Source organism: Lactuca sativa, chromosome 6 (genome assembly GCF_002870075.4).
Source record: "Lactuca sativa cultivar Salinas chromosome 6, Lsat_Salinas_v11, whole genome shotgun sequence".
Lineage (NCBI taxonomy): Eukaryota > Viridiplantae > Streptophyta > Magnoliopsida > Asterales > Asteraceae > Lactuca > Lactuca sativa.
Window position 1 is genome coordinate 136,450,988 of NC_056628.2, and position 60,948 is coordinate 136,511,935.

Below are 60,948 nucleotides of genomic sequence, written 5' to 3' on the forward strand. Positions count from 1 at the left end.
GACTGGTCCCATAAAAACCATATCGAAAAGAACCCGTCTAATCAGAAAAAAAATGTTGGTCGAAAAAAACGAACCATATCCGAAACCGGTGATTAAAGATGAGAAATAAAATGTTGGTCTAAAACAAAACGGATTATCTCGAAACCGGTCCTAAAAACACCGGACCATTCCGAAACCGAACCGAAATCAGTCTGGCAGTGCCAATGTGCATCTTTAGAAGAGGTCATTGGGGGCATTAAGGGGGGCAAAGTGCACATGACCCAATTTTTTATTATATATTTTTATTTAAAAAAATTATAATAAAGATAAACAAAATAAAAATTTATAATAAAGATAAACACTGTTCTTTTTATATAAAAAAACGGGTAGCTACACATGACCCAATTTTTTTTATTATATATTTTTATTTAAAAATAAAAATTATTATAAAGATAAACGCTTTTTTTTTCATATTCGTCATGAACCTTTGAAAATATTTAATTTTTCAGGACTGAAGCTGGAAGAGACCCTCTAGTCTTGACTTCCCCAACAAGCGAAGGTAGTTCAAGGTGCACCTTAGCGCACCATCGACCAGTCCCAAAAGACGAAGTAGCCTAGGACGTACAATTGCCCTAGTGCTAGTAGCGGCCACCCCATCTCAAAATAAACAAAGATAACTAAAGTAAGAAGAACCACCATACTTCCTCTCTCCACCCGCCTTATCCGCATCACCAATCTTCTCACCTACATTTTCACCACCATCCTCATTAACATGCCATACCGCATCCTCACATGTTTCATTCAACTCATCTTCATATGTTTCCTTCCATTCAACTTTCTTCTTCTTCTCTATCTTTTTCCTCTTAACCTTACCCATTGTCTTCTTTCCACAAACTAGTCCACACATATCTGCCAAAAGATTATCCAGGGACTCTTGGCATGCTTCCACGACCCAACCATCTTGATTAAGAGCCTCAACATCCTTTGCCATCTTTGAATGAGCTTGTTAAATAGCTACAACAGCAAACATATTGGTTCCATTGGTGATTTTGTTGTCATCGTCCTCAGGTTTTACCAAAAAATCCTTTTCAATGAAGTCGTCAACCAATGTTTTGGTGGCCTTGGAGCGACAATTCTTTTTAGCCATTGAGAGAAATAGATAATGAAGAAAGATAGTAAACGAATGTACCTAAGGGCATCTCCAACCCATCCTCAAACTTTATTTTTTCCCTATTTCTTCTCTCATTCTTCTCCAACCTTACCCCATTTCCACCTCCATTTTAAGAGATATGCATAGTATTATGCATAGTATGGGGGAATACTATTCATATCTCCAAAAATAGAGTTGAAGTTTGGTTGCCAAATTTAGTCAATTTCATTTTTATTTTATACATTTTCAGTTTATTTTATCTACTAATTATAATTTAAATGCAATATTTATTATATATTTCTAGTTTTTTTTTTTAAACGGTAAACTATCCTACTTCTAATCTAATCCTAAACACCATCTATGTCTCTTAATGAGACTTGAACCCATAAAAATGGGTTGAAGATGGTCTAAAGCCAACGGATAATCTACCAAAGAAGATGAGGGTTTATTCAAAGAAGGAGCATCCCCAAATGTATAGCGGGAGTTGATTGCAAACCTCGGGAATACAAGGGCACAAACGACAACGTTTTGGCCATTGATATAAAAGTCAGGAGTTATCATATCCTACCAGATTTATTTTTGAATTTTTAATTCTTTTAAAATCTGATCTTAGGGTAAAGCCTAGACTTCAATGGGTAATTGTTACGGATGAAAACTATTCAAAAACCTTTTGTAGGCTAACATGTAACAAGATATTGAGTAACATTTTGCTCAAAAAGTTGAAGACTATTAAGTGAATGGTATTTTTTTTATCTCTATTTGTCCATCTCTCTAATTCTGGTGTTGATTGTGTCAATGAAGACACAGTCAACTCGGAATCTCCTCAAGATACAAAAGGTGGAAAAATGCCTAGTCACCAAGAATCTTAAGATGATGAGATTTTAGCAATATTGTTAATAATCGTTAGGAATGATGATGTATAAATAGGAAGCTAGTCTCGCACATGTGCACACGCGAATACACTTGGATTTACTTGTAAGCAACAACAAAACTCTCATCTATTTGTTTTCTTTTGGGTTGATCAATAAGATAAACAAAGGTAGCCTGACTCTTCTTAACTCTCGAGTTTTATGTCATAGATTTTAGTTAATATCAAAAGTTTTCCTCCTAATCCCAGTGTCTAGCATTTCCCATTACATTTGGGCCACACCACCACATCCTTCTACTAAATTGGTTGAATTGCACTAGTACCTTTTTGACCAAGACATTCAGATGTTAATGTAAAACATGCAAGCTATTGATATTTAAATGTTTTTAAAATGTACGTGTTTGATTGTTTTCACATATAGCATAACAAATTTTGTGGAATATTCATGTTAGTGTTTCAAATAAACGAAGAATAAATTAAAGTTGTTGAAGTTCTACACCTTCTCTATAATGACACATAAATGTCGATACAAAGGTCTTAAAGGATTGGGTTTGATTCCCACTTAAAAACAATATTTTTTCATAAAATTTCTTCATGAAGAAATAATTTGAAGTTTGTTCTCAACAAATTTTAGGACAAGTTTTCTTACAATTTTTTTTTTTTTAAATTCTAGGATGTAATATCTCGTGAATCCACAAATGTTGGTTTCAAACGAATTAGTTTTGTCATCCACAAAAGACTAACGACATACCTTATTGCTCATTTGCTTTCTATCGATATATATTGAACTATATATTAGAAAATGAATATCATCAAACACGTTTTATATAAAAAGATGTAACAAAAATATTCTGTATCTTTATATTAATCTTTATATTATGATATGAAATAAAATTACGAAAATATGTATCTTTTATATTTTTATTGAATTACTGTTTGGGTCTAAAATTAAACAAATACACATGGCCTAAAAATAGTCACGGCCGACCCTTGGTATTAGTTTTTGGTTCTTACACAGTCAACAAAGTGACATCACATATTACCAAAGGAAGTAAAATTTGGTTGTAAATATCACGACAATTGCTTAGTTATAAAACATTAATTCTTTTAGTAGAAAGGTCATAGTAGAATTGTTCAATGATAAATTGATGTGAAAGTTTACAAATATTGTGATAACGATCGAAGTATTAAAGAATTTTAATAGATAGCATTGAAGAAGCCGACTCCCATAAACAATATGAGGTAAAGCATATAATGATCGTGTTGATTCTTAGTTGATCTAAAATTTATTTAATCCATGTAAAATGAATGACGTGTATCATTGTGAGATACGTGAACCACGTATAGATTTATCATATATGAAGCTTAAAGAAAACTCACATTGAGGTTGTCTTTTCCAATTTACCATTTGTTATTTAATTATTTTGTTTGCTTTTTATTTTTGTAATGTAGAAAAATAAAGGTTTAAAGAACTAGTGTGTGTATATATATATATATATATATATATATATATATATATATATATATATATATATATATATATATATATATATATATATATATATATATATATATATATATATATATATATATATAAAAGTTAATTTCAAGTTCCTCTTAGGAACAGTTAACTCTTGCCTTTTCAAATTTTCACCACTATATTTTTTGCAATTGACAGTTTTGCCCCTCCTCTTAAACCAGTAGCTCTCTCTTATTCTTAAGCCGGCTATTCTCATATGTGCTTTCTGTTCCCAGTTTTACTAACTGAAAGAAAAGAAAGGGAATGAAAATATGGAGAGAAAAGAAAGGGAGAGGAAGGAAATGATTTACTTTTTCGTTTTCTCGAGTTCAAAGGAAAGAAAATTAAATTTATGAAAAAAATAGTGTTCTCAAGTTGGAAAGAAAAAAAAAGAATGGAAACGAAAACAACAGCATTATAATTTTACCCTTATTTTTTAGCAATCATATTACATACATAGTTCTAATTGAAAAAGAATATTGATCTGCATGTCAGTTTACATTTTGTGTCTTCATATTTGTTTACAAACATACATATTTATTTATTCGAATACCAACATATAATATTCAAATACAATATCAATGGGTAGCAAGCATAAATAAAATGAAAATATCATACCAAATTCTTGGTGTTGAAGCCTACTGTTGTTGATTTAGGCATAAGATTGTCAACAAAAGGAGTACAGTAGATCTTGAGTTATTTTGAGGTACAATCTTATGACCATCGGATAGAATGCATACATTTAAATGAGTATTAATTAGAAACCAAAAAGTTAAAGGCTATTGTTGTGATGAATTAGAAACAACATCACCATGTTGTTTCCTGCTTTCAATTTTTTATGGTTATTGAAGTACAATTTCTTCTTTAGAATATAAAAACCTTAACTTTACTAAAAATTTGATATTAAAAGAGTGGTAGTTCTTTCCACCCCAGACTAGGAACAAGTTTGTTTACTTATCAGTTAAAAAAGTGAAACAATGTTTGCATAATATGTATGAATACTAGCAATCCTATAGTGGAAATCCTACACTTTTATGTTGGGGACTCATATGATTCTAACAGGCATGAATATAATTACAACTGTAATAACAATAATGCTAGAGAGTTAACAACTTAAATAACAATAATGAAGAAGAAACAAAACAGAATGAAGCGGAAGAAAAAAAAAACATATCGTGAACACAATGTCATATTTGATTCTTCTATAACAACAAAAAGAATGTAGGGGAGAGGATAATGAAACCTGTGATAGATGATGGATGATGGAAGCTTGCAGCAACAGGGACGTCGAAACAAAGGTTGAAGTAAGATTTTTTTTTTTTTTTTTTTTTTTTTTTTTTTTTGTGTATGATACATGATCTTATATAAGGTTAATAAGGATAGATAGTTAAAATGTGTGTTATTATCTTATCAAAGATTATCTTCTCTTCAGATCTCTCCAATTTGGGTGGAAGATTATCCTCTAATTTCCTTTCTTTTCTTCTCAAATCATTCCAAGAAAAAAAAAACTCGGGAACATGATGTTAACGAGGGAAGTGGAGAGAAAGTGAGGGAATCAGAGTGAAAAAGTACGCCATCATGTTCCCGAGTTTTTTTTTTGGAATGATTTCGTAAGAAAATAAAGGAAATCAGAGGAGAGAAGATAATATTTGATAAGGATAACAACACACGGTTTACCAATCTATCCTTGTTAACCCTATACAAGATCATGTATCATACATAACACAAAAAAAGATCTTCAATCTCTGTTTCGACATCCCTGCAGGCTTCCATCATCCATTGTCCATCACGGGTTTCATTCTCCTCTCCCCGCATTCTTTTTGTTGTTATATTATTAATCAAATATGGAATTGTGTTTACAATATGTTTTTTGAACTTCTTTTTCTTTCTGCTTCATTCTGTTTTGTTTCTTCTTCATTATTTTTATTTAAGTTGTTAAAGATGAGTTTTATGCAAAACAAATAAACTTAAACTCTTAAGTGTGCATGCAACCCTAATAAGGATCTATGTTTTTTCCATTGAACCTATAACTAAGAACATAAAAAGAAACCCTAAGAACCCTAGGTTATTTTCGAAAATACTAAAGAAAATGTTTAGGGTTACATACCTTTTAGTTGTTATAGAAAACATCTAGAATTCTCCTTTGTTTATGTCTTCGAAGAAAGCACCACAAGTGTTGTGCCTCTAATGGAATCATACCGAAACTAGCAAGAGGAAAACTATAGATAGGGGATAAAAGAGCCAAGATTTCGTACTAGAATCTTAGAAGAAAGACATGGACAAAGTTAAGGGGCTAGGGACTCCTTATATAGTTGAGGAAACTTGGTGTCAAAGCTAGGGTTCAAGGGATATGCCCAAGATCCTTTGCTTGGCGACCAAGAAACCCAAAACCCCTTGTCCAAGTGGCCTTGGATGAAATCTCCTAGGGATTCCCTAGAGATTTTGGTCCACCTCCTCCAAGGGGTTCTAGAGCATTTCTTTCTCAACTATTAATAAATAACAAAACAATCCTTGTACTTTTAGTTAATCTGAATAATCCCAAAATTAATTCCAATTAAATTTTGATTAATTATTAATTAAAAAATATGATTTCTAATTAATGTACTATTTTCATAACACATTAATAAATCATTTATTTAATTTATTATTCACATAATAAATTAATCTATCTCTCTCTAAAATCATCATGTCCAATTGCTAGGTTTGGGGGCAAACCAAAAGGACCCTGCTACTATCAATTCAAGTATATACAAATTTTAGTTATGAGCTTATACACCTAATCCAACAGTTAACTCTCTAGCATTATTGTTATAACAATTGTAATTATATTCACACATGTTAGAATTGTATGAATCACCAACATAAAAGTGTAGGATTTCCATGTAGGCTCGCAAGTATTCATACATGTTATGCAAACATTGTTTCACTTTCTTAACTGATAAGTAAATATTGTTGTATATGGGGTGGAAAGAACTGCCACATTTTTAATACATAAATTTTTATTAAAGTGAAGATTTTTATATTCTAATGAATAAACTGTACTTCAATAACCATAAAAATTTAGAAGCAGAAAACAACATGGTGATGTCATTTCTAATTCATCATAACATTAGCCTTTAACTTTTCTATTTCTAATTAGTACTCATTGAAATGTATGCATTCTATCCAATGGTCATAAATTGTACCTCATAATAAATCAGGATCTACTATACTCCTTTTGGTGACAATATTATGCCCAAATCAACAACGATAGCCTTCATCAACAAGAATTTGACATGATATTTTAATATTATTTTTGTTTGCTACCCATTGATATTATATTTTAATATTATATGTTTGTGGCATTTGACTAAATAGATATGTATATGTGTAAACGTATGTGAAGAAACAAATTGTAAACATGACATGCATATCAACATTCTTTTGCCGTTAGAACTATGTATGTAATATGATTGTTAAAAAGTAAGGGTAAAATTGATATGTGCTAAGGTTCGATTTTCGGGATTGGGGTTGTTCCTTTGGGTTTTCCATAGAGGTGAAAGTTCTTCGAATGAACTTGATGTATGTTAGGGTTTGATTTAGGGGATTAGCATGAGAATCGAGATTTGGTGTCGAGGGAAGATGGTCAAGAGTACTCGCATGTATTCCTCTAAGGTTTCTAAGCAATTTCAGTCATTACACGAGGGGTAGCCCTAAATCGATTGAGTTCCACTGACCGTCGGCTTCGACTTCCATCCGAAGTTGTTAGCCATGTCCTAATCGTTTTCTTGCACATGTTCTTTTCGTCTCCATTTTCCCATATTGGGTGTTATGCCATCGTTCTCTCTTTTTCTCTATTGTTCGCCGTTCTATACATCATGTTTGCTTCTTTATTTTTCGTTTAATTTGTGTTCATTATTTGTATATTTGCAGATGTTATTTTCACCACAATCTTTTTTTCTCTCATTAATAGAGGGATTTCGTCGACTTCCTTTCAGTTACTTCGAATGACCGGTCCAAACGTATATGGGGCCCGAGGCGAAAAGAAAAAAATGGCCCCTTAAAGACAAATGTAATAAAGATTCAAAAAATATCATTCTCTTTACTACAAACGCGCATTCAATTAGCAATAACAAGCAAACCAAATTGTTTATCTTTTGAGCTAGTTTGAGTTTGAATCAACTTTAGGCCGTAAAAATCATTTTGGTAATAATTTTTTTTTTATATATATACACTACATAGCTCAAAAATTTTGGGCCCTTAGAGACGTGGGCCCTGGGCGGTCGCCCGGGTTGCCCACCATTTGGACCGGCCTTGGCTTCGATTGTCAAAATGGAAATATGTTAATTTGTATATATGTCTAATAGTTTATGTATGTTTTTAGGTCCTGAATGGATTGCTGATTTCCTTTGTGACTGATCTTTGTCCAAGTTTTGATTTTGTTTCAAATTTGTACCCGTATTTACTTCATCTGTACATGGAAGATGAGTTAATTTGAAATCTCTTGGGACTAATTTAACCTTCTTTTTGTTCGTTATCCAGGGTATAAGTGCAATTTGGGAAAAAAAGAGTAATCTGAAGACTTCACATGTTTGTTGTCTAAAATATGATATTTGAGATTTCTTCACAAAAAATGTGGATATGTGCTTGGAGATACGTATTGACTGGTAAAGTTTGTTTGCTTTCTGTTTTGTGTATGAGTTACGGTTTATTTTTTCATGGGTTTCTTTGATTACAATGCATGAAAACTAAATTTGAGGTCCCTTGTATTTTTTCCACAAAACCACAGTGAATTAATATAGTAAATCCAAAAGTGTTAAGATATTTCAATAGTTACATTCTTGCTTTTGTTTTTTTAATTGATTACTACTTCACATTTTAGTGTATAAATAAATCAGGAGCACAAATGTCTATTTTTTTATCTTATTGTCAAATTTGAAAATGACTTTCATGATGCACACCAAGTGCTCGATAAAATGATTCAACCAGATGCTATTTCTTCTTTCTTACTGAAAATATCCACAAAAATTCTAACTAAAGTGGTTTTGTTGCTATGTATTCTTGTTTCTTTATTTTTGTTATATATATATATATATATGTATATATATATATATGTATATATATATATATGTATATATATATATATATATATATATATATATATATATATATATATATATATATAGAGAGAGAGAGAGAGAGAGAGCTAGGTTCAAATTTGGATCGACATTTATTGTGCGGATGTGTGGACAATGATATTTTGTAAGAATGACAAAGACAATATGTTGTTTGATAATGTAAATACATTCAATCTAACATAATTATTATCATTATTATGCATTCTCATTAATTAAATCGTCAATAAGGTTATTATAGACTTTTTTTTATTGGTCTCATTCTATTAGAATGTTTAGAGTCATATTCTGTAAGAATGAAAATGAGTGAAAAACGATATGTGAGAAGAAAAACGAATAAGAATTATTGAGAATGCATGAAAATGACAATAGTTGTGTGAGGTTAAACGTATTCACATTACTAAACAATCTATTTTCTTAGTAATTCTGATAGAATAGCACTGTCCAGACGTCTCATATAACAATCTATTTATTTTTCATTAACTAATAAGCAATATATATAGAATTAATAAAATTTCTGTTTGAATGAGAAAAGACATTTTCATCACATTCATTCTCATATAACAATCTCACCATAACTAATTAAAAAAAAACTTACAGGAGATAATCAACTTGAGAATGAGAAAAGACATTTTCAATCTCCATGGATCTTGACGTTGATTGTTTCAAAAATAAAGGAATCAACTTTTTTTGTTATATGTTTACAATTAATGTTAAATCTTTAAAGAATGAATGTTGATTTCATAAAAGATCATTATAATATGAATTAAGGTTTCAATTTTGGAGGCTAATTATACGCGATTAAGGTTACGATGTTGGAGGTTAATTGTATTGGATTAGATTACTCTTAAAGAAATGTATTTATTATCACTACTTATCGATAGGTTCAGTTGATTTTGTGTGTAACCAAACACATTTTTAAGGATGTATTTATTTTTACCACACACTGTATGTTTAATTGATTTTATGTGAAACTGAACACATTTTTTAAGAACATATTTATTTTTACCACGATTAGTCTTCTGTGTATCCAAACACATTCTTTATGAATTATTATGTACTAATAATTTATTTTTTTGTAAGAATCATCGAGTATGTTTATCAAAATTATTCACAACAATAAAAATCATATATTTCCATTTACATGTTTTGATTTTGCATGTTAGTGTTTGCTACTAAACGGGTTGTAAGATAATTCATAGTCTTTAGTAATGCAATGTACTCTCTAAGAACATGAACATGATGCCCAATAACACTTGGTGAACATGATGAATAATACTCTATGTGAAAGAAGTCTTATCCTTGTGTTCTTTCATAATGCATATTCTTTACTTTTTTTGGAATGGTCATTCTTTCGAAATTCATACCAAAAATGGTTTATTCACTACATATTCTTTAATAAAATGATATATTTTTTAAAATTTGATTATATGTAAACTGAATATTTCACATTCCTCAAAAATTATCATTTGATGTTATGACATTGGCTACGTAAAAGGAAGATTGTATTTCCTTCAAGAATATGATATACAATATTCATGAATCATTCTATAGCATGTATGAAAATAGTTTTATGAACTTACGTTTTTTTTATATGATGTTCAATTATTTTTGTTTACCTTTGTAAAATATGATAAATAAGTATTTAATAAAAATCTCATTAAATTATGCAATTAATAAGTCATCTTTCTTTTTTAAAATATAAGTTAATAGACTAAAATAAACTTATAATTAAATAAGTGTAATTATATAGTGCATGTTATCCTATTTTTATCATATATATATATATATATATATATATATATATATATATATATATATATATATAAAGTAAGTAAAATGGTATAGCTGTATTATCAAGTTATTTTTAAAAATACAGAAAATCTTTATTTTAGACATTCTATGGCAACGGAATTTTTTTTGGATTACATCTAAAGTATTTTGAATGCTACAGTACCAATCTGTCTAATTTAAATGGTGTAGTTATTGAGAGACGACATCAATAAATTCATTTTAAATGTTTTTTTACAACTAAACTGCAAAATTGGTCCTCGTAGTTTCGCAAAAAATATGGATAAGGTCCAAAAAGTTTTCGACTTGCATGAGAGGTCCAAAATTAGAAATTTTATGTGGATTTGGTCCCTGATGGATTTGAAAAGACTACTTTACCCTTATCATTCATTTTATACATTTTTTTAATTTATTTTAATATTCAATTGATTATAAAAAAAATAGAAAATGAAATTTCACCCACCCCTCTCCACCGTTCCCCACTTTTCCCCTCCCTCTCTTGTTGACTCTCTTTCCCATCATCTTCTTCGTCACTCTTCTGCAAATCAAAACTCATACACACATATGAACAAAAAACCTAGTTAAACAGAAAACCAAATTGATCCTAGATAACTGGCTTGGATCTGTGTTAGTAACCTTCATCCTCTTCATCCCATGTTCTTTAACCTAGAACGAGATGGGTTTTTAATCTGAAGAAGGAGATGTTTTTCAAATTTAGTCTTCATCATTCAGATATAAGTTGCAAATATATTAGATGTTGCCTCCAAGAACTAGTAATGGATTTTCTAGGTTGTTCATCCATTTTTTAAGTTTGTGTTGAACAAATTAGAGCCCTAATAATATGCCAAGGATGAACAAAGGGATTTGAATAAAATGCATTGATCCTCATATTGTAAATACTGTATCGTATTGGGAATAATCGAGGTTCGAGAACCCTTCTGCGGCCGTCCTTCCTCGGTATCGATCCAATATGAGAGGATGCGCATAGACTTGTTTCGGTATCTCATCTCATACAACTAGGGAGAGTATTCTTCTTGGCTCGATTTCTCAGTCACGCCATTTGTAGTTAGGTATTGAGATGATAGAGGGTGAAGATGGTGATATGGGCATACTAGTGAACACAGATGAATATGGTTGATGTGTAGATCTGGTAGCTTGGAGAAGAAGATGGTATATGTGATGTAGGTCTAGTGTGAACTCGATGGTGATGTGGGGAAGATGGAAACCAGTTACAAAGAACCAATCTTGATTTTAATCAATTATCTCATTCTCTTTAATCATTTCTGTATAGATGGATTTGTTGGAATGGAGGTCAAGGGATAAATGATTTGATGTGTTAGCTCATAGTAATCATAGAAGGTGTGAGGTTTATTTGATATGAGGAACATAGAATGAATCTGGGATGAAAGCAGGAACACGATAGTGAGAAAGAGAAAGAGAGAGAAAGAGAGAGAGAGAGAGAGAGAGAGAGAGGGTCCGATGGATGGAAGGGTGGGTGGGGTGTCTATGTAACATCCCAAATTTTAGAAGTTTGAGTTAAGGGCTTAAAGTGTAAATTGAAGAAGGGACTCGACGAGTAGGTATACTTACATGACGAGTCAGAGTGGGTTTTGGGTCGCGAATTAAGTGACCAACTCACGGAGTCGGAAGCTGGACTCGATGAGGTGGTGCTGAAATGAGAAAAAGCCTAATCTCGAGGGTTGCACCCTATTTAAAGGACTTTATTTCCTTCTCTCAGACTCCTTATTGCCCCTGGGAACCAGAAAACCCTAAGCTCGTGTGTGTGAGGCCTTTGGAGGGAGATTGAAGCTTTGGAAGTTGTTTCTAGTGGAAGAAACTTGAAGATCAAAAGGGATTGCATCAAGAGAGTGGAGTAGATCCAGAATCTACTTCAGTTTGGGCACATCTTTGGAGGTAATAAGCTATTACCTGCCCTCTTTTGCATCTAGATCTATTCATGAATGAGATTTGGGGCCATTTTGGTATGTTTGAGATCTATTTTGGGTTTGGAGTTTAGATTTGAGGTTGCTACTTCAGATCTAGACTTGTGTTGGTCTAGAATGTCATGAAGCATCAGTCAAAGAGTTGTTGGTAAAGCCCCTTTGTCTTAAGCCCTAGCCCTAGAGTGATTTGGACCTTTAACTCCTTGGTTTCACGTAAAGTTTGCAACTTTACATGGGGGTTGTGCCCTAGAAGAGTGGATCTATAGATTGGAGCCCCTGCATGGCTCAAAAAGCCTCTGTATGGATGAAGGATTAAAGAGACTCAGCGAGTCCTTGTGTGGACTCGGTGAGTCATATGAAGATGGGCATGAAATCGACGAGTTGGAAGAACAACTCGACGAGCTTGTTGAAGATTGCCTTGAACTCAGCGAGTCTGTTATTGGAATCGGCAAGTCAGGTCGCAGAACCCCAACCTATTTTGGTTAAGCTTCGGATCTGTGAGTCGGTTGGCGACTCATTGAGTTGGTCAAGACGGAATTCTGAGATCGTTCAACTCGACGAGTCCTACGGCAACTCGGCGAGTTGAGTCGTGTTACGGGAGTTCTGTGAGTATAAGAACTCGACGAGTCGACGGGTTGACTCGACGAGTAGAGTCGATCAAGAAGGTTGACTTTGACCAGGGCTTTGACCAAAGTTGACTTAGTTGACCCTGGGAGGACAGTTTAGTCTAAGTGTTCTTATTGGTATTGGTTGCTCAGGGAGCTAGAGGAGCAGCATTTCGGAGAGTTGTCGGTTTGCAGCCGGAGGGTTATCGGCCGAGTTCAACAGTTCAGGTGAGTTTTCCTTCCAGTAGGAACGGGTCTACGGCCACAATGTCGACCCGTCTAGTTAGCAGTAGCTTCCGGACATCAGTCCGATCCAAAAGTTCTGTGTGCTTGATGTCTTTGTGATTCAAGCATGTTTATTTGTTATGTGTTCCGGACATCGGTCCGATGCAGTATGCAGTATATGTGTTTATGCTAGTAGTTATGATTATGCTATGCCATGTTCAGCCACTTAGTGCGGACTTCGGTCCGATGCAGTTAGCCGGACCTCAGTCCGATGCAAGGGCAAAGCCCCAGTTAGTCCAGACTTCAGTCCGATGCAGTTAGCCGGACTCTGGTCCAAAGTAGGAGGCAAGGCCCCTGTTAGTCCGGACTTCGGTCCGTTGCAGTTATTCAGACTTCGGTCCGATGCAGGGGGAAAGGCCCCAGTTAGTCCGGACTTCGGTCCGATGCAGTTAGTCGGACTCTGGTCCGAAGCAGGGGGCAACGCCCCAATTAGTCCGGACTTCGCTCCGATGTAGTTAGTCGGACTTTGGTCCGATACAGGGGCAAGGCCCTAGTTAGTCAGACTTCGGTCCAAAGCAGTTTCCAGACTTCGGTCCGATGCAGTTTCCGGACTTCGGTCCGATGTAGGGGGCAAGGCCCCAGTTAGTCCGGATTTCGGTCTGATGCAGTGGGCAAGGCCCCAGTTAGTCCGGATTTCGGTCCGATGCAGTGGGCAAGGCCCAATATGTGCTTTATATGTTATTTTATGGTATGTGGTAGTTTGGGGGAGCTCACTAAGCTTTGTGCTTACAGTTTTAGTTTTGGTTTCAAGTATTTTCGCAAGCAAGGGGAAGAGCTCGGATTGATGGCATGACACACATCACAATTGCAGTTTATTCCTGGGAGTTTTATTTAGATATTTTGATATGATATTAACTTTAGTTTTGAATTGATACATTTATTATGGCATTTTGAGACATACGATTCATGGTTTTAATATATAAATAGTTGATGTCATGATTTTTAGTAATTTTAAAACAAGAATTTTTGGGTCGTATTTTGGGTCGTTACAAGTTGGTATCAGACCCTTGGTTTTATGGATTTGGGCACGCTTTCGAGTGTGTCTGAGCACAAACTGAGGAAATGGTAAAAGATTTTAAAGAGAGGAACGTTTTCGAAAAGAATTTTTGAAAAAGAACTTAGTAAGAGAAAGAGTTTTCTTAAAAAGAGAAAAGGGTGTGGTGCATGCGATCAGCCGAGCTCAAGTAAGTACTCCCAAATTACCCATACAAGTTTATGTTATGATTATCTGTTTCAGTTTCAGTAAAACAACATGCTAGAATAGGACTGAGGATCTAGGGAGGATTTTTTTTTGTGCCTGCTATATATGTGTTTCAGTTTTATGAGAATTGCATGCTAGTTTTGAGTAGACAGTAGTAGGATAGCTTGTTTAGGTTATGCCTGATAGTGTGAGCTTAGCATTATATGTTAGTACAATTTCTCGTTATGAGAATAGATTTTCTTGAGTAGTTCTTCTGTCCTAACGTTGCTTTCTTTGTGCTCTGTGGGACTCTAAGTGATGAGAGTTAGCCATTAGGTGAATACGTCACGTCACATGTGATCAGGGTTGAATAATCTCAGAGTGCTGGATTTGGCCCTACTGCTCAACTCTTGTCTGATTCTAACCGTTGTAAGGATGGATCCCTTACTCGAAGGATTATCCGAGCCTCGTTACATGTGATGGTATTCAGGTGATGGCTAATTGGCATTACAAGGAGGCCTTCAGCAGCTGAGGACTGGTTTAGGTAGAGTCAAAGATTTCCCTAGGGCAAGCCTAGGAAGAGAGTAAAAGAGATCAGTAGCAGTAGAAGGGACTTGGTTGAGTTAAGGTAACTCTTGAGGAAAGTACGGATAGATGTGGAAGGTAGTATGGGCCCATACTACTGAAAGCAGAGGATCTGTACTCGATTAAAGAGGGGCCAAGACGAAACCAAGGAATGGTAGAGTATGTGTGAGATCCCTCAGTAGCAATGAGTATTCTGACAGTTATTGTGATATGTTTTCAACATGGTGACGTTGCGTGAGATATCAGTTGGCAGTTCAGGTGCCGGGGAGGGATCTGGCTTAGGCTCTAGAGCCAGACAGTTTGATGATCAGATGAGAGATGTCATTTCTGTAGAGATTATGCGCAACATCATTGATTAGTCTCCTGTGATATTCGGTTCAGTTAGGGAGGCTATCATGGAGCTTTTGGACAGTCGTGTTGAGGCCTTTACGGCCGAGATAGTTTCGGGACAGTTTGGGGCTCGTCTAGAGCCCGGTTTTGATGGATCCCATGGATCCATCAGGGAGGGGGTCCCATTTTTAGCTCTTGTCATTAGGGTTGGGAGTGAGTGGGGCACCCTGTCCCTAGGAGAGTCCCCTGTATGATTTGGTCGTTACGGAGGTTTCAGGAGTCGTTCGCAAGGAGCTACCTGACATCGTCGAGAGGGTCACTGATAGGTTGACCGAGAAGCTTCAGGATCAGTTAGCGGTTGTTCAGACGATTGATGAAGACGACGGGGTAGCGCATGAGCGAGGGATTGACTGGGAGTCAGAAATGAAGAGGAAACCAGATGAGGTTCAATGGCCCACAGGTTTAGGTAAAAGAACCAAAGGGCTGAGTTCGAGATCAAGAGACTTCCAGGGCCGCAACCAATGCGGGAAGTGTGGTAGGACGCACATGGGTGCATGTAGGAGTAGTAAAGGTGGTAATCCTGGCTGTTTCAAGTGCGGCCAGACTGGTCATTTTAGCAGAGATTGTACTACTACCATCGCCAAGGGCTTGACCCAGTATGTTTCATTTGCAGTCAGAGGAGCCACAAGAAGGCCCACTGTCTAAGTTTGTATACAACAGGGAAGGAGCTAGCTCCTGGCCCTGGGACTTCGAGAACCACCAGCAGACATCAGGGTCGGGAAAGGGCGCCCACGGCTCGGAGCAGAGTATTCCGGTTGATTTCAACAAGGATTCGAGCAGCACTAGATGTTGGGGGTACATATCTTTTACCTTCCTGTCAAATATGATTTATGATGTTGTTGTTATGTTACTACACCGATTTAGTAAGTACTTATATTGGAATATTATAATACCTATTTGATATTCAGTCATATGCCATATCCATACCTTGGAATCCGGAATGATAGTTGAGGATGTTCCTCGTAAAGCAGGTCACTTTGGATGCAGTAATTGTAGCAAGTGTGAGTGGGACTCAGTGGTGTCCTGCTATTTTCGGGAAGGTGTTAGTTGTGTATAGATCAGTTATATTTTCAGCAATGGTAAGCTTGAGTTCCCAGTGTAGTAACCAGAGAACGATAGGATAGTAGTTCGAAGATGACCCCCTTAAGCGCAAGTTATCAGGATACAGTCACTGAAGCAGGAACAATCAGTGATTTAAAGGTGCTCGATTAGTCGACAAGATTGGTAGGTCTGATGAAGGCTTAGTTGAAGCGCCAGCAGAGATAAACGTGGGTGGTCAGTGGATCGACCCCTTTAGATGATAGGAAGGATGGGGAATCCTTTTCAAGTTGTGAGTTGTAAGAATTAGCCAGACAAAAGTGGGGGAGAACCCTTCATGGATTCATGGTCAGTAGTATGCTAAACTTAGAAAGGGTTGGTAATCTTGTGTAGAAAGGGAAAGCAGCCCGAAGGGTCTAGTGGGTTCAGGAGTTCAGGAGTTGGGAGTTTGGAAAACTTCACAATATCGTTTTCATGTATTAGGGATTAGTAGAAGATTGGTTTGGGAAACCAAGTTGAAGAATTTCTTGACAGAAAGCAAGTGTAGCAAGGATGTAAGACTACAAGATAGCTGTAGCATTTGATGACTGAGGGTTGGTTTTGGAAATCAGGTTAGGGGATCGCTACCAGGACTCGGGTGAGTCAGGGTGCCCTTAGAATAGTAGTTAGTGATAGAGTCAGAAGGGAGAGTGTTGTAACTATGCGGGTGTAGCCGTAGCATTCACTAGCAGCCAGATAGTATTAGAGTGTTGTAAGTCTGCGGGTGTATTCGTACCATTCACTAGCAGCCAGATAGTATAAGAGTGTTGTAAGTCTACGGGTGTAGCCGTAGCATTCACTAGAAACCAGATAGTATTAGAGTGTTGTAAGTCTGCGGGTGTAGCCGTAGCATTCACTAGCAACCAGATAGTGATAGAGTGTTGTAAGTCTGCGGGTGTAGCCGTAGCATCCAACAGGTTAGTATATAGCATGAGCACATTGTTAGGACGTGGAAGGAACATTAGCTCCCAAAACGGGCGTAGCAGTAAGGATGTGGAAATCCACGAATTGGATTTCGGAATTATCTGGATGGATTAGACCTAGTTGAGCCAGAGATAAGACTGTAGGCATGTCGCTGCAGTTTTGAGGTCGAGGAAGCAATGAATTGCATCAGGTTACTTGTTATATAAGGCTAAAATTGGTCATGTAGCAATCATGTTTAGTCACGATTTGGTAACATCAAGATTCGACGCTCGGACACGATCGGTTGGACCAGGAGGTTGTTAGAGCCTCAGTGACTTGATAAATAGTGACAACTAGTTCCAGAGAAGGATTTTGTTCGGGAGTCATGGGAGGCGACTAAAACAAGGAGTCATTTGGCCCTACAGCCAGGTTGGAACCCGATATTTCAGATGACTGACGAATGAATTGAGACCAGGAAGGTCTTGAGAGATGTTGGAAAGCAGCCATGTAGCAGCATGTTGTTTCAGGCAGTTTAGTGTTTTAGGCAGTCAGTCTTTCAGGCAATACAGTGTTTCAAAAGGTCAGTGTTCAGGCAGTTCAGTGTTTCAAGCAGTTCAGTGTTTAGACAGTTAGTGTTTCAGGCATTTAGTGTTCAGGCAGTTTAGTGTTTCAGGCAGTCAGTGTTCCAGGCAGTTCAGTGTTTTCAGACAGTCTTGGGTCTCCAGTGGTAATGGTATTTTGGATTTTCATGGATAGCTTGTGGAGTGGCAAGTCACTCATAACACGATTATCTGAGTTATGGCTAAGTATAAGTGAGTCATAGGGATAAGTGGATATGTAAATTATGTTATGCTAGTAGGAACCTGGGGTAGTTAGCATGAAAGGAATGGATTCATGAAGAGGACAAAATGAGTTGCAACCTTGCGAGTTGCTCGGGTTATTGGCAGATATGGAAAAAGGGAGGATAGTTTGGCACGGGGAGAGGACCCAGTGAATTATTGTGGTATATAACTTTCGCAACTCATGAAAGTGTGTTCCTGTCATGTAACATCCCAAAATTCAAGGCCAAAATTTTCATTTTAAAATAAGTTATTACAAAAAACCATCAATATAAAAACATTCATTATAATATCTCGTGACAAACCAAGTGTCGGTAATCAAAACATATTATCATAAAACCATATCAGAGTGTAATCCCAAAGATCTCATGTGCGGAAACATAGTGAGATACGCTGCGATCGAGCCAACTCCTTTCCTTGAAAACAAAATACCTGAAACCAAAACTGAAAATTGTAAGCACGAAGCTTAGAGAGTTCCCCAGATACCACATACCATACAAACCAACTGATCCATACATGCCATACATAGCCAAGAGCCATACATAACAAACATATTCATAATCAAGTAAGGTGCTAAGTGCCAAACATAGTCTTGCTAAGGTGCTATGTGCCAAACATAGTCTTGCCAAGGTGCTATGTGCCAAACATAGTCTTGCCAAGGTGCTATGTGCCAAACATAGTCTTGTGGTTATGCCACGGGCCATACGTGGTCTTCCTGGTCAAGCCTGGGGCCACTCCCTGGGTCTTACAGACAAGTGCCAAGGGCCACCCCCTGGTCTTTCATGCAAGTATCACAAAGACAACTATACATACTACTGTACTACGCTACTCCGCATATAGTGTGCCAGGAGCCACCTCTTGGTCTTCCATACACAATAGCATACAGTACGCCAGGAGCCACCTCCTCGTATTCCTTACATATTGCATAGGGCTAACCCCTAGGTCCTCCTATCATACATTATAAAATACTATGTGCCAGGAGCCGCCTCCGGGTCTTTCATGCATGATGCCTAGGGCTAACCCTCGGGTCTTCCTATCATACAAAAGTACACGGGCCGACATTGTGGCCGTAGAACCATATAAACAGTGAGGAGACTCACCTCGCACTGCTGAACTTTGCCGATAAACCCTGGCTGCTGACCGACAACTCTCTGAACCGCTGCCCCACTAGCTTCTCAAGCTACTAATATCAATATAAAACTTAGTTTCAAACTGAACTCTAGAAGTCAAACTAAGTCAACTATGGTCAAAGTCAAAGTCCAGGTCAAAGACAACCTTCCAGGTCAACCCTACTCGCCGAGTCTACCTACTGACTCGCCGAGTTCATACGCTCAGAATCCTTTCATTCGCGACTCGACTCGCCGAGTCAGACCCTGACTCCTCGAGTCTACCGATCTCCGAGTCCTGTCCTGACCAACTCACTGAGTCACCACTCGACTCAGTGATCGGCGTCTTAACCAGAAGAGGTTGGGGGTTCTGCGATTTGACTCGTCGACTCCAAGAACAGACTCGCCGAGTCCTAAACAATCTTCAATAGACTCGCCGAGTTGTTCTTCCAACTCGCCGAGTTCATGCTCATGTTCATACAACTCGCCGTGTACACCCATGTGACTCGCCGAGTGTCTTCAGTTCTTAATCCATACAATGGCTTTTTGAGCCATGCAGGGGCTCAAATCCATAGATCCATTCCTCTAGAGCCTAACCCCCATGTAAAGTGGCAAACTTTACGTGTAACCAAGGATTTATAGGCTTAGAACACTCTAGGGCTAGGGTTTGTAACAAATGGGCTTCACCAACAACTTAGTGGCCTAAACTTTATGACTTTCTGGATTATTACCAACCTAGTTCTGAGGTAGCAACCTCAGTCTACTCCAAACTCGAAATAGATCTCATCCATACTCAAAATGCCCAAAACTCAAACATAAGATAGATCTAGATGCACATAAGCCCAAGCAACAGACTATTACCTCAAATGAGAGCTCCAACTGAAGGAAATCACGGATCTACACCACTCCTTTGCAGCAAAGCCCTTGATCTTCAATCCCCTCTCCAAGATTCTCTCCTCCAAGGATCTATTCTCTCAAATAATGAAGGCTCACTCAATTCTAGGGTTTCTGGAACTAAAAAAGGGAGTAAAGAGGCTCAGGGTGGGTTATAATGTGCTTTATATAGGGCAAACCTCTAGGATTAGGGTTTTTCTCGCCCAAACCATACTCGCTGAGTTCACTAGCCGACTCGCCGAGTCGGTCACTTACTTTATACCCCAGATCCCGCTCCGACTCGTCGAGTTCCTCCCTGGACTTGACGAGTTGACTATTGACTTAGAGCCATTTCTTTTCTATTCTTGCTCTTTCTGATTCTGGGTGTTACAACACTCCCCCACTTAAACTAGACTTCATCCTTGAAGTTTGCCACGGCCAACTACCGTACCATCTGGTCACCACTTTACCACTAGGTACACACTCCGCCCATCTGATCAAACCTTGAAGATGTCATCTTCAGAATAACCCGTTCCTTACTACCTTCGAGGACCGATCCTCTGCTGAAACCGCAATCCTAGCCACTCCCAGTGTCGGCCATTATACCAATACTTATGGAATAACCCCCATACAATGCTCCAATACTGAAAGCTCCACCCAATCGTGATAATTCAGAAAATCCTTCGGGTAGCAGATCCCTCTCTACTACGCTTAAGGCTCAGACGAGGATGACGCCACCGAGCTAAATCCTTTACTCTGAGATCATTTGATCCCACGATGAGCAACTTAGCATCATTCGATCAGTTCACGGCTTTTCACACCGAATCCCTTACCATCACTCCTGCCTGAAGTCCTGTTGACTCCCATCCGCCTACCGGATGAACCGAGGCCGCCCTGATCCCAACTGATTTATCGTTACCCGGAATATCAGTTTCCCCCATGCTACCTTGGAGATACGGGCCCCTCGCCCACTTTCCGCGAACCAAGCTACTAATGAAAGCCACGGGTTACTCGCAGTCTTACGCCACTCCTTACCTCCAATGACCTACCGTCTTCCGGACCCATTCATCACGTCGCCCACTCACATCCGGGCGGCTGCCCCGCCCTAAACTTAACTATCTGAAAAAAACCCTGCCAATGAATCACACACCTGATACATTCGCACTAGAGAATAGGGACCGACGAATGCTACGGGCCACCCCGTAGTCTCAATATACTCGCTTTGCCAACTAGCGAATGCTACAGGCCACCCACATAGTCTTGCAACACTTCAGCGCTGCTAGCCATCTAAAGCTACGGGCCACCCCACAGTCTTGCTATACTACTGCTATGGGCCACACCGTAGTCTCACTAAACTAGTGCTATGGGCCACACCGCAGTCTTACTAAACTAATGCTACGCGCCACACCGCAGTGTTACTAAACTAATGCTACGGGCCACACTGCAGTCTTACTAAACTAATGCTACAGGCCACACCACATTCTTACTAAACTAATGCTACGGGCCACACCGCAGTCTTACTAAACTAATGCTACGAGCCACACCGCAGTCTTACCACACTCCTCATACTATCTGACCACTGGTGAATGCTATGAACATCCGGTAGTCTGATAACACCTTTCCACACCGACTTGCTTCCAGTGGATGCTACGCCTAAACCATAGTCGAGCATATCAGCACAACCTAGTACCACCGAGCTGTACGCATGTCCTATCAGAAACTCCTAACCGATTCTTTTGCAATCGGTTATCCTGTAACCTGAGAATGCGATCTCACAATTGGCAGGTTTTCCGAACTTCCAGTTCACACTTTCCTCAATTCACACAGCCACCTAGGCCGTCTTCCTTCCCGATTGGAGAGCAAAACTTATCCTGGTTCCAAAACTGCTGATGCTCCCATAACATGATTGCTTCTCCCCCACTTAGCTTCGGCTAAGTCTTTACTGCACGTGAAAAACCCGAGGATTTCAATTCCTTCCTCCCTTGCACAATAGGCATGATAACTACTATCACCTTGATGTCGCTAGCAATCTACCACTAGCCCATTCCAAATACTGTACGATTACTGAATACTAGATGAACACCTCCTGCATCCCGATACTGATAATCCCCTGGGCTCCAACGAATGTCCTCATGGTCCAAATAACTAATGCTCAGAGCAACTCCTTCAGTGATAGACCACTTCCCCTGATGCTTCCCCAAGCTATCCTAAGTACCAAGACCAGAGCCACCAAACCCTGATAATGGTGGAGGGCTACTCCATGTACCCTGCCCATCGTCCTCCACGCAACGCTCCTGAACTGCTTTTGGTCATAATGGAGATAATCATGGGCATTTTGAACCCGAAGTGAGAGAGAACCCTACACTAGCTACTAATAGTTCCTGGTATGCAATTGGCATAAGACAATTCTGAAAGTACAATCCAAATACAAGCAGAGAGACAACTCATACATACTATCACCAGATTTCGGGGTAAGAACAACCCTAATACACAGGGAATCCAAAAATCCATAGATACATACCTGCAACATTCCCTGCTGTAATCCAGATCTCCCTCATTTGTCACTGCAAAGCCCTAGCCTCTCACCCATCCGCAATCCTCGAAGTTGTCGGGTTCGACGCACTCCCTGCTCCTCCCTTTGCCGTTGGACAGTCGGCCTTCTTGTGACCCACCTGATTGCAGTGAAAACATAATGGGCTTGCCCCCTGTGGGAAGTCCCTGCTGACGTGACCATCACTGCCACACTTGTAGCAGCTTGAACCCCTGGAACGATAAACTCCCTCGTACCGTTTCCCGCACGTGCTACACTGACTACAGCCCTACCGGTCTGTTATCCGTTGATCTGAAGTCTTGGGTCTCTTCTCGGGACCCTCTAAAGTATACATCTGATCTAACTTCCTCTTCGCAATGTGCTCCAAATCAATCCCCCTTTCCCGCACCCCGGAAATCATAGAGTCCAAGGTCGGGCATGCCAAGAAGCTTACATGCTCCCGAATATCCGCTCTCAACATGTCATGATAGCAGGTCCTCTTCATCTCATCATCCCTTGCATATTGAGGCACCAATAAGGCCCTCTCCCAAAACTTGGCGGTAATCTCCACCACCGATTATGTCGTTTGTCTCATGTCTAGGAACTCTCTGGTCAACTGCTGAAGCTCCACCGCCGGTGCAAACTCCACCTTAAACCTGGTCAAAAAGTCGGGCCAGGTCAGAGCCTCAATGGCTGTGGCTCCCAAGGAATCACCAACTGACTCCCACCAGTCTATGGCTCTGTCTCTCAAACATCCCACCGCAAAGCGGACCTTCGACCCCTCCGGGCAGAAGCTTGTCAGCTGCACAGACTCGATGTCTGCGATCCATCTGCTGGCAGCAATGGGGTCCTTTACCCCGTGCAAATCCAGCGCACCACTCCCTCTGAAGTCCTTGAAGGACAGTGTGCGCGTAATCTCCTGGCCAGACGCCAAATCACTCCTGAAAGCTCGGAGGCGATCCTCCATCAGCTCAATGATCCCCTCCTTGATCGACCCGAAAATGACCGGGGTCGCCTCAAGGATGCCTCTCGTAATCTCAGACGTGATGAACTTGCGTAACCCTTCATCCGCATGCTCGGACCCTGCACCCGATCCCAATCCTGACCCAGATCCTAAACCTCCTGCTCCATGTCACTTGGTCACCATACTGGAAATAAACACATAAATGTCCGGATCAAAACATACCCTGAGAGGTCTCACACACTATCCAAAATTTCTGGTTCCATCTCGGCCCTCCTTGACTCGAGTACAGATCCTCTGCTTCCAGTAGTACGGGCCCACACTACCTTCCACATATATCCGTACTTTCCTCAAGGGTTGCTTCAATTTCACCAAGTCCCTTTCACTACTACTAACGTTGCTCCCCAGCACTACTCTCACCCTAGGCTTGCCCTAGGGTAACCTCCAACCCACAACCAATCCTTAGCTACTAAAGGCCTCATTGTAATGCCAATTAGCCATTACCTGAATACCATCACATGTGATGAGGCTCAGATAATCCTTCGAGTAATAGACTCGTCCCTACAACGGTTAAACTCAGACGAGAGTTGCACAATAGGACCAAATCCAACACTCTAAGATTATTCCACCCTGATCACATGTGACTTGGCGTTTTCACCTAATAGCTAACTCTCATCACCCAGAGTCCCACAAAGCACAAAGCATGTAGCATTCATACAAAATGGAAATCTAACCAGAACATAATCAAACAATTCTATCCACACAATAAGAATCTGTACTAGCATGCGATGCTAAGCTCATATAATCAGGCATAACCTAAACAGGCTATCCTATTACTGTCTACTCAATACTAGCATGCAATCCTCATAAGCTGAAGCACATAAAGCAGGCATATAAGGCATCATTCCTAGATCCTTAGTCCTATTCTAGCATGCTGTTCTACTGAAACTGATAACATAATAATAACTTGTATGGGTATCCTGGGGTAAACTTACTTGAGCTCGGCTGATTGCACGCATCACACACTTTGTTCATCTCAAAGTCCTTTTCTCCTTTCAGATTCTTTTCAAACTAATTTATAAAATGGTTTTCCTCTTGAAAACTTTCATACCAAGCCCTTAGTTTGAGTTCAGACACACCTAAGGGTATGTCTGAATCCCTCAAACCAAGACTCTGATACCAACTTGTAACATCCCAAAATTCAAGGCCAAAAATTTCATTTTTAAATAAGTTATTACATAAAACCATCAGTATAAAAACATTCATTATAATATCTCATGACAAACCAAGTGTCGGTAATCAAAACATATTATCATAAAACCATATCAGAGTGTAATCCCAAAGATCTCATGTGTGGAAACATAGTGTGATGCGCTGCGATCGAGCCGACTCCTTTCCTTGAAAACAAAATACCTGAAACCAAAACTAAAAACCATAAGCACGAAGCTTAGTGAGTTCCCCAGATACCACATACCATACAACCAACTGATCCATACATGCCATATATAGCCAAGAGCCATACATAACCAACATATCCATAATCAAGTCAGGTGCTATGTGTCAAACATAGTCTTGCCAAGGTGCTATGTGCCAAACATAGTCTTGTTGTTATGCCACGGGCCGCACGTTGTCTTCCTGGTCAAGCTTGGGGCCACTCCCTGGGTCTTACAAACAAGTGCCAAGGGCCACCCCCGGTCTTTCATGCAAGTATCACAAAGACAACTATACATACTACTCTACTAGGCTACTCTGCATATAGTGTGCCAGGAGCCACCTCCTGGTCTTCCATACACAATAACATACAGTGCGCCACGAGCCACCTCCTGGTCTTCCTTATATATTGCTAAGGGCTAACCCCCAGGTCTTCCTATCATATATTATAACATACTGTGTACCAGGAGCCACCTCCGGGTCTTTCATGCATAATGCCTAGGGCTAACCCCTGGGTCTTCCTATCATACAAAAGTACATGGGCCGGCATTGTGGCCGTAGACCCATACAAACAGTGAGGAGACTCACCTCGCACTGCTGAACTTTGCTGATAAACCTCTGGCTGCTGACCGACAACTCTCTGAACCGCTGCCCCACTAGCTTCTCAAGCTACTAATATCAATATAAAACTTAGTTTCAAACTGAACTCTAGAAGTCAAACTAAGTCAACTATGGTCAAAGTCAAAGTCCTGGTCAAAGACAACCTTCCAGGTCAACCCTACTCGCCGAGTCTACCTACTGACTCGCCGAGTTCATACGCTCAGAATCCTTTCATTCGCGACTCGACTCGCCGAGTCTACCGATCTCCGAGTCCTGTCCTGACCAACTCACTGAGTCACCACTCGACTCACTGATCGGCGTCTTAACCAGAAGAGGTTGGGGGTTCTGCAATCTGACTCGTCAAGTCCAAGAATAGACTCACCGAGTCCTAGGCAATCTTCAAAAGACTCGCCGAGTTGTTCTTCCAACTCGCCGAGTTCATGCTCATGTTCATACAACTCGTCGAGTACACCCATGTGACTCGCTGAGTCTCTTCAGTTCTTAATCCATACAGTGGCTTTTCGAGCCATGCAGGGGCTCAAATCCATAGATCCATTCCTCTAGAGCCTAACCCCCACGTAAAGTGGCAAACTTTACGTGTAACCAAGGAGTTATAGGCTTAGAACACTCTAAGGCTAGGGTTTGTAACAAATGGGCTTCACCAACAACTTATTGTCCTAAAATTTATGACTTTCTGGATTATTACCAATCTAGATCTGAGGTAGCAACCTCAAATCTACTCCAAACTCGAAATAGATCTCATCCATACTCAAAATGCCCAAAACTCAAACATAAGATAGATCTAGATGCACATAAGCCCAAGCAACAGACTATTACCTCAAATGAAAGCTCCAACTGAAGTAAATCCCGGATCTACACCACTCCTTTGCAGCAAAGCCCTTGATCTTCAAGCCCCTCTCCAAGATTCTCTCCTCTAAGGCTCTATTCTCTCATATAATGAAGGCTCACTCGATTCTAGGGTTTCTGGAACTAAAAAGGGGAGTAAAGAGGCTCAGGGTGGGTTATAATGTGCTTTATATAGGGCACAACCTCTGGGATTAGGGTTTTTCTCGCCCAGACCAGACTCGCCGAGTTCACTAGCCGACTCGCCGAGTCGATCACTTACTTTATACCCCGGATCCCGCTCTGACTCGTCGAGTTCCTCCTTGGACTCGACGAGTTGACTATTGAATTAGAGCCCTTTCTTTGCTTTTCTTGGTCTTTCTGATTATGGGTGTTACATGTCAGGAAGGGGACAGTATGATCAGGTGATACTTGGTTGTTATGTGTTGACTTTGAGGCCGGTGGTCGGCATCGAGTTTTGGCAAGGATGCCACGCGAGAAGAAGTTATTTTAAAAAGGGGTGCAGTGGTAGGGTTTGGAAGGACCTGGTTTATTTGGGAATTCGGATTATGCAGTGCAAGTTGTCAGTTCGAAAGCATATACTACAGTAGGCTTCGAGGGCGAAGCCTAATTTAAGTGGGGGAGAGTTCTAACATCCCAAATTTTAGAAGTTTGAGTTAAGGGCTTAAAGTGTAAACTGAAGAAGGGAATCGACGAGTAGGTCTACTTACTCGCCGATTCGGAGCGGGTTTTGGGTCGCGAATTAAGAGACCAACTCGCCGAGTCGGAAGCTGGACTCAATGAGTTGGTGCTGAATGAGAAAAATCCTAATCTCGTGGGTTGCACCCTATTTAAATGACTTATGTCCTTCTCTCAGCCTCCTTATTGCCCTTGAGAACCAGAAAACCCTAAGCTCGTGTGTGTGAGGCCTTTGGAGGGAGATTGAAGCTTTGGAAGTTGTTTCTAGTGGAAGAAACTTGAAGATCAAAAGGGATTGCATCAAGAGAGTGGTGTAGATCCAAAATCTACTTCAGTTTGGGCACATCTTTGGACATAATAAGCTGTTACCTTCCCTCTTTTGCATCTAGATCTATTCATGAATGAGATTTGGGGCCATTTTGGTATGTTTGAGATCTATTTTGGGTTTGGAGTTTAGATTTGCGGTTGCTACTTCAGATCTAGACTTGTGTTGGTCTAGAATGTCATGAAGCATCAGTCAAAGAGTTGTTGGTAAAGCCCCTTTGTCTTAAGCCCTAGCCCTAGAGTGATTTGGACCTTTAACTCCTTGGTTTCACGTAAAGTTTGCAACTTTACGTGGGGCTTGTGCCCTAGAAGAGTGGATCTATAGATTGGAGCCCCTGCATGGCTCAAAAAGCCTCTGTATGGATGAAGGATTAAAGAGACTCGGCGAGTTCCTTGTGTGGACTCGGTGAGTCATATGAAGATGGGCATGGACTCGACGAGTTGGAAGAACAACTCGACGAGTCTGTTAAAGATTGCCTTGCACTCGGCGAGTCTGTTATTGGAATCGGCAAGTCAGGTCGCAGAACCCCAACCTCTTTTGGTTAAGCTTCGGATCTGTGAGTCGGTTGGCAACTCAATCAGTTGGTCAAGACGGAATTCTGAGATCGTTCAACTCGACGAGTCCTGCGGCAACTTGGCGAGTTGAGTCGTGTTACGGGAGTTTTCTGAGTATAAGAACTCGACGAGTCGATGGGTTGATTCGGCGAGTAGAGTCGATCAGGAAGGTTGACTTTGACTAGGGCTTTGACCAAAGTTGACTTAGTTGATCCCGGGAGGACAGTTTAGTCTAAGTGTTGTTATTAGTATTGGTTGCTCAGGGAGCTAGAGGAGCAACATTTCGGAGAGTTGTCGGTTAGCAGCTAGAGGGTTATTGGCCGAGTTCAGCAGTTCAGCTGAGTTTTCCTTACAGTAAGAACGGGTCTGTGGCCACAATGCCGATCTGTCTAGTTAGCAGTAGTTTTCGGACTTCGGTCCGATGCAAAAGTTCAGTGTGCTTGATGTCTTTGTGATTCAAGCATCTTTTTGTGTTATGTGTTATGGACTTCGGTCCGATGCACTATACAATATATATGTTTATGCTAGTAGTTATGATTATGCTATGCCATGTTCAGCCAGTTAGTCCGGACTTCAGTCCGATGCAGTGAGCCGGACTTCGGTCCGATGCAGGGGGCAAGGCCTTAGTTAGTCCGGACTTCGGTCCGATGCAGTTAGCCAGACTCCGGTCCGAAGTAGGGGGCAAGGCCCCAGTTAGTCCGGACTTCGGTCCGATGCAGTTAGTCGGACTTCGGTCCGATGCAGGGGGCAAGGCCCCAGTTAGTCCGGACTTCGGTCCGATGCAGTTAGCCGGACTCCGGTCCGAAGCAGGGGGCAAAGCCCCAATTAGTCCGGACTTTGCTACAATTCAGTTAGTCGGACTTCGGTCCGGTACAGGGGGCAAGGCCCTAGTTAGTCCGGACTTCGGTCCGATGCAGTATACATTATATCTGTTTATGCTAGTAGTTATGATTATGCTATGCCATGTTCAGCCAGTTAGTCCGGACTTCAGTCCGATGCAGTTAGCCGGACTTCGGTCCGATGCAGGGGGCAAGGCCTTAGTTAGTCCGGACTTCGGTCCGATGCAGTTAGCCGGACTCCGGTCCGAAGTAGGGGGCAAGGCCCCAGTTAGTCCGGACTTCGGTCTGATGCAGTTAGTCGGACTTTGGTCCGATGCAGGGGGCAAGGCCCCAGTTAGTCCGGACTTCGGTCCGATGCAGTTAGCCAGACTCCGGTCCGAAGCAGGGGGCAAGGCCCCAATTAGTCCGGACTTCGCTACAATTCAGTTAGTCGGACTTCGGTCCGGTACAGGGGGCAAGGCCCTAGTTAGTCCGGACTTCGGTCCGATGCAGTTTCCGGACTTCGGTCTGATGTAGGAGGCAAGGCCCCAGTTAGTCCGGATTTCGGTCCGATGCAGTGGGCAAGGCCCAGTATGTGCTTTATATGTTATTGTATGGTATGTGGTAGTTTGGGGGAGTTCACTAAGCTTTGTGCTTACAGTTTTAGTTTTGGTTTCAGGTACTTCCACAAGCAAGGGGAAGGGCTCGAATTGATGGCATGACACACACCACAGTTGCAGTTTATTCCTGGGAGTTTTATTTAGATATTTTGATATGATATTAACTTCAGTTTTGAGTTGATACATTTATTATGACATTTTGAGACATACAATTTATGGTTTTATTATCTAATAGTTGATGTCGCGATTTTTAGTAATATTAAAACAAAAATTTTTGGGTCGTTACAGTCTAATTTATTATTATTATTAAATTTCAAACTAAAAAGAATTAAAATGAATAAAAAATGGAAAAAAGAAATTGAAAAGGTAAAATAGTCTTTTCAGCTTTTTCAACGACCAAAACCACAAAAAGTTTTTGATTTTGTACCAACGGTACAAGTTGAAAATATTTTGGACTTCATCCACGTTTTTTTGGTAACCACAGTTTGGTCGATTTTTTAGTGTGATTCATTGTTTTATTAGTACATATGTGTTTTAAAGGTGTGGTTTTTGGCCCCCACCTAACCTAAAAAATCTATCGCACTAAAAAATAGTTTTGTATTATATATTTGTGTTCGATTGTTATTGATCACTTCAACGAGAAAACATAAACATTTTAAACTTTTAATTATTAAATATGTCATAAATTTTATTCTATAAATATTTTGTAGATTTCAATAGATTCTTTAAAAAAAAAGATGGTAGAGTGGTATGAAAAATACCATCTATCAACCTATTAAACTTCTGTGATTTAATTAATATAGCAAGCAACATATAAAAAGCACACCATAATAAGAACCTACTACAGTATATAGAATGTTTCGATTTCGGTTTTGTACATATATTTTGGTTCATCGTACCAGATCCATGCTATTGTTGGTCATCGTGCCGCCACTAAAACTAACTACAGATGCAACCGGTGCTGCATAGTACATGGCCACCGGCATCTTCACCGGAAGATTTGGTAGTGCAGACTCAAACTTGAGCACCTGAATTGCTTGCCTGATGGAAGGCCTCACATTCCGATCAGGATGTGCACACCATAGCCCCACCATCATCAAACATTCAACTTCTTTCACAACAAATTCCGTTCTCATCATCTGATCCACACCTGAAAGCAGCTGACCCTTTCCAAGTAAATCCCAAACCCACTGCACCAATCCAAGATCAGAATTTTGGTCAACTCTATCATTCACCTTTCGCCCACAAGCAATCTCTAATGCAACCACCCCAAAGCTATACACATCCGACTCTTTACTGGCCTTCCCTGTTGACACGTACTCAGGAGCAATGTAACCGAGAGTTCCAGCTAAGCCAGTTGTTTGTATACCGAATTCATGGTCCATGATCCGAGCCAATCCGAAGTCTCCAAGCTTCACATTGAATCCTAAATCAAGCATGATGTTGCTTGCTTTGATATCTCGATGCACCACACATTGTTCACACTCTTCATGGAGATAGAGTAACGCACAAGCTAAACCTGTAGCGATCTTGTATCTCACAGTCCATTCAAGTGGACTTCTTTTGTTGAATAGATGAGAGTCAAGGCTTCCGTTTGGCAGAAACTCGTAGACGAGCAAGAATTGTGTTTGGTCATGGCACCAACCGATGAGTTGAACCAAGTTTCTGTGCCTTAAACTGCTGATGATCTTCACTTCGGTTATGTACTCTTTCTTTCCCTGTTTTGAACCCTGTGAAATCTTCTTGACTGCTATTGCGATGCCATCACGGGATAAATAGCCTTTATAGACACACCCGAATCCTCCTTCGCCTAACTTCTGATCATCAGAGAAGTTGTTGGTAGCTAAAATGAGATCCTGATAAGAAAACCTTCTAGGTCCTGTTCCTCGTTCAAGATCATCGTTCATGGATGTCAAAGCAACAGTCTCTTGTGACCTTTGAAGATGATTCTTTTTTCTCCAAAAGATTACTATACCTCCTACAAGTAAAACACTGAGTGGGATCGTTATTCCCACTGCTAGTTTCATCTTCTTTGACCTATCTTCATTTTCATCATCGATATTCAAACTTGAATTGAACTTCCAGTATCGAAGGATATGTCTCTCGATTGCATTACCAGTGGCAGCCGAGAATCCAATTGTTACCCACTCCGGAAGAACTTCCTTCAAGTTAACTTGATATGAAAGACTCGTATTCTCTCCAGAAGTGTTATCAGCCCCATATCGCCAAGACAGGTTCAGCAGCTGAGTTTCAGCATTGTAAGAGACCCAAGCATCAGCAGGATCCCCGCTGTGCAAACTAGCATTCCAAGCAGTGTAATTAGCTGATGTAAGCCAGTTCTTGTTTATACCCACGTGTGGAAATCCCGGATCCCAGATGTTTGAGAATGAATCAAACTCAACGAATACTATTTGGTTTTGGTACGAGTTAGTGTAACTTGAGTTGAACAGGCCTAAGTAACCAGCACCTGAGTTGGGTGGGATTTGGAAGCCAACTGGAGCAAGAAAGAACGACAATCCATGGCCAGGGGTTATCCCAGGTTGTGTCTCGATGATGAAAGTGAAGTGAGTTGTGAAATTCGAGAGCTTCCCAGATTTGCTGTCCCATATGTGTACTGCATCTGCATACGTGGCATGGGAAACACGATAGACGCTTTCATTGACTCTGTTAAACTCGATGGCTCCACCAGCTGAAGGTTTGGCATCACCTGAATACACTATATTAGTTTGGTCGGCGACAAAATCAGGGAACTCGAAGTTCACTGATTCAGACATGGCGAAGAAGAACAAGGAAGAACACACGATGAAGATGATAAAAGAAATTTGATGTAGTGGAGATAAGGAAGTCGAGGAAGAGGAACTCATGATTAAGCAAAAGCGTAGGGAATAATGTATGTGGAAATGGCACCTGAAAATGTGGCTAAATAGCATTATCCAATGCATAAAATATTACAAGCTACACATAATGGTGGGTTCACTGTTAACATCTTGATCTGCAAGTTTCAACTAATACCGATTTTTTTATGGTGACTCAAAGACTCTTGAAGATTAGAGAATGAACAACGAAGTTTCTAGCCGCCCTAATGGTAACCTGATCAACAATCTTTATATTTTTCGTTGAAGTTTAAGGAAAACCTTAGTTTAGTTGGATTAATAAATATATTCAAAGATTCAAAGAACTATTCTAGTTGGACTAATAAATATATTCAAAGAACTCTTCTGTTAAATAGTAAAAAATTATTCATTAGTTATTTCACACTCAATATACAACAACGACGTATATGTACTCTTGTGTTTCCAATAAATTAATAAAATATATATGTAAAATTTTTTTTTTTTTTGTATTAGTAAAGTAAAACTTATTAGCCTTTAAAGTTTGCTCTGTACCATATCAATTATCTAGATTCAAACTCCACCATCCCCTCTTCTTTGTGTAAGTTATAACTACCGAAACCATTGAGAGAAAGAAATAAGAATGAACGAGAAAGACTACCATAAGTTTTTTACACCGGCAGAGAGGATACTAGAGACTTTTTTCAGCAAGATAGAGAGCACACAAAGAAGTAGAAAGTCCGGCTAGCTTCCAGTGAAGGAGGTGAACAATTAGGCGACATGGTTATTTTTCCGGTGAGATTTGGATATTTACAGTGGCCGGATTACGTTTTCAGAGTTTATTGTTTCTAAAACTCAAAGCTTGAGTTAAAAGAGTTGTAAATTTGATTAGGTTTTTTGTTTTCTTATAGAGTTAAATATATATAGTTTCCTAATGAAACAAGGTTAAGTTTGTTTTGATTCTTTCCATGATTTTCTGGATTTTTTGTAATTTGGTTACTTACTATCTTCATTAGTTATTTACTGAAGTTGATAAACTATATTATATGTATGAATTATTCTAAGTTATTGGTTGAAGTTTATTACATGTTACATGCAATTGAGCTCAAAAAAGAGAGACCTAATTAGTCATTTTGGTAACTCAAAACGGCCTCGCTGGCCCAAAAGAGGATCCGCTATTGATTGATTGGTTTTGAAGTTGTTTATGTGTAGAATGGTTGTGAGTAAACTTTTCCCACAAATTTATTTTTTGATGGAATTTTTTAAGTATAACGATTATAAAATGGCCAAAGATTTATCCACGGAGTGTTGGCTATTTTGATAACCAAAACATAAAACACGGAAACATACCTATAGATCTTGATTTTCGAATCTGTCAAAAGAAAACCTGATAGGACGATTACATACATACTTTGTGATTTTCGTATGTGAAGAGTGGAATGACTTTTCTACTCAATCTCAAAAACTCTCTAAAATCCACCACAAATAACCCATACGAATTTCTTAGTGTATCTTCATGTATCTTTATATGCTCCTCATCACATGTATATATAGATGTAGATATAACCTAATGTGAGAGACGAAAGAGATATTGAGGATCTTAAATCATACCGCGAACTCATCCCACAAAAGTAATCGAATATCCTATATATCGGTCCATCAACAATTTATATTCTTATCAAAATAATCGGCTTTAATGATAACATATACATATTGATGAAGTGGTCCAATAATTATCAAACAATCTTCCAATCTTCCACTGGACCAAGAATATATATATATATATATATATATATATATATATATATATATATATATATATATATATATAAGGAAAGGATCAAATGAGAACACTAAAAGGTTGAGAACGCGAGAACAAGTATGTTCATTTGTGATTCCATGTATTCATTTGTGGAGAAATGATAAATTTTTACGCACAATCAACATGAATATGCTTTTTCTCTTCAATTGAAATTAAAGGCGTAAAAATTTATCATTTCTCCACAAATGAATACATGGAATCGCAAATGAATATACTTTGTTCTCCCATTCTCAACCTTTTTTGTGTTGTCATTTGATCATACTCCTATATATATATATATATATATATATATATATATATATATATATATATATATATATATATATATATATATTCTTTGTCCAGTGGAAGATTGTTAGATAATTATTGGACCATTTCATCTGTAGCACCTGGTTCTTGGTACGTGTTCATTTATTAAGTCCTTAAAATATTTTGCATTTTGGCCTTGGAATCAGCGAGTTGAAGGACCAACTCGCCGAGTAGAAGCGGGATCAGATGCGGGGTTTAAGCAGTGGACTCAATGAGTCGGGTCCCGGACTCGACGAGTAGGCCCTGTCTGGACAAAAACCCTAATCCGAGGGTTTGCGCCCTATTTAAACACCTTAACTCGGCCTCCTTCGTCCCATTTGCTCCCAGAAGACCCCCACAGCAAACCCTAGCCGTTATTGAAGCAATCTAAGGCTTTTGGAGTGATTTTGGTGTTTTTGTGACCCAAGGAAGGAAGGAAAAGCTTGAAGGATCAAGAGGAGGCTAGAAGGATCCGATTTTGAGCATCATTTGCAGTCTACAGAAGGTATAAAGTATATACCTTTTTTGTTCTTTTCATAGATCCCATTTTGTGGAGTTCTAGGGCTTTTTTAAGCCATTTTGGTCACCAACCATGATTGCAAGCATGGTTTGAGGTTGATGTTTCGGATCTGGGTCCTTAGAGGGGTTACAAGGCAGAAATGAGTGGCTTTTGCACTCAAAGAAGGCCCCATGCATTGTAAGAGTTTGTTTTAGGACCTTTTGAGCTCAAAGTCTCATGCAAGCACGTAAAGGTTGTAACTTTACGTGCTAGATCGATTGTAGAAGCATAGATCTATCTTTTGATCAAGGGTTGTACATCAGAAATCGAAGATTTAGTAAGTGGATGTGACCAACTCGACGAGTCTAAAGTTTTTGTCGCATATCAGTTGAGGGTCAAAAGGACCCAGTTGAGTGTGGAAAGGTTTTAGGGAGTCCCGGGGAGTGACCCAACGTTCTGGGCCAAGCCATTATTTTGGGAATTCATGGGACTCGGCGAGTCCAAGGCAATCTTCTTAAGGATGAAGATGAACTCGACAAGTTGTTCATCAACTCGGCGAGTCGAGGACAGAACTTGTTCATCAGATGAAGGTGAAATCGACGAGTTGTTCATCAACTCGGCGAGTCGGATGAGTTTTCATGTGATGTTCATATGAGGGTGAGGGACTCGGCAAGTTGACGGCCCAACTCGGCGAGTGGGGTCAACTTGAAGTTGACTTTGGCTTGGACTTGATTGGGGGTAGAATAGTCATTTTACCCTAAGAGTAGATGTCAGTTTCTGACTAAGTGTTTGTGGGGGATTGTAGCCGGAGGATTTCCAGAGCAGCAGCAGACAGAGACTTCCCACATGGATTATCAGCAACTACTTGTTCGAGGTGAGTTACCTTCCAGTAGTTGTGGGTCTACGGCCACAATGTCGGCCCACCAGTAGGAGTCGTATGTTAGATGATTGTCTATGTGATATTCATCTAGGTTTGCTACTACATGATATGTTATATTCTGGCATGATATGTTATATGTGATAGTAGTAGAGTTCGGTTGTTAGGACCGAAGGGTAGGTCAGACACCCAAGATATGTCTGACAGTACGTGATGATATGTTTATATGCTGGCATGATATGTTATATGTGATAGTGTTAGTACGAGGGGAATAGTCCCCAAGTTCGATTGTTAGGACCGAAGGGTAGTTCGGACACCCCGGATATGTCTGATAATATGTTTATGTTATGATATATGTGATAGTAGCAGTAGGGAGTGGAATAGTCCCCGAGGGTCGGTTGTTAGGACCGACGGGCAGGTCAGCACCCCATAATGGCTTGACACGGGTAGGACGACACCCCAAAATGGCCGCATGGGTAGGTCGGCACCCTAGAATGGTCGTACGGGTAGGTCGGCGCCCCAAAATGGACGTACCAGGTAGGTCGGGCACCCCATAATTGCCTGGCAGTATGTATGCTATGTGATTGTATGGTATGTGGCACGATAAGGGAACTCACTAAGCTCCGTGCTTACAGTTTTCAGTTTTGGTTTCAGGTACCTCTTTAGCGAAGGGGAAGGAGCTGGTGCGGTAGAGGCACATCAGACACACACATTGCTTTCCGCACTATGAGTTATTTTGGGAATTGTACTCTGACATTATTATGTTTTTCTTTGATTTGGTTTTTAGACAAGAGACATGTTTTTATGAAATGATATGATCGGTTGATATTTCGTTACAAATGTTTTGCAAATCACTTAATCAAAAATGAAATTTTTGGACATGAAAATTGGGTCGTTACATCATCAATATATATATATATATATATATATATATATATATATATATATATATATATATATATATATATATATAAGCGCTTTAATGAATATTATACAGTATTGGTACCCTTAAACAATCTCGTCAATTGATCATAATAATATAGGATCAAAGTGGTCTTCCTTAAAATTTATATAATTAAACTCATCAATGGTCACATATACATGTATAATTAAATGACATAGATTAAACATTAGTGTGTGATTTTGAAATCAAAAGAGATTTCCTATGAGTTCCTCATTAGCTTCAAGTGAGATCAAACTTCAAATAAATGTAACTAATGATGGAATTAACCGAATCCATGTATAGAAAAAATTAATTATTTCTTAAATAAAACATAAAACAGCAACAAGCTCCCACTAAAAGAAATTGTAACACCAATGTGTATAGTATTGTAACACCCCAAAATTATAGAAATTTAAAATTTTCAAAAACAACCCATTTCATCCATAAAGTGTTTACAAATCCATTGTTTCAAAAATTTTATTCAAAATCAGAGTTTTCCCAAGACACAATATAATAAAAAAAAAAAAAAAAAAAGATGTGCACGATCACGCATTAACTGAAACTCTAAGCCAAAGCTTAATATGTTCCCCCAATGTACCAACACACAAACTGTAACGCCAGTGTTTCTGGGCTTGTCATTAATGTTGATATAATAGTCTAGGTTAACCTTTGTAACCCGTTTTGAAATAATATAAGTATATTATTTGAGTATTATGTGTTTTGTGCTTAATTGCTTGATTATGTGATTTGATTAATTAAGAATAAAAATAAGCGTCAAAATTTAAATGTAAAATAAACTCGATATCTTTACATAAAGTTGTAATGGCCGAAAATAGGTTTCCGAATATATATAGAACGCTCAAATCTAACTTCGTATGAGGAAGTTATGGTTTTCTGATGTTTCGACTTAGCAATATGCAGCCCGAATACTCGATTTCAGATCGAGTGGTTTTTAGCCGAAACAATCTAAACGAGAATCGAAGATCTCGTTAGTGGTAGCGAAGCGATAAAAAGATAGGCGAGAACAGATGTCGGATAAAGAAGTTATGAATTTATAACAGAGTTTTCCTGTCCCGGCCTACTAAAAATAAGTTCAAAATTAGCCGACGGAGTCTAAACGAAAGTTGTAGAGCGTAGTCTCACCTACGCGTGGATATAAAGAACGTCGAAAACGGAGTTCGTATGAAGAAGATATGAATTTCCGATGCTTTTAAATAATTAATATTTATTATTTAATCTTTAATTCCGATATTATCCGAAGGGGAGTCATCGGACTTATCCGAAGTACGCCCAGCGTACAGCGAAGCATGACGAAGCCTCGCACTCGAGTGCTCCGATGACGCATGCAGTGACGACTTCGGAGGAGTACACCCCACATATAGGAGTACGCCCAGCATACTCTGAGGCCTCAACCTCCTATAAAAGGGCATGCGAGGGCAGCCTAATTCTTTTGTCAATTTCTTACTTTCTTTCTAGTTTTTGCCTCGATTTGCGTGCCAATTATACCCCGAAGCCCTGGTAATATTCTCGAGCCCCGAAGCAAGTTCCGAAGCCCCGAAGATCCCGAGAAGAGCGATTCCTGAGCCGAAGCTCTGCTCGCAAGAAGCCCGGTTTTTGTGAAGATCTTCCAGATCTACTGAAGAATACTACTTCTGCAAGTCGTAGTGCTGTCCGATCATCTTCTGATCAAGTGAGTGTGTAGTTACTTTCTTCTAACGCATAATTATGAAGTATTTTATACGAAATACGTGTTATGTGTATAATTTTGTTGTTATATGCGTGAATGTATATTCACTTTCTTCTATCTCATAGATCTGATTTGTTCTTTATGAAATACGTGTTATATGGGTGTGCCTCATCTGTTATGTCGAACATGTATTGATTGAACATGCTATACAGGTTTTAAACTATGTATAAAAATATATATTTTTTTCTACTAATATGTTGGGTAGAACATGGGTAGATAGTTGATGTGTGATAAACAGATGAGAGGCCTCGATGTTGTTGTTGTTGATCTAGTTATTCAGCGGAGTATGGATAACGACCACGGACTCTTTCTAGACAGTCTTGTGGAATGCTAGTAGGTTCATAACCTGTAGGTGTTGTGAACGATGTGTTCACCGGTGTACTCTATCCCCCTCATGGTTGACTTGAGGATATCTATTGTTGAGGAAACCCCTTAGTAGTAATGTCTGTCCTGATGAAAATCCTAGATTAGGTCCCTTGAGATAGATGTTGCTTTAGGGACGTAAAGTGAGGATAACGGGAATGGGTACTCGGGTTATTGTTGGTTGGTGAAATTAAATATAATTTATTTATTGTGGGTTGAAAACCCTATATGCTCACCAGGCTCCCAAGCCTAACCCACTCAGTTTTATTTGTATTACAGGAAGTCGCGCAAGGGCATAAGATGGATGAATCATCGAGTTGTTTTGTTTACAAGTCTGTATATGTATAGATTTGTTGAATGACTTGTAATGTTATCGTTTATGCTTTATGGTCTGTATCGGAACATGACATCCCGAGTTTTGATTATATAATGAAAATGCATCTCTTGATGAAATGCTTTGATAAATATTATTTTATTATATTTTGTTTTGAGAACAAATTCCACAACTCTTTTAAATCAAAAGGATTTACTCTGAAGTTATTTTAAAAAGCATATATGAAATCGGTCTTTTCTGGCCGAGATACCGGGGATGTCACAGTTGGTATCAGAGCATTAGTTTAAGCGAACTAGGAATTTGTAGGATTTCTAGACTTAAACTTAGAATGCTAAGTGAAGGTTGTTAGATGTATGTCTGTTATATTTCAGACACGAGCACTAGTATATTTTAGGAAGCTGCCTAAAATGCTTTTATGTGTTAAATGTTATATGTTGCCATATATGATATTATTTGTTCGGATCTATGGTCTGTTGCCGACCGGATCTGGAAACCTTATGTGTGTAGGATTCTAAGTGTATGTCTACGTTATTAGAACTAGCAGGTAATCGTTTGGAGTAATAAGGATGAATTGAAATTTTATCGTGAAAGATGATCTAATTTCACCTTATTCGGTGTATAGATCAAACATGGTGAGAACAAGGAGTGGCATTAGAAACGCGGATGAAAACAGGAATCAACCACCAGTGATTGAGCAAATACCTATTGTAGCAGCAGCACCAGAACCAATAACAATGGCTAGGGTGCAAGCCATGATTCGGGCTATGTTAGCCGAACAAAGGGATGATATGCGACAGATGTTGCATGATAATAGGGACGAACCTATCATGCCCATCGAGGAACCTGAATTGATTCCCGAGCAATCGGAGGAAGGAAACAATAGTCGCATTATGAGTCAAGTTGGGACTCAAGGAGAAAGAAGGAACGACCTGGAAAGGAGAAACAATAAGGATGGGCGAATGTACAAGAATATCTTGGGCGCCAAGCTACAAAGTCTTTCTGGAAGCCCAAAGCCTGTTGAGATTATGGATTGGATCTCCGAAATGGAGATGGTATTTGAAAGTTGCGACTGTAGCAACAAATAGAAGACTGTCTTTGCAGTTAGACAACTGAAGACTGGAGTCTTGAGTTGGTGGAAGTTGCTAGCAGATACTATGCCACGAGGAGAAGCCCTGAAAATGTCATGGGAGAAGTTCTTGGAACAATTAAGGGTGCAGTATTGTTCAGAGATAGATCTGATTGATCTGAACAATGAGTTCCAAAACTTGAAGAATGGGAGGATGAGCATAGATGACTATGCTACTGCATTCACTGAGAAAATGAAGTTATTTCCGTACCTAGTGCCAACGGAACTCTCCAAGATTGAGAGGTTTGCTAATGGACTGCATGCCGACTTTGGTCCGACCGTCAAGATGGCAACTACTCTGAAAATAGTTGTTCGAGCAGCTAAGAATGTGGAGGCCCAGCAGAAGGAAAAGGGTCTGGAAAGGATAGATGTTGGTGAAAAGAGGAAGTTCGATGGAACTTCAGGGTCCAACAAAAAAAAAGTTCTCGAAGTCTGGTTCGAGGGGAGGTGGAGGCGAAGTCAAGTGGTGCGAGAAATGTAAGAAGAAGCATCATGGAAAATGTGAGGTAGTGGCCACATGCTACAAATGTGGAAAGCCAGGGCACTATGCCAATGAATGCACCCTCACTAAGAAATTTTGCTATGGTTGTGGTGAGGAGGGACACATGTCGAGGGACTGCCCGAAGAAGAAGGTGGCAGCTAGACCCAACATTCCGCCGAAGCCGAAGGCGAGAGCATTCCAGATGACACTGGAAGCTGCTAAAGATGAAGCTGATGTCGCTTCAGGTACCTTTCTCGTAAACAAATTGCCTGCCCAAATTTTATTTGATTCTGGAGCCAACTACTCCTTTATTTCGCATGAATTTGGTAGGAAACTAGCTTTGCCTATTGATAGACTAGATAATGCCTTATTAGTCGAAGTTGCTAGTGGCAAGTTTGTACCTGTTAGCTATCGTATGAAAAACATCTCAATTGACTTGAATGGGAATAAGTTCCACGAGGAATTATTGCCTATAGAACTTAATGGTTTCGACATCGTGTTGGGAATGATTGGCTTAGCGCCAATGACGCTGAGATATTGTGCAAGAAGAAGATTGTAAAAGTAAACCCACCTGGGAAAGAGTCGTTTATGGTGTATGGGAGATAAACGTAGAGTAAATTATGGAATCATTTCATTGATGAAAGCCAGAAAGTGTTTGGCCAAAGGATGTACATCGTATCTAGCATTCGTGATCGATGCTAAGAAGGAGAAAAAGGCGATGCAGAGCATTCCTGTCGTATGTGATTATCCGGAAGTATTTCCCGAAGATCTTCCCGGATTACCGCCTGATAGACAAGTGGAGTTTAGAATAGACTTGTTACCAGGGACGACGCCAATAGAAAAAGCACCTTATCGATTAGCACCAACGGAGATAAAGGAGCTGATGATGCAACTTCAGGAGTTATTGGACAAAGGTTTCATTAGACCTAGTTCATCGCCCTAGGGAGCTCCGGTGTTATTCGTAAAGAAGAAAGACGAGAGCATGAGGATGTGCATTGATTACAGAGAGCTGAATAAAGCAACGATAAAGAATAGATACCCGTTGCCAAGGATTGATGACCTGTTTGATCAATTGCAAGGTTCGGGCTATTTCTCGAAGATCGATCTAAGGTCAGGATATCATCAGCTGAAAGTAAGAGAGCAGGATATAGAGAAGACTGCATTCAGAACACGATATGAACACTACGAGTTTTTGGTTATGTCATTTGGACTAACCAATGCTCCAGCGGCATTCATAGATTTAATGAAAAGGGTTTGTAATATGTTCCTTGATAAATTTGTGATAGTGTTCATAGATGACATTCTGATTTACTCGAAAAGCCAAGAGGAGCATGGAAGACACTTGCGAGAAGTGTTAGAAGTTTTGAAGAAGGAGAAGCTGTATGCAAAGTTCTCCAAATGTGATTTTTGGATTCGAGAAGTCCAATTCTTGGGTCACGTGGTCAACCAAGAAGGGATAATAGTTGATCCAGCAAAGATTGAGGCTGTGATGAAGTGGGAACAACCAAAAAGTCCCACGGAGATCCGAAGCTTTTTGGGATTAGTCGGATATTACCGAAGGTTTATCCAAGGCTTTTCTTCGATCGCTACTCCATTGACAGCTTTGACCCACAAAGGAGCTACTTATGCTTGGAGTGATAAGCATAAAGAAGCATTCAAGAAGCTAAAGAAGAAACTATGTGAGACACCGATACTTTCTGTACCCGATGGAGTTGAAGACTTCGCTGTTTATAGTGATGCGTCTAGGGTTGGATTGGGTTGTGTTTTGACCCAAAGAGATAAGGTGATCTCATATGTGTCTCGACAATTGAAAGAGGATGAAAAGAACTACCCGACTCATGATTTGGAGTTGGCAGCGATAGTTTTCGCTCTGAAGATATGGAGGCATTACCTCTATGGCACGAAGTGCAAACTTTTCACTAATCATAAGAGTCTCCAATATCTCTTTAATCAGAAAGAATTGAATATGAGGCAACGACGCTGGCTAGAGTTACTTAAGGACTACGACTGTGAGATACTTTACCACCCTGGTAAAGCTAACGTTGTTGCTGATGCTCTCAGTCGGAAACTCAATCTTGAAAGGAAAAGGCCAAGAGCGTTGAGAATCGAAGTTGTCTCGACCATTGTGGAAAGTATAAAGAAAGCTCAAGAGGAAGCTTCTGAGAAGAATGACTGAAAGGAAGAACATTTGGGCAAAACGTTGGTGTTCGGTATAAACAGTCATGGACTGAAGGTGTTCCAAGATCGGATTTGGATACCTAAGACAGGAGGAGTCAGAGATCTTCTGATGGAAGAAGCTCACAAGACCATGTACTCGATTCATCCTGGTAGCACTAAAATGTATAGGGACCTGAAACCCTACTACTGGTGGCCGGCAATGAAGCTTGATGTTGCAAGGTATGTGGCCGAGTGTGTGACTTGTGCGAGAGTCAAGACACAACATCAAAAACCATACGGGAGTTTAGAACCATTGCCTGTGCCTATGGGTAAGTGGGAAGACATTGCTATGGATTTTGTCACTAAACTGCCCAGAACAAAAAGTGGTCACGACATGATTTGGGTGGTCGTTGATCGATTCACCAAGAGTGCGCATTTCATAGCAGCCAAGGAGAAATGGTCTATAGAAAAGCTTGCAAATTCTTATGTGAAGGAAATTGTGAGACTTCACGGTGTTCCGTTAACGATTGTATCGGATCGTGATAGCCGTTTCACCTCGAGGTTTTGGAAAAGTCTACAAGAGGAAATGGGTACCAAGTTGTGTTTAAGTACAGCTTACCATCCGCATACTGATGGTCAGAGCGAAAGAACGATACAAACACTTGAAGATATGCTGAGAGCATGTACCCTGGAATTCCAAGGTAACTGGGATGAACATTTACCTTTGGTAGAATTTTCCTACAATAATGGTTTCCACTCGAGCATTAAGATGGCACCTTATCAAGCTTTGTATGGACAGAAGTGTCGTCGCCGTCTTGTTGGCTTGAGGCTGGGGAAAAGCAGTTTATGGGACCGGAGATAGTCCATCAAACTGCTGAAAAGTTGAAAATAATTAGGGAAAGAATGTTAGCAGCTCAGGATCGTCAAAAGAGCTATGCTGACAACAAGCGAAGACCGATGACTTTTGATGTTGGAGATTCGGTTTTGCTTAAAGTCTCGCCATGGAAGGGACTTATAAGATTTGGTAAAAGGGGACAATTAAGTCCAAGGTTTATTGGACCGTTTAAAGTTCTTCGGATGATTGGGAACCAAGCTTACAAGCTCGAACTACCAGAAGAACTGAATGAAATTCATAACACTTTCCATGTGTGTTATTTGAGGAAGTTCACGAGAGAAGTTCCCGACATGATTCCACTTTTGGAGTTGAGAATCGATGACAACAAAAGGTTGATTGAAGAACCAAAGGCAATCGTTGACCGAAAGACTAATAAGTTGCGACGCAAGATGGTCGAGTTAGTGCTTGTCCGATGGAAACACACGAATGGGCGGAATCTCACCTGTGAGACGGAAAGTGACATGATGGGTCGCTATCCGCATTTGTTTGTTGATGTGTGATTCCGGGGACGGAATCATTCTAAGGTGGACAGAACTGTAACATCTGTGTTTCTAGGTTTGTCATTAATGTTGATATAATAGTCTAGGTTAACCTTTGTAACCCGTTTTGAAATAATAGAAGTGTATTATTTGAGTATTATGTGTTTTGTGCTTATTTGCTTAATTATGTGATTTGATTAATTAAGAATAAAAATAAGCATCAAAAATTAAATGTAAAATAAATTGGATATCTTTACATAAATTTTGTAATGGCCGAAACGAGGTTTCCAAATATATATAGAACGCCCAAATCTGACTTCGTATGAGGAAGTTATGGTTTTCTGAAGTTTCGACTTAGCAATATGCAACCCGAATACTCAATTTGAGATCGAGCGGTTTTTAGCCGAAACAATCTAAACGAGAATCGAAGATCTCGTTAGTGGTAGCGAAGCGATAAAAAGATAGGCGAGAACGGATGTCGGATAAAGAAGTTATGAATTTATAACGGAGTTTTCCTGTCCCGGCCTACTAAAAATAAATAATAAAAATAAATTCAAAATTAGCCAACGGAGTCTAAACGAAAGTTGTAGAGCGTAGTCTCACCTACGCGTGGATATAAAGAACATCGAAAACGGAGTTCGTATGAAGAAGATATGAATTTCCAAAGTTTTTAAATAATTAATATTTATTATTTAATCTTTAATTCCGATATTATCCGAAGGGGAGTCACCGGACTTATCCGAAGTACACCCAGCGTATAGCGAAGCATGACAACGCCTCGCACTCGAGTGCTCCGATGACACATGCAGTGACGACTTCGGAGGAGTAAGCCCTGCGTAAAGGAGTACGCCCAGCGTATTGCGAGGCCTTAGCCTCCTATAAAAGGGCATGCGAGGGCAGCCTAATTCTTTTGCCAATTTCTTACTTTCTCTCTAGTTTTTTCCTCAATTTGTGTGCCAATTATACCCCGAAGCCCCGATAATATTCCTGAGCCCCGAAGCAAGTTCCGAAGCCCCGAAGATCCCGAGAAGTGTGATTCCTGAGCCGAAGCTCTGCTCGCGAGGAGCCCGATTTTTGTGAAGATCTTCCAGATCTACTGAAGAATACTACTTCTTCAAGTCGTAGTGCTGTCTGATCATCTTCTGATCATGTGAGTGTGTAGTTACTTTCTTCTAACGCATAATTATGAAGTATTTTATACGAAATACGTGTTATGTGTATAATTTTGTTGTTATATGCGTGAATGTGTATTCACTTTCTTCTATCTCATAGATCTGATTTATTCTCTTTGGAATACGTGTTATATGGGTGTGCCCCATGTGTTATGTGGAACATGTATTGATTGAACATGCTATACAGGTTTTAAACTATGGTCTGTAACGGAACATGACATCCCGAGTTTTGATTATATAATGAAAATGCATCTCTTGATGAAATGTTTTGATAAATATTATTTTATCATATTTTGTTTTGGGAACAAATTCCGCAACTCTTTTAAATCAAAAGGATTTACTCTGAAATTATTTTAAAAAGCATAAATGAAATCGGTCTTTTCTGGCCGAGATACCGGGGATGTCACACAAACATATAACAACATATATTAGGTCCACAACTAACAGACTGGATTACCCATGAGCCCAAGTATGAGTATGGTCTGCCCTTTAGGCCCACAACATATATGTGGCTTGCTCCCACTCATACATCATAAGTACAGCTTGCCCTAAAGGCCCACAACTTATATTTGATTTGCTCCCGTGCTTTTTGAACCCGAAACCGGTCAACCATACCGATTCAACTAAAAAACCGGTTTTTAAAACATTGGTTTTGTACATATATTTTGGTTCCTCGTACCAGATCCATGCTATTGTTAGTCATCGTGCCGCCACTAAAACTAACTATAGAGGCATCTGGTGCTGCATAGTACATGGCCACTGGCATCTTCACCGGAAGATTTGGTAGTGCAGCCTCGAACTTGAGCACCTGAATTGCTTGCTTGATGGAAGGCCTCACATTCCGATCAGGGTGTGCACACCATAACCCCACCATCATCAAACATTCAACTTCTTTCACATCAAATTCCATTCTCAGCATCTGATCCACACGTAAAAGCAGCTGACCCTTTCCAAGTAAATCCCAAACCCATTGCACCAATCCAAGATCAGAATTTTCGTCACCTCTATCATTCACCTTTCGCCCACAAGCAATCTCTAATACAACCACCCCAAAGCTATACACATCCGACTCTTTATTGGCCTTCACTGTTGTTATGTATTCAGGAGACATGTAACCAAGAGTTCCAGCTAAACTAGTTGTTTGTATACCCAATTCATGGTCCATGATCCTAGCCAATCCGAAGTCTCCAAGCTTCACATTGAATCCTAAATCAAGCATGATGTTGCTTGCTTTGATATCCCGATGCACCACACATTGTTCACGCTCTTCATACAGATAGAGTAACGCAAAAGCTAAACCTGTAGCGATCTTGTATCTCACAGTCCATTCAAGTGGACTTCTTTTGTTGAATAGATGAGAGCCAAGGCTTCCGTTTGGCAGAAACTCATAGACGAGCAAGAATTGTGTTTGGTCATGGCACCAACCAATGAGTTGAACCAAGTTTCGATGCCTTAACCTGCTGATGATCTTCACTTCCGTTATGTACTCTTTCTTTCCCTGTTTCGAACCCTGTGAAATCTTCTTGACTGCTATTGCGATGCCATCACGGGATAAATAGCCTTTGTAGACACACCCAAATCCTCTTTCGCCTAACTTCTGATCATCATAGAAGTTGTTGGTAGCTAAAATGAGACCCTGATAAGAAAACCTCCTAGGTGATGTTCCTCTTTCAAGATCATCGTTTATGGATGTCAAAGCGACAGTCTCTTGTGACCTTTGAAGATGATTGTTTTTTCTCCAAAAGATTACTGTACCTCCTACAAGTAGAACACTAAGTGGGATCGTTATTCCCACTGCTAGTTTCATTTTCTTATACCTATCTTCATTTTTCATCATCGATATTCAAACTTGAATTGAACTTCCAGTATCGAAGGATATGTCTCTCGATTGTTTTACCGGTGGCAGCCTAGAATCCAATTGTTACCCACTCCGGAAGAACTTCCTTCAAGTTAACTTGATATGAAAGACTCGTATTCTCTCCAGAAGTATTCTCAGCCCCATATTGCCAAGACAGGTTCAGCATCTGAGTTTCAGCATCGTAAGAGACCCAAACATCAGCGAGATCCCCGCTGTGCAAACTAGCATTCCATGTAGTGTAATTAGCTGATGTGAGCCGGTTCTTGTTTATACCTACATGTGGAAATCCAGGATCCCAACCTTCCAGGATCCCAGCCGTCTGAGTATGAATCAAAGTCAACAAAAAGTATTTTCTTTTGGTACGTGTTAGTGTAAGTTGAGTTGAACAGGCCTAAGTAACCAGCACCTGAGTTGGGTGGGATTTGGAAGCCAACTGGAGCAATAAAGAACGACAAATCCATGGCCAGGGGTTATCCGAGGTTGTGTCTCGATGATGAAAATGAAGTGAGTTGTGGAATTCGAGAGCTTCCCAGATTTGCTGTCCCATATATGTACAGTAAATATAGCTTCTCTTATGTGAATGAAGGAATTATGAAAAAAAAATGATTTTTGGATGGTTTACTTATAGGATACTCTATTTGAAACCTGTACTCGACCAAATGAAAGTATAAAATCCCTTGAATAAAAATAGATAAAAAAAATTTAATGCCTTTGAATCCAATGGCATAAAACTATCAAAGTAAGATAAAACTTTACTAATTCTAGCTTTTTAAATTTAAACTAAATTTGTCATTTACACACTAATGTAACTGGCATATAATTAAGTGTTGTGTATTTTTCCATAAAGGAATTCACCACTTAACTAGAAACAACTACAAATTAAAGATAAAAGAACAACAACTCAACCTATTGAACATTGGACTGTATGTGTTAACGGCAAAAAATCAAGAATTTTCAAAACAAAAGTGTAGTTGAATTTAGTTCCATGTAAAGCACTACAAGAGTGAACAACTAAATAAGTAGTTTATACTTGCATAAAAGTATAATAAAGTTCATTTTTTTAATCATATTTTTTTTGTTAATTGATCCTGATCAACTCTTGTTTTGCAAGTAATGTCGACTAACAAGCCCAAATGTGACATGTATGCCATTGGGTTTACTAATAATTCCAGCCCTTCTCTTTTCCCTGAATTAGTTGTCAAGCTGAGTTTTTTTCATCGATTAAGGCTACAATACCTTAGTTGTCAATATGAGTTTTTTTCATCGATTAGGACTAAAATACCTTTAATAATGCTTTGGTAACTTTTAATGTCTTTTATTTTGTAATCTAGGTATTAGTTAAACCTAATGTTTGATATTATTTTGTTTTTTTTAAAGGGACATACATGAACAACATATGTGTATTTCATACCGAAAATTCATAAGGTGACAAAAAAAAAAGCTAAATTACGATAATACCCTATGTTATAATGTTTGTAACACTCAATTCGATACGATTTCATTCTTGTTATTCAATATTTATTAAAATTGTTTTCAGTAGTTAATATATATATATATATATATATATATATATATATATATATATATATATATATATATATATATATATATATATATATATATATATATATATATATATTAATTAAATAACAGGTAAAGAAATTATTAACATGAACTATCAGAATGAATAATAATTTTATGTTATCCAAAGATGGTGAACTCCAACACTTGCAAGCAACTGTGGAAAATGTGTGTTTTCTGGTTTGGTTTTCTTTCTGTTAGTAGTACATACGGATAGTTTTGCTATAGTTAAAGTGTCAACATGTTTGGGCTTATTCTTTGTGTCCGTTATTTAAGACATTATTGTAAATTGTATTTCAAATCGACTACATTCCATTTAACTTCAGACGTCTTGATAATTGAGGGTGTGTGTTGTTATCGCTATGTTGCATATTTTTTTTTTGTTGCAGATAGAATTACTGAAACATCATGCATTATACACTGGAAATCTACCCATTTATTGCATTGTACTTTCACTTTTTTGGCTATTAGCACAATATACTTTAGATAACGATAAAAGAAATACCCAAATTACCCTCCAAGGGTCGTGCTTAGCACGGACCTCAAACTTTTCTTATATATATATATATATATATATATATATATATATATATATATATATATATATATATATGTGTGTGTGTGTGTGTGTGTGTGTTATGGTAAAATAATAGTTGGAAACAGTTGGAATAATTTACAATAGCTTGAATTAGTTTAAAATGTTTTGAAACGCTTGAAGTCGTTTAATGCTAACACAAGATTCCTTGTGTTTTACTTGTATCCCCCCCCCCCCCCCCTCCCTAAAAACATGGAAAAATAGTGAAAAAGTAGGAGTATGAACTCACCTCGAACGTGCGTTCTTGGTTGGATACGAAGTGGTAGCGGTGATCCTCAGATTAGGACTCATGTGAATAGTCGTATCCTAATAATAATTATACATGATATTGTATTTTAATTAAATAAATATTAATTTAAATAATAATCTAAATAATAATTTAAAGTGCTAGATAATACTAAATTATGTAAGAAATACTTACAAAAAGCCTTAGGAATTATTTGAAGGTGTTCTTGGGTATTCTTGAGGAAAAACTTGAAGATATGAAGGAGCTTATGAAGATTTGAAGATGGAATGATGATTTCGGTTGAAGATTTGAAGGTTGGATGAAGATCTGGGCAATATCTTATGAAGATATGAAGGTTTCGAATGTTGAGATCAAATTGAAGGTGTTTGCGGTCTAAAAGTGGAGAAATGAATTGTGTTTTCAAATTTATATATATATATATATATATATATATATATATATATATATATATATATATATATATATATATATATATATATATATAAGGGGTTTTCAGCCTTTTTGGGCCTCTAACAATGTGATTTCGGTCTTATATGACCAAGAACTCCTTGTTTTCAGTCCTAAGGTGATTCAAAATGAGATTTCGGACTACATGTTTCACAATTTAGGGTTTTTAGCCATGGCTTATTCTCATGAAAGGTTTTCGGTTTTGGTTTGGTATTAGATCCCCTAAACCGAAAACCATACATGTATTAAGTAATACCATGATTTCAGTTAAGTATTAGACTTATATTAGCCTACTTCAATATGGTTTTCCATATATACTTATATATAAGTTAAATAAGCATGCACTCTAGGCTTTCAAAGTTTTATTGCATCAAGTTATGTTGTGAATTCACTTATACTTGGTTAAGGTTTAGACTTTTATTTGAAGAAGTTTGACTTATATTGACTTCAAATAGTGGGTTGTTATAGTGTTGCCATTGGTCAGGTTCACGTTTTGCATGTTCCATCTACACACCAGTTTGCTGATATATGTACAAAGGGACTTCCTACACAGTTATTTACATATTTTCGTAACAGTTTAAGCATTTGTGAACCTACCGCTCAAACTGAGGGGGAGTGTTAGTAAACTATTTCTTCTAATTCTGTATAGTTTAGGTTTGGTATGTAATGATAGTATAGGGTCCTCATTGTAATATAATATACTGGTGTATTATTTATACGTATGGAATACATTGGAAACCTGAATGGGTATTTTCACAAACCAACATAATCCATAGTTTTCATAAATGTGGACTTGTTTGCAACTTACCTTGCTGCTATTAATTTTATGTGGATCAGTTAATCTCTAACGAGTCAAGTAAAAAAATTATGGTAAAAACTAACTATGTTTTATTTTTGTGTATGATTTTGATCGATTTTTTGTTACATTCAATGCTAAATTATGTTTTTATAGATATTTTGCAATGATGATGGAAATAGTTATATAAATATCCAATTTATGAAGCACAATCAGTTAGTTGAATGGAGGTTCTGATTCTATTAAATAATAAAAGAAAATTCTTGAAATCTTAGTTGCAACTGAAATTTGATCAAGATTTTGGGGTTATTGGAGATTTTTTGCAACATGAAAAGATAATTAAGGTAAATTTGTCTTTATATTGTTGGGTGTGTAATTCTACTATGATGAACTAATGTTTTGATTTTGATCCTGCTGGTTCTCTACATAACTTTGTTTCTTCTGGAAAATTTCTTGGTAACCGAGCAGTAAGCCAACATTATACAAGTATCATCAAAATTAAGTGAACTCTTACACAACTTTATCTTCCTTTATCAAATATCAACCGATCTATGGTGGAAAAATGACTTAGAAAGGTAACTATTTCAAAATCGTTCAAAAACGCACAATTTAAGTTTGGTTTGTTCAAAAAATACCATCAAAGTAAAGCCTTTGTAAAAAAACACCAACGAACTACATAGTTTGTTCAAATTTCACCTTATAGTAACTGGCAATTATGGTAAAAAATAATTAAAAGAAAAAAAACAAGATGAAATGACTCAAAAAGGGTAACTATGTTTCAAAATCATTCAAAAGCACCATCCAAGTTTGGACTTTTCAAAACCACCATCAAAGTAAGGATTTTATACAAACAACACCAACAAACTATATGCTTTGTTCAAATATTACCCATTAGTAACCGGCTCTTATAGGTTTAAGGATGACTTCACCTAACAATTATGACATGTCATAATAATTAGTGACAAGACATTAATTGATGTATTCCTCCATTATAAATTGATTTAGGGCTTCTTCATGAAGGAATGACTTCTTCTTCTCATCTGATTGATCTTCTTCTTCGAAATTAATGATCTCCAACTCAATATCACATGTTTTAAAGACACATAAGATATTTGATGATACAAACCCTTGTTGTTGTCGGCATCCGTATCAAATTTGGACATCAACCACGACGACTAATCCTGTCAAAAACTTCGGGGTTTTTCGCAACCAAATGACAAATTTAATCGAAATCTTCATCATGTCTTTCTCTTATGTATTTTCTATTGGATTAGTGTCTATGTCCATAACTATAATTGATATGTACTTGACCCGATTTGGCATGGTTCATTTGGGTTGCATGGCATCAGAACAATTGGATAGACAAAATGAGAAAAATGATACTTATGATTTATATTAATATATTATAAGTTCTAATATATTAATATGAAATCACATTATTTAATTAGTATTGATCAAAAATTAATTTAGAATTAATTTAGTGATCAAAAGGAACTAATTAAGTATGGAATCTTATATATATACGATAGGCCAAGTTCATTTAGGTTGGGCTAAGCTTTCATGGATAGTCCATGGAGTGTTTAACCCATGGATCCTACGGAAATGAAAGGTCATCGGTATTAGGGTTTACATGAGTGTAACCCTAATCCTCCACACTATATAAAGAGGTCCCTAGTTCATGAAATGGGCACTAGTGTGTGTACACAAGAGGGCAAAACCGATTTGGTGCAAGTATCCTTATTCTCAAGTTATTCCAAGGGTTCTTCGTGTTGTGTGCACCATTTGATGTGCAACACTTGGGGCACTAGGCTCTTAAAGGTTAAAGACATCAACCTCCATCAAAAGGCATGTCATTCTACTAGATTATTGTAGTATAGTTGTTTCATATTATGCTAGTTAGGATGAAACCTTGGAATATTGATTATTTGCATGTATAATAGAGAAAACATAGATCCAAGTTTTATAGGGTTGCATGTACACCATAGGAGTGCTAGAATGCTCAAAACCCATTATACTTGATGCAAATTGCTGAAAAATCGATTGTCTGCTGGACAGTGGACTCGCCGAGTCCACTGATGGACTCATCGAATCCATGCATAAAATCATCCAACTTGTCGAGTTGGTACATGCACTCGACGAGTTGGACCCCTAGACATCATATCTTCGAACTTGTAAACCTGTTTTTGATGTAGTAATATTCATGCTAATCCAATTTCATAGATAATTGTCAATAGATTCATGTTTTGTATTAGTTTAATGGTTAGGCTAATTTCGTGAAAATTGTTTGATTTGAATTATGGTGTTTTTATTAGTTGATTAGTAGAAAACTTATGTGATAATATGTTGTCAATCCAAATTGATCTAAATGTTGTTCATAATCTGTGTTTTTGTAACTTGTCCTCAAGTTAAATGAAAAGTCACATTTATGATTATTAAAACTCATAAGATTTCCATAAGTTATGAAAATGAAGAGTCTCTCTTTTTAAATGTTTTAAAGTCTTCCATAACTTGTCCTCAAGTTATGGAACTTGAAAAGTTTTTCATTAAAACTACTTTAAACTCAAGTTATGGAATTGAGTAGTTTTTTAAATTGTTAAAAACTTTCCCTCAAGTTTTGGAATTTGTAAAGTTTCCTCTCATGGATACTTTAATTCCAAGTTAAACCTTTATAATTTTAAAAGTTAAAATTCAACCCCTATACTATTATAATATTAATAGTTAATAGTTATATATATATATATATATATATATATATATATATATATATATATATATATATATATATATATATATACCTTAAGAAGCATTTAGCTCTAAATGCTGAATTTTAAGACGTACAAAGATTTATGCAATGTGTACAATAATTTTATACATCAAAATCTTATGCAGTCGAATAAAAGAAAAAGTCAGACGGGCCTTTGAATTGGTATTCCACATGAATCGGTGAGCCTTTGAATTGGTATTCCACATGAATCGGTCAACACCAACTACCCTTTATATTAACATCTCTTCTCTCAGTTAGGTCAGAACTCGCATGCGCACACTAGAAACCAATAACCACCATTGTCGGATTACTCACTCACCACCATCCTCCTTCTCTCACTGAAAAGTAGAAGACCTAATGAAAAAACCCATTTGCCACTGGCACCCCCATTCACCGGTCACCATCATCACAACATCGCTTACCTTCGTCGGAGGCCACCCTTCATCACTATTATTGTGGATGTTTAACCGTTAGCTTCTCCTTCCCAACTCAACAAATCATCAAATCGAGCAGGTAAGACATTTTGTACCTTTTCTTTACATCCATAAAACCTAGATCAAACGCTCCCACTACCACCACTTTCACCACCTTAAAATCAGTCACTGCAATTGGCTGTGATCTTCTACTTATGCTTTCTTATTTATTTTTTCTTCTCCATTTGCAGGTTTCAATTAGTGTGCAATATAATTGATTGGGTATCAGAATGATGGATGTAACCGAATCTTCACCTTCACCGCCATCATAGATCTCAAGATCCCCACTACCACTTATCCTTTGTCCGCCATCGGTCTCTCTGTTTCACGAGCTAGAAATCCTACTGAAAACCCTAGCCCCAGCCTGCTAATTGGCACTGTTACCACCATCCACCGCTTTCAGCATCACCATAGAACCATATAACCTTCCACCAACACATAACCAATAAGTCATTGCTACTAAAACCCTAGATCTATTTTGTACCTTTTCTTTACATCCATAAAACCTAGATCGGACGCTCCCGCTACCACCACTTTCACCACCTTCAAATCAGTCACTACAATTGGCTATGATCTTCTACTTATGCTTTATTATTTATTTTGTCTTCTCCATTTGTAGGTTTCAATTTGTGTGCAATATACTTGATTGGATATCAGAATGATGGATGTAACTGAATCTTCACCTTCACCGCCATCATAGATCTCAAGATCCCCACTACCACTTCTCCTTTGTCTGCCATCGGTCTCTCTGTTTCATGAGCTAGAAATCCTACTGAAAACCCTAGCCCCAGCCTGCTGACTGGCACTGTTACCACCATCCACCACTTTCAGCATCACCAGAGAACCATATAACCTTCCACCAGCACATAACCAATAATCCGTTGCTACTAAAACCCTAGATCGAGAAACCGACGACCTTTATTTCTTTCCCTGTCTCACTCACTCATCTCATATTGTTCATCTTTTTTGTAGGGAACCAAGAATGGTTAAAATGAGGAAACCCGACTTCAAAAAGGTGAAATCAGCCAAATTGAGGCACCATCTTATCCCCATTCTGCAATTTTTGTTTTTATAGTGTCTTTTGAGCTTTATTGTTTTTTCTTCTATGTGAAGCTCTTTGTCCAGGAGATGAAAGTGGAAAAGATACCACTAGGTCAATATTTATTAGTTGGAGTTTTCTATGTAGCAAATAAACATATCACATTCATGTTACCTCTTTTCTACTAGATTTGGGGTTGGTAAACACCATGGTTTTAATCATGTTAATTTTTCGAATTAGGACTTATGAACACCTATACATGTTATACAAACGATGTTGTTGTTGTTTTTTTTTTTGCGTTTTTTACTTCATAACTCTTGAAATAGGGTTTTATGATTTCCCAGCTTGATTATTGGTATCTCAGGTTCGATTTTGTCTTGATTAAAATATTAGAATTTACATGATGTATTTGGTGTTATAAGGTGCGCATTTTTTTTGTTTTTTAATATGTGATTATTGGTGTTATAAGATTCACATGATGTACTTGGTTTTATGAAATAGGGTTTTTTTAATGTGATAATTTTTATGAAAACTGATCACAAGACATATCCAGAACTGTTACAAAATTAGACCAAAATACCCCTGTCATTTGGGTGCAGCTACATCAGTGAATCCGTTTACTATTTTGTTGCATTGAGGATTAGTTATAGCAACAACCTGAATTTTGTAATCATAGTCATGTAGCTGATGGAAAATTTGACCCAAATACCACTGTAATTGGATGATATCACTAAAAAATAATGTTTTTGCTACATATAGGGCGTGGTAGAGAATGTTTAGGTATAATCAACAAAATTGAGGATAACTAGGAAACTATATATTCTTGCCTATTGGATTTCCTCCCCTGTTTGAGTATTTTAACCCTCTCAATGCATCCCTTATTTTGGATTTCTCACCATGGGTCTTCATGATTCAAATGCTATTCGAATTAAGTAAACAAGTTGGCTACTAGCTTTTCATACCCCAAATCCAGAAAGAAAGATCAAGTCTAACGTAGTCCTTTGGTTCAGTCAATTTTTGGAATCTAACAAACATTTTCACTTCTCTTTTGGATAAAAATGAAGGTAAGATGTCACAAAAATATAACTACATTCATATTTCTTACATTTTTTATTGTCAATTTTGTATGTTTGGTGATGATATCTAATAGCCTTTCTGATGTGACATGAAGCAGCTCATGGGTTAGTGACAAGACATCGAGGTAAATTACCGTTTTGGTGACATATTTGCAATTTCTAACATTTTTGGAAATAGATAAACGCATGTTGTACCTGGTCTTTTTAATTTATTTGGGGCTAATTGCAAGAAATAACATAATATTTTCATTTCTTTTTTATTATAGAATCCTACTTTTAATGTGTAACGTTAAGAGCTAACTTACTTACATATATGAGACCGAAAAAGCACATTTATACTGAAAAACCGATTATAGAAACTAAATTGATGTTTCTTGCAAACTCATTCAATGAAAGAAAAATCCTATAGTTTGTAGCCTATAATGATCCATGGATTATATTAGAAACAAGTGTTATATCTCATTGTCTCTTCTTGATTATTTTTTATAAATTTAATAGAATTTTATTGATTATTTTTTGCAGGTGTAACAGAAGTGTTTAGATTTTTTATTGTTTAGGATCTATGGAGAAGAAAATGTCAAAATGATTTCTTTCTTTTGCCCTTGACAACATTCGCAAGATAAAAGTAACATATTGAGTTAATTTTTTTTTCATTTTATTTTATTGTTAACTTCTATTTGTCTTTCTTATTTGTTAACTTATGTATTTTTTTTCAAATATTCATTTTTTAAGCAACACTAAGTTGGGTTATATTTTAAATGAAGTGAAAAGTTGAGGTGATGAAGTAGTTGCATAATAATTTTGAAATTACTCTTTTGGAAATGGATGGGTTTGATAGAAAATTTTTTATCTTATCTCTTTTTTCAAATATAGATGGTATATATTTTTGTAGGATATATAAGTTACTAAGTTCATACATTTATCCTAATATTTAACTATCAGGTAGTATTTCATATAAGTTCTGGTTAAGTGGTGGTGTGTGAAAGGAGGGAGGTATCTAGAGGGTGTGAGTTGCTTTGGTGGAGAAAAAGGGGTATCCACGTAATACACATGAAAAAAATAAAAAAAAATGGTAACCTTTAAGATACTGTAATAATAGGATGTTATAATAAAAAAAATATACGAAAATGGGTTGATATTTTTGCATTTAACAATTATGCAATAATAGGATGTTATAATAAAAAAAAATATACGAAAATGGGTTGATATTTTTGCATTTAACAATTATGCAAGTTTATTTGCCACAAAGATTGTACATCAATCCTTTCAATTGAATTTTCCCATGATGATCAAGCAATTCAGGCACAACATTTGGCACGTTACAACACTACCTATGTGAAGAAGATTCAAATTTCAAGAGTACGAACAACCAAAAGTTTTAAGCTACTGAGTGTTGAAATCTACAAAAACAATAAAAAGCTTTTAGTGTATCAAAACTAATTTATAAGGTGAAATATTTTAATATTTGTTTATTATTTATTTTTTGTTTGTAGTTTGTATTTTTTTACTAAATAAATATATCTATACTAATAAAAGAGTAGTCTTTTTGCCAAGTGTCATAATATTAGAACTCCTAATTAATATGATGTCACTTGTCATTCTATTAATTCTCTATTTTAAATTCATTAAACCTCCTAATTAATGTGATGTTATTTGTCAATCTATTTATTCTTTATTTTAAATTTTAAATTTTATATTATTGATTTCATTAGTCCACAAATAAAAAGAATCTAATATATATGATAAATTAATTCCACATATTTATTTGAATCAATAATTATAATTTTACATAACTAATAAAAAATCTCTTAATTAATAATGTATTTAAAATTTTATATAAAATAATTGATTAATAATTTTGAATTTTTTACTATGAATATTTAATTAATTTTGTAACCGTGGTTTCCACGGGTTATAAACTAGTTTATAATAAATGAGTAATATTTAATACAAACGGCATTTGCTTTGTGATTTTTCAATGCCTTAGTGATAACACTTTTCTATTTTGTTTCGTCATTAATTTATAGTAATTAAGTTAATTACTATAAAAGAGCTAAACATGTTCTGAATCCAAAAATATTGTATTAACAAAATATTTTAATTTGATGAAATATTGTCAACAATGTAAAACACTTAACTATTTGGGCAAACAATTTAAGGGAATATGACTTATTAAGGTAATTAACTTTTCAGTATGTTCACATCTGGGTAACTATCTTTTTTTTATACACATCTAGGTAACAAACTTGGTGAAAGTGTTCACATATGACCATTATGACCTGCTATAGCAGGTTAAATCCTAGATGTGAAAACTTTTAACAAGTTCGTTACCTATATGTGTACAAAAAAAAGTAGTTACCCAAATATAAACAAAACCAAAAGTAAAAATTAAATTACACGAATGCTCCCTGTGGTTTAGGGGAATTCTTTTTTTTGGTCCCTAACTTATTTTTTTTAACTTGGATGGTCCCTACTATTTATTTTTGTTGCGCGTTTGGTCCTGTGTTACCTAAAAAGACTATTGTGCCCTTATTAATTTACTTTTTAAGTAGTTTTCTTATTTATGTATTTATTTTTTACATATTTAAAAAAATTAATAGACCACACATATTTGTGTGGTCTATTAATTTTTTTAAATATGTAAAAAATAAATACATAAATAACAAAATTAATTAAAAAATAAATTAATAAGGGCACAATAGTCTTTTTAGGTAAGACAGTGACCAAACGTGCAACAAAAATAAACAGTAGGGACCATTCAAGTTAAAAAAATAAGTTAGGGACTAAAAACACAAATTCCCCCAAACTATAGGGACCATTCGTGTAATTTAATTTTTATTTTTCGTTTAGTTCATATTTAGGTAACTAATTTTTTTGTACACATCTAGGTAACGAACTTCTTGAAAGCGTTCACATCTAGGATTTAACCTGCTATAGCAGGACATAATGGTCATATGTGAACATTTCCAACAAATTTGTTACCTAAATGTGTACAAAAAAAATAGTTACCTAGATGTAAACATACCGAAAAGTAAATTACCTTGATAAGTCATATTCCCAACAATTTAATTGCCTTTAGAAACTAATTTTGAAAGAAACTATTTGTCTTTAGAAATTAATTTTTGAAATAACTATTCGTACTCGTCGCTTGGCGCGGGTAAACGGCTAGTGTGTGTGTGTGTGTATATATATATATATATATATATATATATATATATATATATATATATATAGAGAGAGAGAGAGAGAGAGAGCTAGCTTCAGGTGTTTAATGTATCTATTGTGTTGTTGTATGCATAAATGTGAGCCAATCAAAATTTAAAATATAAATAAATAATTAAATAAATAAATAAGGATAAATAAGTAATTTGATAATCAGTTTCCACAAATAATATCCTATAAGTGTGGTAACTATTGACTTTATCTGCCTAGGTTTTCTCCATCGGCTTTTTAAAATCACCACCTATTCGATCCCAACCATTACTGCAGATGTTGAAGGGCACAACACAACCATAATTAGCATCATCACCGACGGTCCTTCACCACTCGTCGCCTTCATCTACCAACGTCGGCCAGCGGGCAGAATCAACTGCAAGGCTCGATTTGATACGAGCAGATGCAATTGCGTTGTGAAGAGGCATCATGGATTCAACCATTCCCAATGCCCCAACAATCCTGAAGAATAACACCACAAAGTTTAAATCAATTTCGCAGAATTTAGAAATAGGGTTGGTTGTAGTGCGTGTTTCGGTGTGTTTTTTTATATGTGTAATCGGTAAAGCATCTACTTTGAAGCTGCATGAGGGAGTGTTCTTGTAGATGACAAAAATGAAGAAATAGGTACATGTTTTGGCGCTAGGGTTCTTGAAATTATGGTGGTTTGAGATGCGATTGTTCGCATACGAGACATTAACGCTGATCTGCTTGCAGATGCAATTGCGCTGTGAAGAGGCATCATTGAGGATATGAGTGCAAGCCTAGATTTTCAACTCTGAATCTTAGATCGTTCGCATGTAAGAAGTTTGCAATATCTCAATTTTGACTTTTCTGTTTGAGCATTCAATGGAGAATATCCTTAGATCGATCCAGTTAAATTCAAAGCCCGATTTCATTCGCTCCGATTATCACACTACCAACCGCGAATTCAATACCATTTGTTCCGAATGTAATCACAATTCTGATTTTGACTTTTTATTGATTGACAATCCAAATTGAGATACAATGCAGTTCATGCGTTCATCATCTTTTCATCATAGGACTTTGAGATTTGCTTTCAACAAACATATATGCAAGAATATTTTTATTGACTTTAACAACTTCTTGTAGAATAACCATAAAAAGGTAAGAATGTTCTGATCTTTTGGTTCTCGGTTTTATTATATAATAAGTGGAGAATGTTCTGATCCATTGTTTTGACAAAAATTTAGTGGAATGTTGATGGGTTTTGGCTTTGATTGTTCTTCATAGAAA

The 60,948-nt window shown here is 37.8% G+C and overlaps 1 protein-coding gene and 1 pseudogene across 1 annotated transcript; both read right to left on the reverse strand.

Annotated features, from left to right (window-relative positions):
- Positions 1 to 30,290: 30,290 nt before the first annotated feature.
- Positions 30,291 to 32,484, reverse strand: LOC111908537 (L-type lectin-domain containing receptor kinase IX.1). The gene has a single exon (XM_023904353.2). The coding sequence runs from the start codon at positions 32,450 to 32,452 to the stop codon at positions 30,479 to 30,481; it is 1,974 nt and encodes a 657-aa protein (XP_023760121.1). The 5' UTR covers positions 32,453 to 32,484; the 3' UTR covers positions 30,291 to 30,478.
- A 13,737-nt stretch (positions 32,485 to 46,221) lies between these two features.
- LOC111908528 (L-type lectin-domain containing receptor kinase IX.1-like) lies at positions 46,222 to 60,433 on the reverse strand (annotated as a pseudogene).
- Positions 60,434 to 60,948: the final 515 nt, after the last annotated feature.

Coding starts and splice junctions, on each gene's coding strand:
- LOC111908537 (XM_023904353.2), bottom strand. CDS start 32,452: ATGAGTTCCTCTTCCTCGACTTCCTTATCTCCACTACATCAAATTTCT.